The sequence below is a fragment of the Patagioenas fasciata genome, chromosome Z (genome assembly GCF_037038585.1).
Source record: "Patagioenas fasciata isolate bPatFas1 chromosome Z, bPatFas1.hap1, whole genome shotgun sequence".
NCBI lineage: Eukaryota > Metazoa > Chordata > Aves > Columbiformes > Columbidae > Patagioenas > Patagioenas fasciata.
The window spans coordinates 10,909,336-10,981,424 of NC_092560.1; the positions used below are offsets into that span (position 1 = coordinate 10,909,336).

The 72,089-nt window shown below is 39.7% G+C and overlaps 1 protein-coding gene across 4 annotated transcripts; it reads left to right on the forward strand.

Annotated features, from left to right (window-relative positions):
* The first annotated feature begins 6,140 nt into the window (after positions 1-6,140).
* Positions 6,141-54,362, forward strand: SUSD1 (sushi domain containing 1). 4 transcript variants are annotated; one of them, XR_011736402.1, is made up of 17 exons: positions 6,141-6,415; positions 8,250-8,381; positions 9,611-9,766; positions 10,407-10,559; positions 11,872-12,048; positions 14,535-14,714; positions 16,599-16,808; positions 25,309-25,403; positions 27,020-27,209; positions 28,084-28,178; positions 29,295-29,481; positions 37,550-37,643; positions 38,715-38,970; positions 43,541-43,580; positions 46,383-46,476; positions 49,136-49,474; positions 52,743-54,362. XR_011736402.1 is itself a non-coding variant. In XM_071802031.1 (16 exons), exons 1-16 carry the CDS (start codon positions 6,340-6,342, stop codon positions 49,272-49,274), a joined length of 2,274 nt encoding a protein of 757 aa, XP_071658132.1. In that variant the 5' UTR covers positions 6,141-6,339; the 3' UTR covers positions 49,275-50,107. The 4 variants fall into 4 exon arrangements, 3 of the variants coding, with proteins under 3 accessions (XP_071658132.1, XP_065717072.1, XP_071658133.1); XM_071802031.1 differs by lacking the exon at positions 52,743-54,362 and having other exon boundaries at positions 49,136-50,107; XM_065861000.2 differs by lacking the exon at positions 52,743-54,362 and having other exon boundaries at positions 16,629-16,808; positions 49,136-50,107.
* The last annotated feature ends 17,727 nt before the right edge of the window (positions 54,363-72,089 follow it).

Genomic DNA, 72,089 nt, shown 5'->3' on the forward strand with positions numbered 1-72,089 from the left:
TGTTTCAACAAGCTTATCCTCTTTCTCAGAGCCTTCATTAGTCTATTAGATACTGAGGTGGTTAAAGATTTTGATAGGAGATGTGCCCAGCAGTTGAGTACTTTCCATTTCAACAGTAAACAACAATGCTTTTTGAGTTCCTGGATTTCAGCATCTCCTAAGATAAGATCATTTAATGTTGATTCAACCACAGGGCTATAGAAGTTAATACACAACATGATGCTTCTTGATGCTAGGACTTTCTATGGCTTAAATGCCTTGTTCTTTCTTTCTGCTCTGGGTTGGCACTGTTGGTTACAGCCTGCCCGTCACAAGTTGGCTGGGCTAATTTCACTTTTGGGACATGCTATATATGCTTGTCAGAATCCCAAAGAACTTCCTGGAACTGTTTATGGAGCGCTTCATTCAGCACTCAGTGCAGGACTATGACCACTGTTTGTTAAAACTGCTTTTATTTGAGGATAGTATTCAATTAATGTGTGCCTTTAGCTGTTATACAAGCTGCTTAATCTGTGGGGCTTAGGTTCTCCCAACTTTGTTATGGGAAGATCGCATTTTTCATTTAGTTTTTATTTTGATGCATCAGACTTTGATCAAGGCCTCTGAAAAACATTTTCACAGTCATTATTGCCACTCATTGGGAGGAAAATAGGCAAGGAAGAAATTACTTCTGGTGGGTCTGACACAACCATAAGATATTACCAACAACATCCTGTCTTGCCTAGGATATCTCAGTCACTTACTGTGTCATGTAATCAAACAGGAAAACTGCTAATAACTTTTCAGATCAATTGCATAGAAACAATGGGCTTGATAAAGATGCTGAATGCAAGTTGAAAATTCCTACTGACTAATCTTGATTTTTTTTTTCTCCCAATTATGGGACTGTACCTTCAGCCTAGCTTTAAAACACACCCCTTGGAGTTTTAAAGACCGGAAATAAATTTAAATTGCTTACAAAACAACTCAGACTGTGACAGTCAAGGTATTTATTATACTATGAAAGGTTTGGTTATTAAGATTCTGCCCCTCTTCTTTGCCACTACAAAGTGTTGATGGAAATAGGAGATTGCCAGGTGACAACATACATTTGGTCTGTAGGGAAAGAAGCCATGGGAAAAGAATGCCCAGCTGCCCAAACAGCTCGAGTAAAACTGTTGGGTTTATATCTCTGGTCAATATTTGGTTTTCCCTTCCCATAAGATGGGTGTATAGAATTTGACAAGTCGCCATATTTTCCATTTAAAGATTATAGCACTTCTAGACTGATCTTGTCTCAGTCTATGCAAATATGTCAAAGCTAATGGTGAGAGAAGGCTAATACAATCAGTGGGATTTTGTTTTCTTCCTGTGCCTATCAAAGTAATTATCATTAATTGTTGCAATAGCCATATGTTATTATTATGTTTTGTGCAGCTGCAATGGCAAGACAAGAATCCCTGTGGATGAGCTCAGGAGCCTGGCAAAGAAAGAAGCATTGATATTGTTCCCAGTTCTTTCCCTTCTTATTTTAGCAGGTATTCTAGCATCAGAAAGGAAAAGATGCCTATTCATCTGTCTGGAGACAAGAAAATCACACCACTACTTCTTTTCTTTTTAAACTTTTTTCTTTTTATAATGTATAAAGGGGATGCTGTTACTTTTTCTTTACTTTTCCTTTGTGACTCCCTGTCTGTCCTGTTAACTATTGCCTCCAGCCAGCATAACCCTCAAAATAATGACACAATTTGTATATAACAGCATGGAACAACCAGAAGCAAGGACTAGTCAGCAGCCTTCTCACACGATATTCCAAGATCCAATAACATTAGGACACTGGCCCATAAACCTATTGATGCCAAGTCTTTGAGGGTTAAAAAAAATGGGTGCAGATTGTTCTGACATCAAAGCTTCTATCAGAGAAGTTTATATTGCATCATCTCATTCTTTCTTTTATGGTATTAAGCCTCAAAACGCCTGTGTTGGAATATTATCCTAGTTTCACAACTAAGTGGGAGGGAGAAGCTGAGAGAGGCAGAAAGGCATTATCTTATCAAAGGTCACAGTGAGTTTGTGGCAAAGCTCAGTTTGGGCTCCTGCTCCTGTGCTAAAACCCACAGATAGCAGCCCTTTTGCTCTGTAGAGCTACTTTTCTGATTAGCAGCAACTGTCAGCAGGCCTTATCACTTACCATGCTTTTGCTATGAGATGTATATGTATATGTCTTTTTCATCCAAAGCCTGTCCTCCAGGGAAATTGTATACAAACATTCAATATTTAAGGTTCAAATTCAAGTATCTCTCACTCTAAATCTTTTGCAGAAATTCCATTTCTTTTTTTCATCTTGACTTCATTTGCCAGGAGTTGAGACAGTGGCATAGGGGCACCTGGGAGTATAGACAGAAATGCCGCAAACAATTTGAGTGGTAATATTTCCTTTGTAGCAAAATCCGTTACAAGAGAATGCTCTTCTTCTGCACAATGCTTACTGAAACACTTTCATTAGAGGCTGAGGAGGGTCAGGAAATTTTTCAGTTATTTCTAATGTACCTATTGCTGTTGCTTATTCTGAAAATTAAGTGGATAATGAGAGATCGGTCATTAATCTGACTCATTTTCAATAGGCAAGAGAGGCATTATTCAGATGTAAGGAACCTGCCATCAGGTTACAGTTACTCTTTTCATTGCCAGCTGGAAAGAAGAGCTTGATAGCAAGTTTGTTCAAGAGTGCAACTGCACTATGAATAGCTGAGTGATCTGTTAACAAGGATGAATTACATTTATTTGGTCTGGCTGAAGATGTTTGCTGTGTTTTTAAAAATCTGTTTGATGAAAGAGCCATTAGTATGAAATATTTTGTGTTTATGTCAGAATAAGTAGTGTAATCTATGCTAAACATCCTTACAAAAAAACCCAAATGATTTAGATGACATAGTGACATTCACTGTCTGCAAAAGAGACAGAACAAATACGGACAGCTGAGGAGATGTTTAATCGCCCTTGCCTTTCTGATTTTCAATTATCTCCATTTAGACAGCTACAAAGAAAAAACTGCACAAGAAACTTCCAAATGTCTCTGGATTAATTCATTTACATTGACCATCACAACTGTTTTCTTATCACAAAGAAGAAAAATGGAAGCAAGTACTGGTATAGATACCTTTTGGGTAGTGAGATCTAATGCTATTAGGGACAAAGGAAACATTGTAATTACAAGATATGGTTTGAATTTTGACAGTAAAAAGATTAAAAACCTTATCCAGAACAGAAAATCTAGATGGATGGTGGCCTATATTTTCATTAGACAGATTTGTGTCTGAAATATGCTAAATTTGTGTAAGGGGTAAGGATCAGCATGTTGGGACACTGATCTGTTTTACCCTCGTGAATCTTTAATTGTCTTTCCAAATAAATAAACTCAGGAGTTGGGCAAGTGACCTCAGTGCAGAAGTGATCTGTGACCTGTCAGAATCAGTGACTGATTCAACTTGGGTCCAGATCGTGAAGGCTGTTGGGAGTCTGTGAACTGAACAAAGACTTAACAATTTATCTAAAAGTTAAGTTGAATGTTAGATTACCATTTTTAGGGAGCAAAGTACTGCAGCAGACCACTTGGGAATGCTCTGAATTCTACATCACTGCCGCTATGAAGTGCAGGTTAGAAAAGAATGTCAGGAATAATTTATGCAGAGTTGATCTTGCAATAGAGCAGAAAAACAGAGCAGATGACCTCTCAACTTCTTTTTGATACTTGGTTCCTATGACTGTGCTTTGAATTTAAATAAGCAAACAACATATATGTAATTTAAAGTAGCCTTTGTGTATAATTTCATTATTCAGTACCAAAGTATGTCTTAAACAGGAACTCATCAGCTGTTTAGGACATACTAGACTGGAACAAAACAAGGGGATTTGCTCCAGTCTAGGTCCTGTATTTTCTTCAACTGATACACTTCCTTGTTACTTTAACAAATATTTATATTACATTTTTTAACTTGTTCTCTTTATAAATGTAGTGACGTACTCATATTTCTTCAGGCTTGCTGCCAAAAATATTTTCCTCTTTGCTGTGTGAGGTGTTTATGGCTACATACAGTTGCTCCCACTACATTTCATGAAAGGAACAGTAGAAATTGCAGTGATTAGTGGGTCTGCAACATAGTGGGCTGCTAAGGGAGAGAAAAAAAATGTAATTTCCAGATAATTTCTAGTACATTGTGCACAACAATTTCTCTCTGAATAATTTCTTGCAGTAATAAAATACCACCATTGAGAATACATGCCTCGAATTTCTGTGATTTCAGATACAAATAAGCAGGAGTGAGCATCAGTAGTGAGCTATTCCAAAAGCAGGGTCGCTTGTGATATAACTGGCCACTGCTGGAGAATCAGGTCACTTTGGGTTCTGGTCAAGATGCATAAGGGTAGCAGAAGCTGGTTAAAAATATGTACATGCTTAAGTAGGCAGAGAAGTAATTAGAAAAGACTGGAACAGACCAACTTACAGAAATAGATCAATAAAACTGATAGTTTTATGAAACTGGGTTTTGTTGCCATTGAAATCAGACACAGATTGTTTGTTCTTTGTTGTTATAACACAGCAGTTAAAGATCAAATGATGTCACTTAAGCTCAGCTGTGATGTAGGACTTGAGTGTGTTAGCATTAAAGGGCACTAATGTAAAGCCAACATAGCACATGAGCACAACTTCTGCAGGAAGTTCGTTACAGCACATGAAAGATGCCTAAATCTACTTCTGTGTCAGGCTTTCTCCATTCATCTCCATGACACTCCTCCATTGTAGTTGTGACAACCGGGCAACTGCATTTGTAGATAAATACAAGTCTATGCAGCTTTATAAAAGTCAGGCTTGCAGACTAGAATGAGGACTGTGAGCTTTAGGAGGATTACCGTTCTTCTGCAGCAGAAAATGCTGCAGGCAGTGCTGCTGGTACTGATTGAAATGAAGTTTTGGGATTCGCCTGTACTGTGGTAAATGCCTACAATGAAAAAGTGCTACTTATTGTCAAGTACCAAGGGCTGGTGGCATACCCTTACACAATTTTCACACATCTGTGGAATGGATGTGCCAGCATCAGGCCAGCTTGCAGAAGGGTCCGGCGAGGCTGTTGGGCTCTGACTCCCTCATGTGCAGGGGCACATGGGCCCTTCAGCGTGGGGCTCCAGCATCACCCTGCAGGCCAAACACCGGCTGGTGGCCACCATTCCTCAACAACATCAACCTGGAGGTGCCAAGGCAGGAGGACACCAGCATGGTTTATATGGAAGTGCTTATATAGAACATCCTGAGTTGGAATGGACCCACAAAGTCCATCGAGTCCAATTCCTGTCCCTGCATGTGACAACCCTACAGTCCACACTGTGTGTCTGAGGGTGTTGTCCATCTCTTCTTGAACACTGTCAGGCTTGGGGCCGTGATACCTCCCTGGGGAGCCTGTTCCAGTGTCCAGCACCCTCTGGGTGAAGAACCTTTTCCTAATGTCCAACCTGAACCTCATCTGGCACATCTTCCTACCATTCCCTCGGGTTCTGTCACTGGTCACTAAAGACCTGGCCCTTGTCCTCCCCTTGTGAGGAAGCTGTAGTTGCCATGAGGTCTCTTCTCAGCCTCCTCTTCTACAGGTTGAACAAACCAAGTGACTTCAGCCACTCCTCATATGGCTTTTGCTCTAAACGCTTCACCAAATCTGTGTCCCCCTTCTGGACACACTGGTAGCTTTATACTCTTTTTATCCTGTGCTACCCAGCCCTGCACACAGTGAATGCTCCAGGTGAGGCTGCACCACTGCAGAGCAGAGCGGGACAATCCCCTCCCTGCCCGGCTGGCGATGCTGCGCTGGATGCACCGGGACACGGGTCCCTCTTGGCTGCCAGGGACACTGTTGGCTCATGTTCAACTTGCCATTACACATAGTTGTTATTACACAGAGGTGTAACTTTCCCGTCGCCTTTCCCAGGAATCATAAGCAACGCTTCCCTTTGCCTCTCTCCCGCTCTGGGGTGAGGACCGGTGGCTGCAGACAGCAACAGTCCTTATCAGCCCTGCCACTCGCCCGGCCGGGGCAGAGGCGGTGTCCCGGGGAAGGAAAGGGGTTGTGCCAGGGATGAGGGAAAGAAAAAAAAAAAAAAAGGAAGAAAAGCGAGGGTTTTGCGGGCAAGGGTTCTTCGGCCGGGAAAGGGGCCTCGCTGAGGAGAAAGCCGGAGGGGCCGGTCGGGCGCGGCGGCGGCGATAAGGGAGGCAGGCGCTGCGGGCAGCGCGACGCCCTCGGGCTTCCCTCCGCCCGTGGGGAGGATGCGGAGGCACCGCTCAGCACCCAGGGACGCGGAGGCCGCGGGGACATGAGCCCGGGGGGCGGCCGGGCGCTGGGGCCGCTGCTGCTGCTGCTGGCGCTGCTGCGGTGCGCGGGGCGGCGGAGTGAGTACGGCCCCTCCCCGGGTCCCGCCGGCGGGGCCGTGAGGGCGGTGCCCGTCAGCCGAGGCGGGAAAGGCGGGAAGGGGTCGGGGCCCTGGGACTAGGGGAGCGGAGGCGGCGGGAGGGTGGTGGCCTGGCGGCGGGCGCTGCCGCAGCGGGACGGGGTGGCCTGGCGGTGGTGGCGGGGACAGGCCCGGCGGGGGTGACGGGAACAGGCCCGGCGGGGGTGGCGGGGACAGGCCCGGGTGGGCGCTGGCGCCATGCCTCGCACCGGCGGGTGCGTCTCCTCGCCCTCCGTCCCGGGCCAGAGGGAGTGGCCGGGTAGGGCTGGAGCCGTGAGGCGACTTTAGTGCTGGAGTGAAAAATTGAACGTTACTAAAGCTAGATAAGTCGTAAAGTTTTATCCGTAGTAGTAAAGGCGGGGGAGTGGGGGTGTGTGTGAGGGGGAGAAACTGTTTGTTATCTCCCGAAGCAGCAATCTGAGGAGGACACTCCCACGTCTTATCAGAAGATTGAGGTATCATGAGAAAGTTCTTCCTGTGGCTGTTTTTAAATTTAATTTTTTTTGTCTACGTTGGCTACCGTCGCATGCTAACGGATTTTGTTTTCTGATCTTATTAGGAACACACACAAAAAGTATATAAAAGCATTGAGTTTAGGAGTAGTAATCTATGATGCTTCCCGCCAGTTTTATGGCATTTGGAAATGCACAGTGAGTAAAACAAACACAGTGCATGTGGAAGGTTCTATCACACCGATAAATTAGGTGCGTAAAACAAGCTGACAAGAGTGTTCAGTTGCCTTTTCCTTCCAGTTAAAGTCATGTATTTATACACTGTGTAAAGGCAAGTACAATTTTGTCAGAGCTGCTCTTTATGCAGTAAGATTCGTATTCTGTAAGAATCACACCATCCTTATCAATCTTAGCTGTCTTAGAGGAGTAAAAATTTCTGTAGTGATGTGTCCAGCATCATGAGACAGCTTCAGCTGTGCATATTAGTTATTTCTTTAAAAATACAAGAAAGGTGCAAGCATATACATGGTTTGTCTACATTCAGGCTGTCCATTCTGAAGTTTATCATTTGTAAAGCCAGTGTATGTGTGAAGATAACAAAAGCAGTTTACAAAAAAACAGAAATGCACATAATGCACTGAAAGCAGGAATACAAATAAAGGAATAAGTTCATATTTTATGCTAGTTTCAGGTATATTTATAGTCTTATCAATTTACAGTGAATTAGGTTGTGTGTCATATGCTGCTAAACTGCTACTAATATAAATTCAATTCTAAAATGACTAAGTCATCTTTCGGCTGGCAATATTCTCAACATTGTTTTTATGAATAACATTTATACCATATACATGTTGATGATAGAAAATACAAATAGATTGATAAACAAGCCAAATGTCTGTGCATCAATGGCAGAAATAAAATAATAGAATAAGTGAGGAAACAGAAATCAAGACAAAAAGGAAAGAAAATAATTACAGAGGAGATTAATAATATTGGTTAGAGCTATTTATTATATCTCTCGTAAGCCTTGCTGCCTGCTGAAAAGCTGTTTTGTTCATTGTGAATAGATGGGTGGAGAAAACTGTTCAGTGTAGTTTTATTTAATCCTTTCTGTTTGGTTTTTTATTATTATTTTTGGTCTCTGAATACTCTGGCAGTGGTTTTCCTGCAAGTTTGAAAATGAGATGGGAGGATATGGGATTTTGTTTGATGTGTTTTAATCTGCATTTTATCTCCACTTCAAATTCTGTGCCAGTTACCCGTCCCAAACAACCTTTATGTTCCTTCTTAAAAAAAGGTAATTGCATTTTTTTGTTCTTAAAGCACTTGTGAACAGATCAGTTCCAGATGTCTGTGCAACTTGCCACATTCATGCTACATGTCATCAAATTGAAGGAAAAAGTGTCTGCATCTGTAACTATGGATTTGTAGGCAATGGAAGAACTCATTGTCAAGGTATGCTGCCTGTTGGTGAAATCACAAGAAACCATATACATTCCTAAAATGTTCTTTCTCAAGTAATATTACTAAATTCTTCAAAACACAGTAGAACTTGGTCATTTCCTGGTAGCATTTCCAGAACCTAGAATTTGTGTGGCTTGTGGTGGTGTTTTGTTTTTGTGGTTGGTTTGTTTGCTTGTTTGTATGGCTGGCCATGAACTGTGCTTTACTTGTACTTGATTTAAGTATTGCTTTGTACTTAGTTGCTTAACTGTTTTACTCTGCTTCTGCTATATAATGAAGGATTTAAATTAATTTTGTCTTAGAAAATATAGGGGTTTATCAAACATGTAGTTAAAAATAGAATTTATTGGAATGGTTTATTGGATATTTTTTATCTTAAGTTCAACAAAAAGTCAAATATACTGGGCTTTATTATTATTTTCAAGCTATGCACCAGTGAAATGAAAACTAAACAGTAAAACTGACAATTAAATTCGGTCCCTTTTTACTGATTTTGCAGTTATCTCAGATTACTGTGTAACTAAAAAATAATTTGATAAGTTAAACGTCTGTTCTTAATAACAGTGTGCATATACACAGAGATTTCTTAAGTGCAAAAGTGTTATGTGAAAACTGGTGTGCAGCATTGTTTTATTACTGTAGCAGGTAGTGTCCTTTTAATACTGTCTCACACATGACAAATCAGTACGTGAATCAAAGGATGATGTAAAATACTCTGTTTGAGTGTATGTAATAGCTTACCACTGCCTAAAGGGGAAGGTCCTCCACCTCTGATCTCTTCCACTCCAATCTCCTTCCTTCAGAAGCACTGGCACCTGCCAGGCCCTGATCCAGTGACCTCATTATTGTGGGAGAAGACAAGCTGCATATTTTACCATGTTAATTCTGTGCCAGTTGGGTCAACTGGGTAAGATCAGCACGAGCTTCATCAAGTGCTGCAGCCAGTGCATGACGTAAGGAAGAGCAGAAATGGAGTGCAGGACTCACTCATTTCAACAGCTCTTAGATCAGCTCAAGCTGTGTCATGTTTATTCATAGTTTCATCCAGGGACAACAACCTCTGTTGGTCTAGGCACTCCAGCTTTCTAGCAGTGTCTACATCCCAAATAACACACAGAGAAAACTGTAAGGGGAGATGTGGTTACACAAGAATGAGTGAGGAGGGAAGAATATTCTACTTTACCTGATCTTTCTCTGATGTGTTTTAAATGTACTGACAGATAAAGATGAATGCCAGATTGGAGCCAGCAAGATCTGTGGAAATCATACACTGTGTCATAATACACATGGAAGTTTTTACTGTGTTTGCCTTGATGGATACCGAGCTTCCAACAACAACAAGACATTTATTCCAAATGATGGCACGAACTGTACAGGTAGACATCACAAAGAATCTTGAGCACCAGGAATCCAGAACTTAATTTTCTACTACACATATTGTTTGGTTTTTTTTTTTTTTTTTTTCAGTTGCTTTAGAACTTGCTTTCTAATACTATGTCAGAGCTGGGTTCTAACAGCTGTGAATTAGTTCCATTTTGCAATCTTTGCTGTGTTACGTATCATTGCTTCACAGTCACATTCAAACAATAATCTTTCCAGAAGAGGAAGCTAGATTAAAGAAAACAAGATTATCCTTATCTTTACCCAAGAATGTTGTACTTGCGTTTAGTGTAGAATATTAGCCAGTTCATTGTTACAGTGATGAACTGTTGTAATTGATTAAGATATGTGCAGATATGGGATTTTTCTGAGATTGTTGTAGCAGGAGATAACATTGGAAACTATTTGTCAGGTAAACCAGAAACAATTTGAAAGACAGCTAGCTACAAAATTGCAAGTCTCTTCCTTTCAGATGTTGGAACGCCTGGCAGTGATAAGCTCCTGTATTTCCCAGAAGAGCCATCAGAAGCTGTGTAGAACCCATTCATGGAACGCTGTATTTGTTTTAAGCTTTGGTCCTATATGAACTAATTAGAAAATATTACAAAGTGCATACATTTTAATCTGAATTTTTAGATATAGATGAATGTGAGGAGTCTGGGCTGTGTGGTCGCAATGCAAGATGCGTGAATACTGAAGGAAGCTACGAGTGTCACTGCAATGATGGTTTTAAATTAGAAAATGGAGAGCTTTCGTTTCATCCAGATGGGAACATAGTTTCATGCAAAGGTGAGAGTCTTTGGATGCTGTTTTTGCTAGCAGGTAAAATCAGATCTTATATGGCATAGTAGTACCTGCTCTGACCTGTGCTTTAAAGTGTGCAGGGTAGAAGCCCTCTCTGTGGACTTTGTCTGCTGTATGATTTTCCTTCTTGGATTCAGTTTCTTCCAGTAATGTCTGGGTGGTAGGGTCAACACTGCATGTGATTTTTACAGGCTTTCACCAGTGGTTCTGGTGTGCAGGATCAGAGAAGCTTAATACTATGAAGGTGATGTAATTAGTTTCTGAATAGGAAGGAAGTGTGGTATAATCCACTTGCTCATGTAACACACTGTGTGAAGAGGAAGGGAAGAATAGAGAAATACCTGGTAAGAGAGGTCAAATGAATGAAGCAAACCTAGGGGAGAGGAATTGTGAAACAATAGTTCAGCTGTTTATTACATACTGTACCATGTGCATAAATGAGCTGTTCTGTTTATCTTACCATTAAAAAAAATATATAATTTGAAGCCTTGCTCCTTTCGTTTCTAGTGTAGGTTTTCACAGAGGCAAAGTGCTAGCAGTGTTAGCCGTAGCTGCCAGAGTGTGTAATGAACCCAGGCATCCCAGGTGGAGGGAACTGCCTCAATTATATCCCGCTCTCTTTTCTGAATTATTGCAAGACCCATTAATAAAGCTCACTGCCTGTAGTTCATCCTTTTTTTTCTGACTGGAGTGCTCCGCTTCATTATGTCAGAAGTGCTGATAACCCTGCTTATCTCACCAACTTCTCCCTTCACATGCTGTGGCAAAGTAGTGTGTCTGTACTGACAGTGTCACTTGCAGAGTTGGACAAAGGAGACCTGTCAAGCAGCTGTGTGGAAGGAATGTAGCTTTTTTTGTGCAGCCTGGTTCAGTGAGGTGGAGGAATTGAAGGTCAGACCATTTCATTTCAGCCCATCCACAGGGCTTCACTTTTCTTGTGCACAGTGAAATAAAGTTGTGAATTGGGGCCTGAAATTTTCCTCTGGTGTTGAAGGATCATTAAGCCATTGCTGTAATGAGCCCGGCATGTGCAAAGCACCATCACATTACAGTGTCTCCTCTTAGGTGTTGCGAGTGGCTTCAGCTGTATGCTAGTAAAGATGTAGCTCCATATCTGGATCACTGTGTTCCTCAAGCTGTGGCTACTACAACTCTTCAACTCTAATCTTATACCCCTTTGGCGGCTCCTCGGGTTGATCAGATTGGGTGTGTGTGACCACCCAGTCCAGCATCCCTTAACGTGGTTGTGTGTTGTGATTTTTGTACCGTGAGATCTTTTAACTCAATCTCTTTGCAGAAATTGGATGTGGGTCCCCTCCTGAAATGAAGCATGGCTACATTGTGGGGAACTACAGCTTGCTGCCAGGAAGTGTGGTTCATTACGAGTGTGAAGAAGGGTTTCACAGCAATGAGGGAAAGTTCTCATATTGCACGGCAAATGAAACTTGGGAACCTGCCACTTTAAGCTGTAAAGGTGAAAAGAGTCTTAAATCTTTCTTAAATTCTTTATTAAGGGTGTTTATGCATGGGGGAATGTGTTTGTGAAACACAGTAGACTGTTTCCTTAATCTGAAGGATAGTTTTTCAAGATCTGGTTACTCGGGGAAAAAGAAAAAAAAAAAAAAAGAAAAGAAAAAAAAAAGATGACACCTCTTCTTGTTAGTGTAATAACATTTTTGATGATGGTCCTAGCATTTTTGTAGACACTACAGCATGTCCTCCTGCCTGTGAACCGGGGCCTAGAAAACAACTAGATTTCTGTAGCATTTCATAGGACAGGCCACTGAGTTGGAAGGCATTAGCTGACCTCTCATGAAAAGAACAATTTTTTGAACAGCTTGTGAAGCTTTTCTTAAAATTGACTGTAGATGCAGAGGAGAGGCATTACACCACCCCTCGACTCTGGATAGCCTTCTTTTTTAAGAGCATTCGTGCAAGAGCAAACAGGTTCATGTCTCTGAAGTGTAAAGTCTCCTGTGAGGATCTTTAAAACTTGCACTTGCTTTGGTGTTTTTTGCCCGTCCTGTTGAAATATTGCTACTTACAAGTGCAGGATTTTGTGTTCCTGTGACTAGTTAGAAAGTCTGTGTGTTAGTTAAATGACACTTGAAGTGCTAGCTAACAGAAGCTGTGTAACTATTCTACAGGGGAGAAATGTCATTCTGAAAATTATCACTGAAGTGAGGAGAGTTCCTTCTAAAAATATGAAAGTTCTCTTCTCTCTCTTCTCTCTCTTTTTTCTCCTTTTTTTTTTTTTTTCCTTCGGGAGTGAGGTAGAAGTGTAACACTTGTACATGTGTCTAGGGGAAATGAATAAATTAGAATAAGGATGCTAAATCAGTGTGGTTGGGAAAAGTGGAATATTAAAGATACCAGAAAATTTATAAGAAAAAAAAAACATAAGACATTTTGAGACCGAATTATTGACATAAAAAAAAAAAAAAATTGAAATGACATTTTTTCACCAAAATAAATAAAAGACAATGAATTTCAAAACAAAAACAAAGTGCCCAAAATATAAAGAGGTCCCTGAAGAAGGCTTGTGGAATGCAGTCCTTGTGAGTTGTTTTGATACGCTTTGTACATTTGGTTTTTATTAATATTTTTTAGTGCTCGCTTTCTCATGTGATTTTTAAATTTCTAGGATCAAACAGTAGGTCAGGTTGGAGTTTCTGAGCACATCTTTCGTGCTTAACTGAAATAAAATACATCAAACACCAAGAAACTGCCTATGAGTCTGAAATGACAAACTTATTTCCGCTTTGTATTGCAAGCTCTTTTCCTGGATTTCAGTTAGGACTTCCCTTTTTGTAAAACCAGCATATCTGATTTTTTTTTTTTTTTTTTTTTTTAATATTAGTGAAGGCACCTTTAAATAGATGTTTAAACTCTGAGAGTTTCCCTGATATGACTTTATCGCTAAGTTAAGTATTTCTTATGACCAGGTATAAAGTTTTATAATAATTTTTAGGAAAATGAATAAATTTGTCTTTTGTTTACCCTCCTATGGTAATTTAGGAGTTTATTTTTTGTAGTCGTGATAAAACTGGTAATTGAAGATAGTTCAAACTTGGCAAGATGTATGACCTAACATCAGGTTACTGTAAGTGGAGCAGATCCCCCGTTTTTATTTAAACATAAGTATATGAATGTAACATGTCTTTAGAGAGTATAGCTTCCCTTGAATATTATTAAAAATTGTCTTGAGGTGAAAAGTCAGATAGTTTAATGGGAAGATGTGATGTATGTGACAAGGTGTAGTTCAACTATTGAACATCAGTGTTGTGTCATGCTAACATGAAAGCCTTTTTCAATGGTAGCTTACTTTAGAAAATAGACATCACATCAAAGAAACTGCTTTTCTGTGCTGCTTGACTTATTTGTTTTATGCATTTGTAAATGACAACTCAGTATGTTTTTAAATGGATCAACTATTACAATGTGTTTTGAACAATGTGTTAGACTATTTCTTTAGCAGGAAACTTTTCTATTGTATGTTTTAGCCTTTTCTATGTTTCTACATTTTCTAGTCCTTGTGCACTTTTAAAAATTTTGCTTCCTACAGGCAATTTCTGCTTGTCTGCCTCCCTCTGGCTGTTGCTCACTGCAAACGGTATCAAACCAGTTTGCCACCTTTGTAAAAGCAGGAGAATCTTAAAGATTGAAAACAAAACAGGGCTTTTTCTGTATACTAGCAGCCAGGCTGAGGAAAGAGTCACAGGTCTATCATGCCATACTGAGAGAAAGACAAAGAAGTCATTTTCTTTGGAGGCAGCTGTGGAGTAGCTGTAACACTCTCAGTCATGGTGTGGATGTTGCAGAGGACATCAGGGACTGCTGGGTTACCACAGGGAAGAGGGTCAGTTGATGATGATGGAAGAAATTCTCATGCGAGTGCAGCCATCATTACTTCTGCTGCTTGACAAACAAGTTTATCTTCCTCTTTCTTCCTTTCCCTAGGTGTGGATTGTGGGCTTCCACCTTCTGTTTTACATGCACATCCAGCATCTCTAAGTGGGACTACGTATGGAAGTGAAGTTACTTACAATTGTGTTCATGGTTACTTTATTGCAAGCGGTAATCAGACTGCAGTCTGCAATGCGGAAGGACAGTGGGATGGTACTGATTTGGTGTGCAAAGGTAAATCAAATCTGCCTTCAGGTTTGTTTAGCGTAAATACTGTTTCAGCCACCATAATAAATAGGAGTCATCAGTTAGAGACTTTGTCTTTGGGCTTTTAGTTTATACAGTTTTTGGGCATATTAAGTTCAGTCGCAAACCAAAAGCCATATATTAAACAGCATTTTTTATCTGTGTTGCTAATGAAGTTGCAATAAATTGTTAAAAGTTAACATTCTAAGAACACAAGCCCATCGCATGTTAGATGTTGGTATTTCCCTGAGTTGAATATTTAGCCTAAATTGCTGCCATTTTCTAACTCAGTATCTACTCGGGATTTGAACCAGTCTTAGCAGTTAGCATCCCCTTGAAATTCTGATATTCAGACAGTTTCCAGATTGAAAATATCATTTCTTAAGCGTGCTATTGTTACTTGAGAGGAGTTATCCATCCCTTTTGTTATTATGAATGGGAAGAATGTAGCCTAACAAGTTCTTTGGTAAGAAGAATCATAAAGGTACATTTAAAAAAATATTTTGGCCAACAAAATTTCTAGTGTATTATTACTCTGAGTTCATAATTATTAATTAATGTGACCTCAGGGTAATTACACTCTTTAGTCAGTTTTTACTTTGGCACAACTTCACTTTTCCACTCACTGGATAATATCTTTTGAGCTTGATCCAGAGGGGTTGAATGTTGTGTTCACTGCAATCAAGTGAAGTAATTTTTTTGCTTATGCCATGTGTATGTTACAGTCACTCTTTACTTTCAGAATCTTTAATATTCTAGGTTACTAGTGTAAATAGCAGGTTTACTACTTCTGCATTTTTACTTTTCAATCTGAATACAGGATGGCCGTGGGCAGATAGCTCAAATCAAGCAGCAGTATTTTATAAATTTCATTACATACTGTCCTTCTATAAGTTAAACATGTTAATTTTATGTGCATTAGTAAGTCTAAAGCTTGTTCTTGATCTAGTAGGTACATACAGTCATACACATTGGGATATGAAAATGAAGGTAGTCACGATGGTATTGCCTGTTGCAAGACATATGTTGATCTTTAGAAGTTGTACAGGTCATAATTGTATACACTTTGGTTTTTACTTCTTTGTTTTCCTTTGAGTAGAATTTCAGAATTGCTTAAGATTATTCATTAAACAGTTCAAAGCACTTTTTTTCTGCATATAAGTTTTAGTGAAGGTAAGATTTTAATTATGTAGTTTGCTTCTTATAAATGAAATCAAGAATCTTTTATTGGGATATAATGTTAATTGTGGATTTTAAAAGAGATTTTAACCCTAATAGTATTCTTCCATTGATTTGATCTTTACTCTTTATTCTTCTTTGTTACCTAATTTTATTATGAAGCTCCAGAAAACAACTGACAAAATGAATTCATTTGTAAGTGCATTACCTCAGCTTTCTAATTAAGTCTAAAGTGGTCTGAAGAATCCATCTTATTTTCCTCCAGAAGTGCTCTTTCTGCTTGTCCATAGCAGCTGCTCTTTTTTTTTTATTATTATTTTTTTTTTATAAAGCTTGAATTAAATCCACTAGCAAAGGAATATAACCTTCATGCTGTTCTTTCATGCCGCTGCTTGGACCATGTGTTGTTTTTCAGGTCTGTTGTTACTAATGATAGGTATAGATCCACTTGTGAAAATTTGCATAGAGATCCTTTTCTCCATTTTTAAACAGGATACTATTTTATTTTATCATCTTGAAGGATAAATGCTCCACCCTGCTAGAAAGTGTCCAGTCACAAAATTCTCATTTCTAAATGGCTGACCTGACTATGAAGTGAAGTCCCTATGAAGTGAAAAAAGGTGAAGTGTTAGATGCTGGGACAATTTCACTCTCTTAAACACTTTGATACACCTTGCCTGTTTTCATTTTCAGGTTTTGCTATCCTGTTTTTTTCCATTTCAGAAATAGACTGTGGCAAACCTTTCCTGATTCCACACACAGAAATGATCTGGGACAACTCTACAACTCTGTGGAGCAGAGTGTACTATCAATGTAAAGAAGGATATTATTTTAATGGAGACAAGAATTTTTCAGAATGCAGAATAGATCAATCATGGGAGAATATTACATACATATGCGAAGGTAAATATTACTGCAGGAAGTTATTGTGGGGTGTGCTATTTAAATAGTTTGTCAGTCCTGTTGTGAAGGTAGGAACAAAAGGAAGGATGAAGGCAAGAAATCTGTAATTTATGGTGTAGGGAACATGGTGGTACTTTTGGATGAAAGAGTGATGGAAGAGAATATTAGCCATACAACAATTTCTAGTGGATGCCTCAGATCTTTCTATAGCTGTCTTGCTTTTTATTTCAAAAAGAAAGGGACTAATGAAGCTAGAGTTTCCTTGCTGCACTGAGAACCTTCAGCTTTAAAAGACAGGGGAACATCACCAGATGAGCAGAAGCCATTTAATGACATTTTTTTGTGGGCCCGGTACTGTAAAGTGCAGTGTGATGAAAGTAGGTGCAATGGAATTCAAAACTCCTTTTCCTTTTTTTTTTTTTTTTTTTTAATTTGTTCATGGTTGCCTTTCTAGTCTGGATCTAGTTGTCTGAATTTCAGTCCAGAAGGATTTTCCTATGGAAGAGTGAGTCCTGTGAAAGGAGGTCTCTAATGAAGGTGTTGTCATACTGTAAGCTTGGAGATAGGATGTACTGATATCCTAATAATAGCAAAAACCCAGCATATGTTTTGGACTATGGCTGTTGTGCTCCTTTGTGTTCTTGGGTGTCCTTAGAAAGTGGTGTCACAAGATAGTTCTATGACTATGCATCTCTTGTTCTTAAGTAACAGTGCTGTCTTTTGCAGATGGTAACGTTCCTGTAGCTTTGCGACATCCATGTGTTTTTCAAAAGGACTGAAAGTGTGTCTTTGACTGCTACCACTTCACAGACCAAGCCTTTACACAAAGAGTTGCCACTTGATGCCTCTCTGCCCCACTTGATGTCTTGAGCATTCACTGCGAATATAAAACACATGACATCATATAAACCGAGAAGCAGATAAGCAGTTGTCTCACTTTTTATAGTGCCCTGATAAAATGGAACTGCTGTTCTTAGAAGTCATAATTCGTATTTCATTTAGGCAATTTGCATAGCTGTACTTTGTGAGTTGGTTTTGAAGCCGGCATTGTGTAGAGTGACTAAGTTAATCAGGTATGTCAGTCTTCGCAGTGCTGAGACTTCTGTCTTGAGCACTCTGAAGTTTTGAAGGTCCTGAACCTGCAAACTGCACACACAGGATTACCGTGGATTTCAGCCAAGAGCTTTCCCAGAGGCAAAAATGTAGACTCCAACTCTAGCTGTTGGATCAGAGGGCCAAAAATGTCAGAGCTGCAGTCAAGTATAATGGAAAGAACTTCTAAAAATAGCCCAACTAGTCCAAGCTCCTTGGGAAAAAAAAAATCATGGAGAGAAAATTAATACAGGGTCTTCAGCTTCTTAACTTCTACATTTTTCACACTGATTAGATGTATCAAATTCATTTCAAATGAAAAGAAATTTCAGTTTCAGTAATGATACCTTTCAGATGTGTATGATCTTTAAGGTGTATGTAATTAATCAGTAATTCCACTTAAAATGAAAGAAAATAATGTAGCATTCCCGAATAACTTATGATAGAAGTCAGAAATCCATTTGTCTTTTCCTGCTTGCTGATAAACCTCATTAGAAGTAAGGAAGCTAAGAATTTCCCCTGAGCATGTTCCCTTTGGCCAGTTATCACTTCTGTATTTCTTAGGCAGTGATTGCTGTAGAATGTCCTTTACTTGCATTGTCTGTTGGAGTATATGGTAAATGTGTGTGTGTGTATGTTAGTACATTTAATAGTAGTTGGTTTAAATAACAAAATTCATTTTACTGAGAGATGCTGATTGGATTAAGCTGTCAGCAGTGACGTCTGGCAATAGTAATCTGGATGAGTCTTCCTTTCCCAACCCCTGATTTGCATGCGTAAACTCAAGAGGCTAAAGTGCAGAGAACATGCAGCAATGAAATACCTGCTGTCCAGTATACTTAGTGTGTGAGTCACGACATCCTGTTCAGCTTGTCCTGGAAGAACTTATTTTTCCCCCGTGGAGCAGCAATGCGTGGTTTCATGTATTTTCATTGCACAAATGGTGTACTGTTATCCCAGGGACACATTGTGTTGAGCTCTGGTGGGATATCATGGTAAATTTGCAAAGCTTTTTGCAGAATGAAAACAAGATTCCCTTGTGGAAATAATGTTTCAGTTTGTTTCAGGGAAGGGCTTTGGCTATAGAGCATTGTAGCATGCAGTGGTGGAGTACAAGGCAGTCTGAAACAAAAAGCTTGGGGTTCCCATTGTGAGTTTCAGAAGAGAAATTGTCAACCTGAGCTTTTTTGGTAGTAATATTTACCTGAGAGAGGTTGTTCTCTGTGTGGGCTCAAAATGGGACATAAGGTAACATAAGACTTAGGGTTGCATTTTTTATTAAAGTGAAAAGTCTAAAATGAAGTCTTTCCACTCTTATTTTAATTCTTGAGTGGATTCCACAGATAAGTTTGTGGGTTTTTTTTAATTTATTGTGCCTGTAAGAGGGCCAGGAAAAAGGTAAATTGTGTTTTTGCTATCTATCTGATATCTCCACTTGCAAATGGCACATTATGCAATGTATATTGTGAGCCTTTACCAAATCTATGAAGAGCATCACTTTGAGAAGGGCACGGAGAGGAACTGGAGGGTGTCTGAAATGAAAATGTGTGAATTAGTTGGTTTCATCTTTCACTGAGCTTGGATACAAGTGTTTTGAGAGTAAAAGGTCAGAAGGGCTAACACACATGTGTTAGGAAAATCTTTTCCCCTTATAATATGTGTAGATTGTGTATGTGCATGCATATACAGAGAGAGAGAGTGAGCTTAACTTCTGAGAGCTTCTTTCTTGGGCATTCAGGGAAAGTTACAATAAATTAAGGTGAATTGAGTGCTTATGGAGTTGCCTATTAATACCATGTGCAGCTCTAAAACTTTTGGTATTTTTTCCAATCTTCTTCACAGTTGTGAAGGAGTCAGTTAGTGCATAGAAGGGACAGTGTCTGATGCAGTTTTTAATGTTAAATGGATAATTGTTAGGTAGATTTGGGGGGTAAATAGTCCCTTTACCTACTGCAGCTCTCTTCATCCTTTTTGCAGAGTACTCGCTTCTACTATTCATCAAGCTTGTTGCAATTTCCCAGGCTCACGACCTAGAGATATCCTTCTCATGGAGAGGTTTTTCACAGTATCTGATATATCCTTTCCATAACAATTGGCTCTAGTCTCAGCTATAAGCACATAGACTGGGTTGGCTGCTGCTCATTATTCTGAGCCTAGAAAACTTCTTCTCTGTCTGTTTTCTTTGGAGATTGTTAGTATTCAGTGTATTTAGCATCTCTTGGTGTGGGTAGCAACAATATTTTGTCTTAAGGAAAAACAGTTTGTCCAGTTTCCTTATTTTTATCCAGAGCAAATACAAATCTGCATTAAAGAATTGCAGTGATTAAGTAAGTCTCCAGTACCACTCTTCTCTATATTATTACAAATGCATTTATTAAAGTGGTTTTTGATGTATTAAGTGAAATATTGTCCTCGCAAAAGAAGCAACTGCAGCATAGGTGTGGGAAAAATTCATGAATATGTGAGAAGGCTGGAGGAGTGAGTGAATCTGGCCGGCATGGAAAAGTAATGCACGTTATTGGTAAAGTATTCCAAAATTCTGGCAGTGGGAAAGGGAAAATTGACCTTTGTGTGCCTTTAATGCTGGGCCTGACAGCACAGCAATCTTACCAGCTGGTTGTGAGAGGCTTCCAAAATAGCGTTAGGCAGTAAGTGGTGTCAGCACATTGCAAGCTTCGTGTACATGGTGTACAGAGGAGAAGACGACCCAGTCCCAATGTATTGCGAATCTGGAGCTCAAGTAGGGAAAAATAATAATTCTTCACACCAGTGCATGTCCCATCTGATTCTTAGTTTGGAGCTTTTGTGTCCTAACTTTTTGTGTGCATCCTCTTTTTCATGTTACCTCTTACTAAATTCAGTGTGAATTGCATTTAATCCAACAGCTCAATCCAATCGGCATCTTTCTCTAAAGGTTAATTTTCTGTTCCAGAATGCTTCATTTTTCTGTGTTGTGACTCCCCATCCACAAGTAGGGTTTAGCTTTATACCTTGACACCTTGATACTTTGTTGAGATAATAATGTGAAACTTGGTTATTGTGGTAGTGAGGAATACCTTCAAAGCATCAAGAAAATAAGGTGTTAGTAGGTTTTGAGCCTTTTCCCAGAAAATTGATGTTTTATGCCAGCATTGAAAATTGTGATGGATGGAGAGGTCAAAGGATACTTGCTTCAGAGATGTGAAGGTTTAGAAGGAAGTCTGGTTTGATGAATAGGTCCAGAGAAGGCATAGCAGATTGTTCACACTGCACACTTTAAAACATTGCAGAGGAAGAAAGTAATTCTTCTTAATGTAAGAGAAAACAATTTGAAAAAATTCAAAAGCAAAATCTGGATCCAGTCTGGAATAAACAGAGCAGGATCATCCTTCAGGTGTAATTTAACTGTAGATTTATAAGGAAGATAATTTCCCTGCAACTGAGAGTGTCTATCTAGTTAGTCTATCTTTATTCAGAGTTGTTTTCCCTTTGCTTTCACCTTCCGTTCTTCCCCTATGCTTTGTCCATATTCCCAATGACTTATTTCCCCTCTAGCTGGAATCCTCTGGGATATCAGTTTTTACATCCTCACTTGTACAATACTAGATAATACAGAAAGGCAGCTGGAATATTTCTATGGTGGCAGCACTGTCCTAATTGTTATTCACATCCATGTGTAAATAATTCATGTCAGCCCTGATGAACTTGACAGAAAAGGTGTCACTCATGTGTGGGCATTGATTCAAAACCCGTGGTTCTGTAGGAATAAGAACCCCATCAAACAGTTAGTATAATTGTAATAATAAATGACAAAGGTCTGATGTGCCTTAGTTTTTGTAAAGGTCTAATTTGGTACATTAAATCCAGACACCTGGTAATTTATTTAACTGCCTGGAAAAACACAGGTGGAGTCTGTGTTAAGGGGGTTGCTACTTAAATTGAAGTGATGCAACACAGTGACAGCTAAACAAATGTGTAGCATTTTGCAGGCTATTTAGGTGTTTGTTTGTTTTGAAACCAAATTAATAGTCAGTTTGTGATAGCAAATACCCGTCTCGAAACCTCTTTCAGCTGCTGAGTAGATCATGTGCCTTTCTGATCTCAGCCCATCTAATCCTGTCTAGTCTGACACCATTTATTGATAGATCTTTCCTTTGTAAGTATGCTCACAATTGCATGTCATGTTTTTGTCCATCTGGTTCAATACATGAATTGCTCTGCTCCTGATTGTCTCTTAGTAACACTGCTAGACCAAAAGAAGTAGTAAATCATTAGCTTTCTGTCTGCTCCTTCCTGCATGACTGTCTCTGCCTGCAGTTTTGCTGCTTCCTTGAGGATTTTCTATGTGTAAAATTTTGGGCTGAAGGTGAAAACCTGCTGAAATTTTGCAATGCTAGTTGAACTGGAAGCAAGTATGTTACTCAAAACGTGAAAAACCATGCTCCTCTCAAAGATATATTTTTGTAAAATAAATTCCATATATACTTCAGAAAGCTATTGTGCATGAGGACTTTGCCTGTATGCTATGGAGCAGGTACCTTGAAACAGTTTGAGCAGAAGTTCTCTTTGAAATGTTTTTTGCTGTCATATAATTTCTGTATCTGAACGTATATGTGGTGCATGTTAGTAGCAGATGGCATTTGCTGCATCGTTCACAGTTTACACAGAATTGAGCAGGCAAAACATACCAAAAATAGGTAATTTTGGGATTTTTCTTTCCCCTAAATTGCATGTATATGTGGGGATTGGTGGGAAGAGGCCAGCAAGTGGATGTGCAGATGTGGGTGCTCTTTAAGCGACTTGCAGAAGAATAAATGACAGATTGGAGCTTGTTCTATCTACTTTAATGTAAATACTGTTTTTTTGTGCAAGTTCAAAAACACTGATAAGACATGTCTCAAGTTGAGGTCAGTGGTAGTCAAGTGCTCTTTCAGCTGAGGACAAGTGGACTGTATATGTGGAAAAAGTCATGTGGCTTTAATAACTGTTTAAACATAGAGTTGTTGGTGTGTTATTTTTTTCCTGAATCAGCAAATAATAGCAATGAGTACTGGGACCTGAACTCACGGAGACTGATAAGTGAAGGAATAAGGCTGCACAGCCAAGGGCTAAGGCAGAAGAGCGAGGCAGTACAGGCATTTATGCACTGCCAGTAATTACTGTAAAGATTTTCCCACACACTCAAGCACCGAGAGTGGCCTTCCTTTCTAGCAGAGCTTTTGCAAGTGGAGTAAAGAAGACTGAGACCTTCACTTGTTTTCCTTCTTAGAATTAATTTCTTTGGCTTTTCTAGCATTTTTCTCCCCTCCAGTGCTCACTGGCACTGTTGAATTACTTTGTTGCTTGCTTTTTCTGGTTTCCCATTTCTGTTCTGTTTACCAGCACCTGTTTTTCCTGGCTAACAGCCAGATGCTATTTGCATCTCTCTCGTCTCTTCCAGATTTGCCTTTTAGTATTTGACTTCTCCAGGATCTTTTTCCACCTGTCTGCTCTGGTCTCCAGGCATTTACACATTGGTCATTTCTAGGACCCTTCTCTTAGGACAGGAGGGAGATTGTGAGGGTGATGTGGAGGTCAGCGGAGCAGCAGTGGCATCCAGTGGCCTTCTCGGTTAGTCACAAATTGAAATTTCTAGTGCTGAAGTATGATGAAGTCAATGGTCTTCACTTCTCCCACTTCATTTGTGAGTCAATGAAAGCTGTTGATCAAAATCAGTTATGTTGAAGATCTGGCTGACGCTGTATGCCAAGACATGACACTGGGGCCAGATGACGCTGGGAGTTCCCAAGCTCTGGAAGTCACTGGCACCATTAGATTTTACAGGAGAACTGATCTGTCAGGGAACCTGTTCCTCTCTATGTGTGAGAATAGTTTTTTCAGAGATACCTTTGTGCTGTTATTGGGTACTGTGTTTATGCTACTTGGATTAATGTTAAACCAAGCACTTACCGTACTTTATCCAAACAGAGCTGTGATCAGTAAGAGGGAGGAAAATCAGACCACTCAGGAAGCCCAGGACGTTGCTGTGGTGTTCGATTTGTGCATGTTACAGCTTTTCAGCCTCTCACTCCTGCTCATTTAGAGTGGAAACTGCTAAGAAAAAGGCTGCCAGCTATTCTGTGGATGTATGGTAACTGCATGGTGGCCTTGTCCTTCCTGAAGTTCAGAAAGCATGACAGAAAAATTGATACTGTTAGAGGAAAAAAATGCTGCTAGGTTTGCCTTCTTCCCTCCAAGGAGGCCACTGTATAAGATTTCTTTCCTGGGCTGAATACGTGGCATATAACTTTCTTGTTGTTTGCTGCTTTATTTTGCTTTATTTTTTTTTTTTACTGAGTATTTTATGAACTTATGAATCAAGTACCTGATTTTCTTGCTGAGCAATCTCAGCAATGACTTTTTTTTCCTTTCTTGTTACTCATTTTAATTCAGATCTTGTCAATTTGCAAACATTTTCTCTCTGGCCATGCTCTAATGAGTTGTTTTTGCCATCTGGTCTTTTAATAGAAGTGTATCTGATTTGAAGAGTACAACAACTGAAGATACTCTTTTGCTCTGTGTTGGTACAGAATTCAATACTCTGGAGTTTTTAGATGTTGTGAAACAAATAATACAATTAATCACAGAGCCATTTGTAAGGACATTTGTTTTAGAGGACATGCATATTAATGTCTTTTTCTTCTTCTGTTCTGTAGAAGGGGAAGCTTTCAGTATCATTTCCATATTTAATGGTAGTTTGGAATAGAGGATTTAAAATTAGTTGGGAGTTAAACTGGTCTAGTGAGTGAGGCATCTATTTGCTGAATATGTGGAGATGGAGATACTAGGAAAATTTTATGATAGTTTTACTAATCAGAAGAAAGGAAGAATAAAATACAGTGCTTCAAAATGCAGAATCAGTTACAATTTGGTTCTAAATAACTGCCTACATGTAGGAATTTTAGAGACTATCAATGTGCTTGTATATTTCAGTGACAGTGTCATGTTCATTTGCTACAAGGGGGCCTCTGTGGAATGGTTAATGATGTTTACATATGGAAAAAGAGCACTTTGAGATAAACTGAAAAGTTATTAGAATTAAAAGAATTAAAATTGTTCTACATTAAAATGCAAGCCTAGCAAAGTATTTTGTTTTCATTAATAATAGCAGTGTATGTAATGCTGGCTGTATTTTTATGGACTTCGCAGTCATTAGCTCAGAACATGCTTCTTCAGTTTGCCTTTTATTTTAATTTCAGGACCCAACACAGTTAAGGGAAAACTTACTAACTTCTGCCTACCTTCTTTTATTTTTTCCTGTTTGAAACAACAACAAAAACCAACACCAAAACAGAGAAAGAGGAAGAAATAGGCAAGTGCTCCAAACGTATTAAGATTTGCATGAGAAATAGTAACTGTTTTCATTCTATGATTACATTTTTGCTCACAGAGGAGGAATTATTCAGTAATTTGTCCATATTCAATGAAACCTGTGTGAAGTGGCGAAGGAAAACTGGAAGACTGGGAGTTCAGGAAACGTACACAGTAAGTGGAACTGTATTTGAGGCTGGGACTAGCTTTATCCTGGTTAATTTGGGTGAGTGAGCAGTGGAGATTTGTTTTGTGGGTTTTATTTGTATGGTAATTTGTCTCCCTCTTGTCAGTGAACTGCCTAGAAACGTGAAGGTGTCTGGGTTAGAAAAGAAACAAGTTCTATAGTTGAGTGAAAAACTTCAAAGCTATTGGGTTCCCATTCCAGTAAACACTGGAACATCAACTAAACATCTGCTTGAAACTATAAGAAGCATTTCAGCACAATTTCATGTTTTAGTGAAGGTTTGTGGTAGAGCTAAGGTCACATTGACATAGAAAACATTGCAAAACTTGGGCTTTGTCCCTATCTGTGATACAAACATTTCAAGTAAACAGTGTATCGTTTGCAGATACTGGATGTAACTTGTTTTAGAAATACAAGGTATTTTGAAATACCATGCCTTGCTCAAGACATTTAACCATCTTATATTTGAACATTTTAGAACTGTTTTTCATAGCAGTTGAAAGCCACCTTGGTAACTACTTTTTCCTCTTTTTTTTTTTTTTTTTTTTTCCCCTCTATAAACATAAGAGTCAAGATATAAATTCTCAGCAATGAGTAGTTCAGTCAGTGTTACTGAAAGCCAAAACAATATGAGAAGCATTTGCATGTTTGGAGAATGACAGCACCCAAGAAAGGTCATTTTTTAATTGCGTACAAATAGGGAAAAAATAAAAAGGGGTTTTTTTTAGGATCTCCAAGATGGATAGTTTAATGTGGAAAATAGGTTTCAAGATTGTGTGATAATTTGGGAAAACAACCTGTCTTTCTTCTCCTTTGTTATAAACCAATGTATTTTTAATGTGACTGCTTTTATGGAACACTGCTGAGATAGAAAAAACAAGTTCCCAGTTAGCCAAACAGTTCAAAACAAGTGCTTTTCATGTACCCAGTTGTAACTGGCAAGCTATGGATCTCTGGTATAATGTGCTCTGTGCACATGTTTTTGCCTGAATTCAGCTATCTGCAGGACACTTAAGAATAATGAAAATGTAGGATAATGTAGATTCGGAGTGTACGCAGTAAAGTTCAGAACACAGTCTGGACTGTCTTGAGCTCAACCAGATGAGTTTTGTCTGTCCATCTCATACAAATGACAGGTTTCTGTTTCACTGCAACAAGCATGATCTTAGGGAAGCTTGTCTTTTGTTTGGCATTCAGTCTTACAACTGCTTCTGTAAGGGAGGGAAGAAAAGCTAGAAAAAAAGAACAGAAAGTAGCAAGCAGATGTAGTTTCCATCTGTGTGCTGTAAACAAGAAAGAATATTTACTTACACCTTACTATTTGTGTTGGAGTTGTTTGTGGGGTCCACATTATAGACTCCTTCTGTTCATTGTTGAAATATATGAAAAAAAAGTTAATTTTAACAGCCAGAATAAATTAAAGATCTAATTTATTAAACCATCCTGTTGCACCAAAAAGGTTTGTCACAAGCCTATTTTCTTGATTGAGATTACATTCTAAAAAAGATGTACTCCTAGGTTTATAAGGCTTAATTGAACTAGTATTCTGAATTTTGGAGACCCACAACCAATTGCATCATAATTTTTCTTAATCCTTCAATAGTTTCACATACTGAGCCAAAGATGGGATGATAATATGTTCTCCGAAGATGTGATATTTAACATCACTACAAGTGAAGATAATCCAGAGGTGTGTTTAGATCTCAGCTCTGGCATTAACTACATGGTGAATATTACTACCATCTCTTCCACAAACATCACTGTTTCAGTCACAGTAGCAGTTCAAACAAAGGGTAGGTTGTGGTTTGTATTCTATATGCTTATAGAATAACTTACTGTGCTGCATAGATCACTGGTTTGAGTCTAGCAGACAGGATAACAGGGTGTCTCCTGGACTGTGTCATTCTTTATGCTGACTACACACATGTAGCCACCATCAGCACCCTCTCTTTCTGAAAGGTGTTTTACTTTCTGCTCCCTGTGGCCATTGAGTGTATAAGCAAGCAGAGCAGTGGCAGTAAGTGCCCTTCAGAAAGATTTGTCAAACTTGCTTCTTCAGGATTTGTCTCCTGGCTGAAGCAGGACTGGTGCAGTGGCATTCCTGGCTACATGGTGGAATTTCAGTCTGTGGTAGTGTTACTTACTGTTTTCCACAATTAATAGTTGTGGAAAAGGCATGTTCCAGCAACAGGCTTCTGTGGTAATTTGGTCATCGAAAGTTTTAAGCTTGCTTTCTGACATACTAATTCCGATGAGACAGACCTTGGGAAGCAATCACCCTTGCAATCCACAAATATGCATTTTTCTCACGTGCTGTTTCCTAAGGGCATCAGTTGTGACAAACAGTTCTCTGATAATTTTATTTCTGTCAGAAGCTCTAAAGCGCTGGACCTTTCTGTCATTGTGACCTCCCTAGGTCTGGACAAATAAATCCTGTCTTGATTTCCTGAATAGCATGCTTACATTTTTCCAAAATACATTTTCTCTGAAAAATGTTCATGTTTTATTAACTGTTTGTGTTCATTCAGAAATAAATAAGATTCTACCTCCTTCTCAGAAGAGAATAAAAACAAAACCATTTTTTAAATTTTCAGTTACTCTAGTTCAATTAAGTTGAAGAAGGTGAAGTTTTGTGGTAAGTTTCTCCCTTTTTTATTGTCTCTACAGTAAAGGAAGCTTTCAATAACGTATTAATTTTTAATGATACCTGCTTGAAATGGCGGAGAAATGTCAGGGGAACTGGTGTGGAAGACAGATACTCAGTAAGTGACAATCTGTATTTTGAATCCAGAAAACAATTTATATCAGTTACCTGTGTGAAAAATACCCGCGTTATTTTTCAAACACGCACTGCTAGCAGTATTCCTCATTATAATAATGTCTGTCATAAAACCCCAGGGTGTAAGCTTGCATAGCAACCTTCAGGAAAGAAAGACACCACTATGCTCTTTTGTACAAGTCTCCTGTTTCTTGCTTGTTTTTTTCCCCTGTTGTACTCTGTTTTGTGTTCCCTGTACTTTCAACTCTATCATGTTCAGGCTTCAGACAACTCTGTTCCAATTCTATGGAATCAGCCTACTCCACCTTGTGATGTGCCTTTGATCTTCCCTCCTCCCAGCAGGGCATTCTTGCATGAACTGTCTCTGCCAGGACTCGTGACCACCTGCTGTTGTGTCGTATCTCCATGTGCTAAGAGGTGCTCTGAGACTATCTATAGGCATAGGATCTATTTAAAGGAAAATTAGCACATTATTAAAATACAGCAAGCATTTTAGTTTTCATTAACAGAGGTCTTAAGTTAATAACTTCGTTATAATTTGGAACATCAACAACAAAACAAACATGCATAAAATACAACTGCAACAAACAAAAGAACCCCATAGGTCTGTGCATTTATCTGGAAACATGTCTGTCTGTGGCAGAACCTGGAGGGTACTTTGCATTTTGACATAGGTCAGAAGGACTAGATTTTTATTTGATCCTCAGGGTCAAACCGGAGAGGTGTTCATGTGAGCTTACTTGTTTAACTCATCACTTTGCACCATGAGGGCATACTACAGTGAAAGTGCACTATTACTGGAAGCCTATATGTTAGCAGGAAATCAAGACTTGAAGGAAATTATAGTACTAATAATGAAGAGGATAGACTAGGAGGAGAAGTGAAAGAACTAGGACAGTGTCAGAGCTGATCAAGAGGGTCTGCCATTCCTGTCAAATTTCAGAAGCATTTGAATTTGAGTAACTGTCAGTGCCAACATTTTTGGTGCTCTGTGCGCAGTGATGGTTTCTTCTGCTGTTTCTTCTAATTTAGAGCATGACATGGCTGAATGAAAGTGATAATATTAAAACAGTTCCATGCCATGATTGTTTCGTTACAGTTTCACGTGCAAGGCCAACGTTGGTATCAGAAGGAGTTCTCTCATGAAATGACCTTCAACCTTACCACACACAAGCAGGCTCCAGAAGTTTGTTTTGATTTGCAGCCAGGCACCAATTACTCTGTTAATATTTCCATGGTAGCACTGAATTTTTCACTGCTCATTTCCATGACAACGCAAATCACAGGTAGGTCCTGCTGTTTATTTTATGTATTTACAAAAGCACCTGCGGGGGCAAGAAGCTGAAGTTAAACAACACTGTTGATCTCAGTGCTGTGTACTGGGTTGTCAAAGTTTCTCTTTCCATGCTCAAAATTTTTCATTGTTGTTTGTTTTCGAAGATTTCATAGAATTGACAGTTCAGCAGCAGAAGGGGGAGAGAAATGGGTGTGTGGTGTTTTGAAGTGTCATTTTGGTGCAGCAGGGAAAAAATAATTTGATGGGTTAGACATGAGATTTGTATCTAGGGAAGCTGGGGTAAATACCCTGCCCTGCTAGAAGCTAAGTCGCTTTTTCAGTTTGAGTTCTCTCCACTGTGAAGTGGAGATATAGCACAACTGCACTTTGTATTGAGTGTTTGTGACAACAAATATCAGTAAAGTCTGCAAGGACCCAAAGTACAGAGGGCCCTGGAAGTACCTCAGACAGACACCTTCATGTCTAATTGGTAGAGTGCAAAATATAAAAAGCATTTGAGCAAATAAGGTTCTGTAGGGAGAGTCTTGGCTTTGCTGTTTAGCAAGATACTTACATTGCACTAAAACGCTACGATTAAAAAAAAAAAAAATGTCATTTTTTTAGCCCATTTTTTGTTCAGAGCAGTCTTGCACCATCCCTGTACTGTCAGACTTTCTGTATTAGGTTATTAGTGTTACACTGTGAAGCGCAGTGTTTGGTGCTGATATCACTCTTCCCATTGGGGACACAAATCGGAATAGGTAAGAAACGTGAAAGCTCTCTGAGTGTCTGTAATGTCCAGCCACTAGATGGAACCGGTTCTCTTCTAACTGCTTATGAAGAACCGGGGATTTCTGGTGGTTTTGAAATTGATACTATTACGGTATTTTTAAAAGTAAATCTAGGGTTTTTAAGCTTCACAAAGGCAAAACATATCTTGTTTCCTAAAGATGCTGTTTAGGATATACATTTACCTGGATTTACGTTAAATGACAGCAACCATTTCATAATTCCTTTTCAGGAGTTTGCTAGCTTTCACTTGAAGGTAGCAGCCATGAGTACATGTAGCTTTGTAAAAACTAATAAGCTGTCTCAGAATTTGGTTGACTGAAGTAATTTTTTAATACATACCCAAAGAAAAGGCATAGCTCTTTACTCTGTCATCCTGTGGTATTTCCTAAAGTCTGCAGGATTGCGTCAGGTCACTTACTCAGCTGAGCTCTAGAGAACACTCTGCAGCAGGTGCTGTGTGAAGTTGTATTTGTGCCTTGGCAGCTGGCATGTTTCCCTCTCTGCTGAGTTGGTGCTTAACAAGTGCCCCAGAAAAGGCCTTCGTACAAAAGTTAGGTCATTTCCATTTTGAAATAAGATCCTGTGGCACAAGCCATTTTATATGTGGTAGTTACTCTTTTCAATGAGAAATAAAAGGTATGTGTTGCTCTGTCATTAGGAATCTTGAACTAAAATCTGCCATGCAGATTTGTGTTGTGGTTTGTTGTTTGTTTATATTGTGTTGTGGTTTGTTGTTTATTTGTTTGGTTTTTTAATGGAAGTGAAAAAATCAAAGTAGGCCTTTTTGCAGTTGAAATTGAGTGAAAATTAAAAAGCCAAGAGTGATCATGCTCCAAAGCTCACTAAATAATTATAATCTAAATGATATTATTTTTGTTGCTATTTCAGCTTATCCAAGATGAAAAAGATACAGTTGAAGTAATTCTTCTGACAGTGTCTCTTTGACTTCTGTGCCTTATGTTTCAGGAATTGCATTATCTGTACAAGCAATTTAATTTAAAAATCTATTTATAATTTTAGAGTGGATGTATAATTTGATTCTTCATTTGTCCGGTTATTTTGTGACCATGTATGTTGTTAAACCAGATAGTTGTGGTTTGGTGGTTGAAATGATCACTGTTTTATCTGCCAACTTAAGTCTGAAAAGTGTTTTCTGACTCTGATTGTTTTCTGGCTAAATAGTACTGTAGAAATGTGAGATACAGCTTAAGCACAGAGGCTTCAAGGAATCTGAGACTTACAAAAGTGTTTTACTGTTACTGTACTGGAGGTGGCCTCATTTGTTGCCTAAGGTTTCGTATTGCACCCTTTAACAAATGCACAGTCGGTTGGTCTGTTTGCCCAGTTATGGGCAAATTCAGATGTTGTATCTCTTTGACTGGCACATGCCTCCTGCATTTTGAGTTAGGGAAATCTTAACAGTCAAGTTTCAAGTACTGTGAAGAGACATGTCCCAGATGGTTAGATGAGTACTGCGTAACAGACTTGATTTCCTGACAATGGATAGACATCCGTATAAATTCTTAAAGACTGTTTCAGAATACAATAAGCATGTAAATCCTAGAGATAAGGCTGGGTCTTTTTTCAAAGAGGAAGATTTGTAAATGCATGTTAAGAAAGCTACTTCTATATTCTAAGTATCTATACATCTCCTGAATGAGGATATATTATATCCATAGTATTTCTAAAGAAAAAAAACCCTAAAACTTAGGGTTTAGAAGCCTGCTTTTCTCCCTGGCAAGTAGCATCCTTTAAAAATACTTCTGTGATGAGCACAAACTTGATTTTGCCCATCATCTTGTGGATGGTAAATATAGTCTAGCACATGCTTCGTGGATCATTGAAATTCTGCTCTTTTCACACTTCCAGTAACAGACATATTGCAAGTCTTTTGTGTCTTCTTAGCTTACTTCAGACATACTCTCAGCACATGTCTACTTGAGATAGGAAGTTGAGTCAATTATGAAAAATGATTAGGCAATTATTATATTACAGTTGTAAAAAGATGGTGGCAACATTGTCTTTTAAGCAAGAAGGGCGTTCATATCAGTTTATAAGGAAGGAGTCTCTTGTGGGTGTACTTTCTCATTCATTCTTTCTGTCCTACACCGGGTCTGTATCTTTCCATTTTTGAAGATCATTTATTAAGGCATGCTTAGACAAGACATGGTTAATTTCATTATTTGTTTTCACATATGAATTCAAGAAGGCTGAATTTTGTAACCATTTACACGTGTTTGAAAAACAGAATAATAAAGAGCTAATGCTTTTGGTTTTGCTTCTAATGTCATAAATAAGAGTAATTTCTTCAGTTGAGCTGCATAAAAATACTGTTGGTATTTGAATCTCTTTGCAAGTTTTGCTTTGGCATAGATTCTATATGATGGATGCGACAAAATTGTGGTCTTTGGGAACTTCATGAATGCCTACTTATTTACAGTGTCTGCCTATCATTTTTCAGTTTGGAGCAGAACATTGTGACAGAATGTTTTCTTGACACTAGAAACAGATATTTTGTGACTGAATTACTGGATTACATTTCCTCTTATAAAATAATTCATATTAGATTCAATGATGATTTCTGATTACTCTTCCTACTCTCAATTTTTAGCTTAGAATCAAGGTGTATTTTGAGTTGGTTCTATGCTTACTGTTTCCACATGCTGCCATTTCTACATACTTGTACATGCAATTTCCAGTGGGTTTGGGTAGCTTTGACCTCGAGCCTGTGTACGTCAGACAGTTGTAATAGTTCCCATGTTTCTCAGCAGCTGTTCTTTTTGGTTTATTTCAGGGTTTCCCTGCAGGCCACATACTCTTGAATATGTATTGTCTCTCTCTTTGTATGAACACGTAAGTCAGAAAGTAGACTCATAAACAGGGAGTCTAGAAAGCTACTTGAACTAGAAGAATGAGTTCCATCACATAATGAGTATAATCTTCCAGAGCTCTGCACTTTTGTCTCAGTATGTGAAAGTGTATGACATTACAGATCCGTTTGTGATGTCTAATTTGTTTGCCCACCCATAGATGTAGACACACACAGAAAAGACACATTGTTCTTCTCTCTTGTATGATGGAAAAGGTTTACATTCATTCTTTCATAAAGGGACTGCTTTAAGTTCTGAGAAAAAGAGCAAAAGACTAAACCTACTTCTTAGTGAAGAAATGAAAGACGGTTGGAGATGTGGTGCTCTGACAGTGCATCACGTACCTGCAGAGAGATAGTCCATCACAGTGTGCAGCTTCAGATGTGCAGCACAAATGTTGCAAAGAAGGGAGTTTCTAATTTGTCTAATGGGGAAAGGGGAGTGATTTTAAACCTGAACGTGATATTTTTTTTTTTTTAATGTAGGTAGGAAATTAGATGAGAATCCTGAAAACACTTCCATACGCATGTTAATGCATACACTTTTAATTTTCATGTAGACACTATTCAAATGCATGATATTTAATTTTATATGAACTCCACCTCTCTGTTATATAAAGAATTTTTTCTTGAATATTTGTGAAGTCATGATCATTCTGATCACATCTATCAATCTGTTTACAAAATGCTTGATATAGATGGTACAGTTTATAGCCAATGCTCTACATGCTGAACAAAATTATTTCCTTATTCAGTCTTTTCTGTCTGTGTGAACTGGGAGTTCTTTAATATTGCTTCAGGTAGTCCTTTAAGTAGTTATAGTGATGTATGTGCATCAGCCTTTTTGTTGTTCTCAACATGTTAGCGTAATTAGCATTAAGTAAAATAGATGAAATGCAAATGAGGAAAAAAAACAATGCAAGTATAGGCTAAGATGGGGAGAAAGATAGATTGTAAGCTCTTTTTGCTATGAATTTATACATGAAAATGTCACATGTACACTCTGCTACTATCTCCATTTTTAAGATACAATCTTTAAAGATTTAAATAATTATTTTCTGTAGATGTGTTCTTGGTTTATTTAACCTACTTCCTTCTCTCCCTTCTTTAAGTAATGTCTTTCTCCAAGTTAAAAATTTATTCTTAGTTTTTGTTAAAGCAATTAATCTGTAATATGTAAACCTAATTACTCTTCAGACAGTAATAAAAATGGTTAAAGAAGCTTTTTGATTGCATCAGTACCTCTACCCTAAAAAAATACAGCAGTGTTTATGACTTCCTTGTTTTAAAATGCAGTAAAAAATTTTTTGGACGTAAAGCCCTCAAGTAACCATTGTTTGCAGGAAATGAAGATCACGCAAATCGCATTATTTCAGGAAAGGGTTATATCAGTTAGAACTTGGCCTTAAGAGAAATCTTTCATTTGACTTCCTTGAACTTGGTTTTGGACTTTGATGTTCAATTTCATTATTCTATTTTTAAAGCTTTATGATTAGCACAAAATGGTGAAGGGATGCTGTAGAGAGGGCTATGCTGGCACCAAGCTAAAGATTTTTCAGTAAGGCAGAAATCATTCAGTTTAACAGGTTTTAGTGCATATCCATATGTAGAGTGGGACAGAAATGGGTTTGTGCATTCATTTTTGACCTGTCTGTGTACAGGAAACTTGAAACCTTTCTTGCCAGCATTATATGTGCAAAGGTAAGTAGCACAGTGTTGTCCCAGAGTTACAGCTTCAGAGCTTAACAAAGGATGAGATGACAGGAAAGGCTTTAAATATTCCTGTTATCACTACTGGAGAATGTCATAAAAGGGTCATGTTCCTTGCATTGCGACAGTTTGCCTCTGTGGTCCTTGGTTATTGGCAAAAACCAGGGCTTTAAAACAAGAAGTAAACAGCATATTTCCAGGATTAAAGAAATAAATGTAGCTCTTCCATTGCGAAATGCTTTCATTATAAGTAATAGTAAAGTGCTCCCAATGTGATAGCTTCTTCTGAAGCGCGTGATTACAGTATAACACTGAGTGAGCGTTTGCTCCCGTGTTGAGGCGTGTGCTGTTTGCAATCATAGGCACCTCCTAGCTGGTCTTTCCTGCAACCTGACCTCGAGTTCAGAGGGAGACTGAGCGCATGGATTCTTATTGCAGAAAATGAGCCTCAGTATGAAATGTCCAAGTGTTAGTAACATAGCACTGCTATGACAGTGGAGTACTTCGAGTGGCGCTATCTCAGGATGCGCTTGTGTTTCTTGCTGTGTTCTTCTGTGTATTCCTGGTGCTGCTACAGATATGTTAGTCTGTTCTACTAGTGAAGAGTGAAAAAACCAACCAAACCAAAAAGCTACCCTGTCTCTGACAGAGGGAAGCCACTGCAGAACATTAAGGATTTGCTAGATACTAATCTTGTTTCAATCCTAACCATTCATAGCTGTTTTCTTCACTGGTAGTTCACTCATAGCCTGGTTTTGAAGAGGACCTGGTGAAGGGAACTACCAGAGCAATTCATATGGCTCAGTAAGCTTTCCAGAGGTACACTGGAGGATGATTTTTGCCAAGATCAAGGTGGGGTTCTTCTTGCTAGGGATGCTTGTATGGCCTCTTGTCTTTATTTTAGGCACACTGTGCTTAAGTTGTTCCTTTTCTATGTTTCATCGGTTTAAAGCAGAGATCATGTAGGCTTTCAAATTTATTTTTCATAGGCTAAAAAGACAAGCTTTTGGTTCCCTGTTGAAAGACAATTTCTCCTTTGTTTGGATCTTTCTTGTAGCCATCCTGTGCACTGATTTCACTTACTGTGCTGGACTGGTGACTGGAACTTCAGACACTGAAATGATCACTCCTGGGCCTTCTGTACCTCTAGGGGTACTATTCTAGAGTTACAGAAATCTTGTTTCGCAGCCTTTTTGTTTTGTTTTTGTTTTCTGTTATGATTTTGGTGACTAACACTCATTCTGAGATGTACTAATATACTCTTCCGACTACTCAAAGGAGTTTACAACATATAGCAAAAAAATTTTGTTAGTAGCCCCAGGTGTATCACCTTGTACTTTTTAGGGGTGGATTTCATCCTGGTTCTGCAAAACAACAGCTACAAAGGTGATTCAGTTCTTCTTGTGTAATGTCTCCATACTGCTTTTATTGTACACTAACACTGAGAAGCAAAATTCATCTGTACACACCTGGATTTTGCACCATGATTGTTAACAAAATGCCAGACTTAGTACTTACTTTGTTTGGTCTTGGTGGAACTCCTCTAATAAACTTCCTGCACCCTGGTACTTCTCCTTCCAACATGCTGTATTTTGCTGGCTCCCTATTTATCAGTTATTTACCAGTTATTTGCCCACTTCAGAGTTTTGCTACCAAGCCTCTTTTTCTCCTGCTGAACTAATGATTTTCTACGTTTCAACATATATGTGCAGATGTCTGTATTCCAGCTGTTTTAAAAATACACGCATCTCAGCAAGCAATGCCTGATGTGACCTAACTGCAGCAAATTTGCATGAATTTTGTTTGGTTTGTCTCCATGGCACTGATTATTCTTTCTAACAGTGATCTCTAGCCTTGGTTTTCTGTATATGAGCATTTCTGTATATTTCTGTATATGAGCATTTCTGTATCTGCATTTGTTACATCAGGAGCTTGGTAGACCAGTCTTCAAACAGCCATACCTGTAAATATCTCTGCTAGTTCTTTTGGACTTCTGGGGTAGGTAGTATTTGTGCTTCACACTCTGCCGCCTTGGTTTTACACACTGAAGTTCTTTTGTTTTTTCTTCCAGACTGATAGCAGTAATTTCCATTACCACGGCACTGGTCTCTGTCATTGCCATTGAAATTAGAGGCAGAAGTGTCTGTTCAGTTTTGGTGTTGATGCAAATTCCCACTAAAACAAATTACAGCTCTGTACGCATATTTAAATCCAGTTTAAGGGGTGGATATTGCTAGCTGACTGTGAGCAGTAACTAAGGAAGTTGCCTTCTTGAAAATGTTTTTGGCGTTAGTTCTCCTTTATTCATTCTTTTTAATTATTTCTTGCAGTGGGTTGTGTGATTGCAGTTTCATCTTTTTCTTATTGACCATTTCAGTTAGTGTAATAAATAATACTGCTTCTTCCAACAAATCTTTCCTGTCTTGTTTCTCTGTGGTCTGTCACCATTTGGGGGCATATCTGTTTTCGCTGTCTGTCAGATAAACTTCAATACAGGGGTTTGAGTTGGGCTTGCCATACCATCATGCTCTTATTTGTTTTATTTTAGTTTTACTTGACCAGACTATGTTGCCTGCAGGCTGTAACAGTCAGGAGTTTGAGGCTAAGTTGACAGAAGAAGTTTTTGGGGAAAAAAATAGCTAGGGACCCTCATGCCTGAAATATTTCTGAAACCTCTCTGAAGCACTGCTGTTTGTTTACCTTTTAGATCCCCCTTTCCCAGATGTAGAATTTGTGGCAGTAAAAGGTTCTGCACCCTTGCTCAGACTTCGGAAAGCAGAAGATCGAAATGGACCGATCAGGTTTGTCTCTGTGCACTCTTCACCCTTTCAAGAAACATTCTGCAGATTTATGTTACTTACATACTGGATTTTTTTTCTGGGGGTTAGATTATTTGTATTAGAAAGTAGAGAAAACTTAAGCTGTAACTCCCAGTTTCTTGTCCCTTAGCAGAGTAATATTTGGCTTCAGATTCTTCCCTGCTTTCTGGTTTGGATAATTCTGAGGTTTTGCTGTTGGTTTTGTTGTTTTTTCTTTTTTATTTTTTCCTTTGTTCACTGTGAAGCCACAATAGGTTGTTATTGATGGGTCCAAGCACAGCTCTAAGCAAGTAATTTTTCTTTTCCAACAAACTCATGCAGGCAGTACATTTTTTTTTCTAATATCCAGAAGCAGTGGTGAACCATTTATGCATATTCTGAAATAGTGTTTTCTTATTAGTGTATTACTACCAAGATGTACGTCTAGAGAAAAAGGATTTACACCTTACGAAGTGCTGTTTGTGATAGAAGGAAAGAGTAATTGTAACTCAACATTGCATAAAAGCAGAAAATATTTGAGAGCTAGTAATGTTTCAGGAATTGAGTTGTGTAATAGCACTAGTAATTAGTCTTTCTATGGTTGGATACCATAGACTAAACATTGATTTGAGAGGTCTGAAGACAGATTTTATTAATTGTTTACAAATTCTATCTGTCCTTTCCTTCTTTAAACAGAAACATCTTGTTTCTGGGAAATTATGAATCGTTTTAGAGACCAATGATGATGTTTTGTAGGTGAACTTAAGTGTTAGATTAGAGGAGCAAGAAATAGCCTGCAATAACTCAGTTTGCTCTTCTGAGCAACATGAATGAACATGTGAAGTTAGTGTCCATTTGATGAGAAGAATCAGCTCTGAGCTGTGCATGCAGTGCTTTTGTTTCAAAATGCAGTGGAACACAGCAAAATTTTAGTGTAAGATGAGTTCAATTGGGCATTGAGAATAAAAAGCAGTTAAGGGGTTACAAGTAGAAAAGACAATGAATTAATGACTGTCTGATGTATAGTACATTGAATTGAGGGCTAATATTTACTTTTTTTTTGTTTCACTCTAGTCTTTATCAAGTGATTGTGCTTCCTCTGGGTTTGCAAAGCACTTTTATTTGTGACTCCTTTGCTGCTGCAACTTTCTTTGGTAACACCACTGACGCTAAAGGATATGTGGCAGCTGAATTCCGGGCAAAGGATGTTGCTGATAACATGTCAATTGCTCTTGGAGACAGACATTACTACGGGAAGTTTTATAATGCTCCTTTAAAGCTGGGAGAAGAGTATTGTGTTGTTTTGAGAATAATAAGTGAATGGAATAAGGTAATGGATGTTTTAAAACCTTTTATTTATACCTGTCAAATGATATGTTGCTGGGAAAAAAAGAGGAAAATGTTCACTTTGTGTTAAATTTTTTATGATGTTGTAAGGATCTGTTAGTTGACAGAATTAGATTAGATCTGAAGCTCTTTAAATAACTCTTCTCATTCTTTACAGATATTTGTGTCATTGTAATGTTAGAGCAACTTAGGATGCCAAAAGGCAAACAGTGGAAAAAAATGAAAATGAAGGGCCATCACTACCCTCAGTAACTGAGAGTGTCTATATTGGGCCAGGAGTTAATGAAAGAGATTAGTATGAGAGTATGAAAATTGCTCCTTTGCAATGAAAAACTCAGCCATTTTTTAATGGAATGTTTTATAGTGAAGTATTCCAGTTCTCCAAATGACAAGGAAAAATGACAAGGAAAAATACCTTCCCAGTAGCAATAAATTTCAACTCCAGCTCCCTTGGGAAAGCCTTCTGGGGAAAAAGGCATGTTACTAGCATTATTTTTTGTAATTGTAAAGTAAATATGTATTTTAATTAGAAACAAAAACACATCTCACCTGTTTAGTGCTACAGTGTTTTGCTTCCTATTATGTCATTCTGCCAGTAGTTTTCTAGTCATTATCTATCTCAGGGGTCAACAGCTTGTAATTTTTTTATAACATAAGTCTCAGCAGTGGGAAGTTTTTCTCATATGGGCCAGGTGGTAGATTTTTCATGTGCATACATTTCCTGAATGTCAAAAAAAAAAAAAAAAAAAAAAAGAACAAAGCAACCTATACTAAATTAAAACATGCTTAAACAGTGCCTCACCCTGCCACCCCAAAAATTAAAATAGAGTTTTGGGCTTTGTGTATACAGCACAAAGCAGGGAGGCATGCAAAAACTCATCTGTGAGTCACTTGTAAATAATCTTGGAAGCCTACACACAAATCTCAGTAAGTGAAACCAACTTCTATTAAGAAATATAACTCTGCTTCAGTCCAAAGTGAGTGAAGTAAAACAAGTACATGTAATAGCTGTTACTGCTATCTGCTGATCTGTGCAGTGTATGTTTTTTGTGGCATCTACTTTAACAATAGTGTAAGAAGCTTTTATAGCACAGATAAGATGTTTTCTGATCCTGATACAAGTCTGTTGTCGTAAATTTTTGATTGTGTGAGTGAATAAATAGGGAAATTACATTTGAAAGCATTCGGTTCATAAAGAATTTTAAGTTAGCCCAAAATATCCTGGAATTTGGACAACCATAAATTTTAGAGAAATTTACTCTGTGGAACAGGATTGTTAATCACTCAAATGTATACAAGTTTAGCCACTTCAGGCACTCCTACATACATCCTTGAGCTCTGTTTATTTATTTTTGGGTTTTATGCACTGGTTTCCCTAGCTCTTTCCCTTTGGTATTTTCTGATGCTGAGGAACATTTCCTATTATAACTTCTGTTGAGGCTTTTCTTACTCAGAACAGTGCACATTGGTTATGCATCTCTAGCAACTGTTTGTTAAACAGCTTCTAAATTACATTATTCTTTCTCTTTCATATAAATTATTTCCTGATGTTTCATCTTTAGCATTGGGAGATATATTTTCTAGGCCACTGATTTAATGGAATATTATTACTGTTGTTTGTAGAAGTTACTCTTTGCTTCCTCGCATTTAAAATGCATCACCTTCTTGGTATACACTTTTCTGTATGACTTTTGTTACTTGATGAAGTACACAAAGTTACATACAACATTTATAAATAATTGTAAGGATTGCAAATCCCAAACAACTTTGCTTCTCAGCTATTCTTTGCAATGGACCTTAGACATGTGGCTCAGAACTCCTGGTTTATCTTCAATTCTCATGCTTTTGTATTTTGTGTCATTGTTGGCATTGAGAAGTTAAAGGAATCCTGATTTATAAGTTGGGGGTTGTTGAGTTTTGAGAATTTCTGAAAATCCGATTACTTAGGTAACCAAATTTGGATTCAAGAGTTAATACTTAAAAGTCTACTTAAAAAAAACCCAAACCAAACCAAAAACCAGACTGCTCTTTAATTGGCCTTCAATTATTAACACACATGAAATCAGCATTTCTGTAGTGTGTTTAACTTGTGAACACATTTCCACTTGAATACAGACACATAAAAAATATAGTTCATAGCCTCCTAACTCATGTTGCCTTTATTGTACTTTTATGTCATCTTCCAGAACCTCTTCTGGCTCCAGACCCCTTCATGCTGAGAATGGTGTGATTTCTACAATACATGCTGCAAAATCATGCCTTGATTGTGACTTTTTGTTACCATTATTCCTTAGTATAACTGACAAATTTTTTTTGTGGTAAGGGTGGGAAAATCACTTCAGATAAAATTGTGTAGACACAGCTGAGACAAGTAAGCTGTCCTGTTTCACTGAGAGCATGTACATTTATCCCCATCTCAGATTTGCAGGTCCTAAGAAAGGTGCCTGCTGCATGGTTTTTACTTTCAGTTTATTTTTCAAGGTAGAGGATTTAAAATGCATGTTTCATTTGTACAAGATATTCAGATGTATTAAAAGGCTGATCTGAGGAGACTGTTGAGGATGTAGAAGGAAAACAGTTAGGAAGTTGGAGATACTGGAAATTACCATTTTCCGTATTACTGAATTTGGCAGTTGGAGTATGGGGATGATGGAGACCAAGGGAGAATTTGGAAACAGACAAGAATTTACTGTCATTATCATGCAAACCTTGCTTAGGTGGAACAAATTGTCCGCTCTTGGAGGTGTCCTGCTCCATGAGGGATACTGCTAATTAAATAACTCAGACCCATCTGGTACCTATTTTAATCTCCAATTATTACTTTATGAATTCCATGCTGAGCAGAGAACCAAGGCTCATACTGAAGGGCAAGAACTAAAAAAGAAATGTTAGGAGTTTAAACTTATTTGACATTAATTTCCTTAACAAAACTTATTTGAGATTAATTTATTTAGCATACATTTTGTACAGTGTCAGCATCAGCTTTTTTGGATCAAACAGTTTATCCATGCAACAGGAGTAAGAGCAGGCCTGTGAAAGGTGAAAATGACATACAGTCTTCTCAGGAAAAATGCTGTAAGCTTTTTGAAAAAATGGAATCAAAATTACCCCCATTGTGAGAAGAGTCTGTTAAAATTAGCCTAATAAAAAATCAGATTATAAATGTGCATATGCATGGCAAAAATGTTTTCTCTTTTCTCCAGAACTCTTTTAAGTGTGTGGCTATGGAAGGGCTTTCTATGTCCAGTTTCGCTACCTGTGAATATCCAAGTTGAAATATGGCCTTTGAGATCTGTGGACATTGAAGTATTTGGAGGAGTAATTTCACTGATAACTATCTGGGAAGGTGCTAATTCATCAGAGGAAGGGGTTTATGATTTAGTGCAAAGTGCAGATCAGTGCAATGCTGAGATTCCTGGTAACTTCTCAGATATGAAGGAGATGACTGATTTCCTGCAAACTGCTGTGTGCCACAGAGGTAGCTATATCAAGATGATGGCACTCACAACATTGCCTCCAGCATCTGGCATTTGTTTGAGTTTTTAAATCCACCCCTTGTTCCTTTATCTCCCTCTCCTAAGAGGATTTTCTTTGTCAGTGTTTTGTCTTTTTAAATAACCAAAAATTTCTTATAAAAAATGAGTTTAAGAAACACTGAGAGTCCACAATTCAGCATGCAGACACACAAAAGTAAGATTAGGCTTATAAATGTGCCTTTGTCCTTTTGTGCAAATGCCTCAAAATGTAGCTTGCCATTTTATGGAAACATACTGTTATTCAGAGCAACATAATATGCATTTTGCCAAAACATGAAAAATATATGGGTATGTATTCTTTGAATGTCTATGAAAATCATTTAGTAGGAAAGTACGCATAGAAGCAGTACAAAAATAGACTTCTCAGTAATTATACAATAGACAATAGAACTTCGAATAGAACTTCTTGTCTATGTATGAGTGTGAAGTGCTGGGGGGAAAAAGATGTGCTGGAGCCAAAGCTTACTGTGAAAAACCCACAAACTTGTTAAACACATGCAAAGGCAGATTGCTAATAAACTTTTATTCAACTATTGTGAACATTGACTACTATAAGTCTTCAATACAAGTTGTTAAAAATTACCAAGCAAGTTTTCATAACTGAAGAAACTCTACATCTAATGTTTGAAAAAAATGCTATTAAGTACTGTATTTTAACATGTATTCTAAATGAGGATAGGGCTAATACATCATATTCATCCTTATTTTAGCATTTAATAAATTCTGAATTCTTATCCAAGCAGCTTCAAAGATCCTTTCATGTTACTTGTGTGCCTAGGTTGCAGAAAGAAAGGAAGAGTGATGATCTAGAAAACTAGAGCCAGCCTTTCATCAAATCCTATCTTTATATTTTATAAGCTTTTCAGACAAGCCAGAGGCTGCTATCAGGCAAATAACTAACTCAGTTTTCAGTAGTAATAAAATACATTATGTTGTGGATGGCTGCTCTTGCGGAGGGTGTTAGCGTTAATAAATTTATCTTATGAGAAACAGAGATTTTTATGTTTTCTTTTTCAGGTGAGAACACAGTCCTGTGCTGTTTGGGCACAAATTAAAAGTAAGTCAGTTTTTCCTTCAGTGAGACAACAGAAGTTTTGTGGCTATGCTTGACAGCATAAATTGATAATTGTTGTGGCTGTTTCCTCATTTGCCATTAATGACTGATTGACTTTGAGGGCTGGAAAGATGAGAGGCAGAAAAGTTGCCTTGCTCTTTGGTATTCCATTCTAATTGGTTCAGTAATCCATTCTAAAGTGGATTCTCTGGTTTATCCCTTGTTTTCAGTATGACTCGTTCTATGTATCACTTCTAAATCTTTACAGCAATTTTTGTGCACAAAGCGTCTGTAGCACAGAAGATGTGAAATTTTAGAAAAAAAATAAGAAAAATATGGCTAATCTTTGTGCTTGGAAGTACAGTTTCTTAAAAATACACTGCCATAACTGTAAAAGCCAATTAATTTCTCGGCATGGTTTTATCCTTGTTTTTCTTTTTGACTATAAAATGTTGCCTGTGAATGAGTTTACCTCAGAGGAGTTCGGAATCCACTAGACATCCAGTTTCCGTCCTTTCCACCGTGGTAGAAAGTACTCTTTTCACCAACTTCATCAGGTTTCAGCAAAGTGGAACCAGCTTCATCAGGTTTCCTGACAAAGTGGAACCACTGGAGTCCCCTACAAACTCTAAATTCTGCCTTTGAGTTGAAAGGCTCACAAATTGGAGTTAGAAAATGCAGTGGCTCTGGAAACAGTACTTTGGAATGATAATATATCATGTGGTGCCAGGAGCACCTGAAGTGCATCTCCTCTACTGTTCACAAAACCCTTCTGTGACTGTTGCTATTACTGATCTTCTGGTGACAGCTGTATGTTAATTTCTAGGTTGTGTTTTGTTGTTTACTCATGTGACATGCTTCATTCACTGCCACACTTAGAATAACTAATTTGGGCAGTTTGTGGTTGTGGATGGTCAACTTAATATCAAAGATTCCCTAGATATGAGGGCTCCATTGCTAGAGCTGTACAGGCAAGAACTGTAAAATAACTCTGGAAATACAGAAAACTGTCCTCTTTTGAATTTGTCATTTATGAGCTTACAGAGCATCATCAGAGACTGTCTTACATATAGTTGGATTTTGGCCTTGGAATTAAAAGAATGGGCATTGGAAGATGGGCCTTTGGCCCAAAGTCAGGCCTTTGGCTTTCTGTTGTAAATCTGTTTACCTTCATATTGAATGGATTTCCAGCCAAACAGCACCCATGGTCTGATGTGCTTGTGCAGCTGGAGAGGCTAAGAGTAATTTTGGCTCACCAAACACTTTGAGGAGTGTTTCTTAATTCAACTTGTGTGGAAGGCAAATTTGTAAATTGAATCTAAAGTAAATTGGCCTGTTTCACCTGCTGTCTAGACAAAGCTACATATTGCATGATAAATCGTTGTCATAAAAAGTAGTAGAAAGCTGTTAAAAGCACACTTCCTTCTGTCACAAATAAGTAAAAGGAATTTTGAGTGTGTTAAATATACTATACAATTTATAGGGAAGACAGTTTTGTTACTTGTATGGAGGGCTCTCATCTGGTCTACAGATGCATAACTTGCTTATCGAAACTGGTGTTACAGTGATATAAGGACAGATACAACATTAACCAAAGCTTAACATTCTTGTAGATTGAACAGATTTTCCTTGTAGAGTACCTGTCTGAAATTCTTTATTTTGCCAGACTCACAGCAGGTTTACAGGTGAGAGGTGCTGCACAAATATGAGTGGTACTTCACCGAGCAGTATCATGCAAAGATGGTAAACTGGCCAGGATCTTTTTATGACTTTGTATGATTTTTTCTGCTTCAGATCAATTGTCGAGGTGTTTTGGGTGCGTGCCCAGCCAGCTTTCTGCCGGTGCATTCAGATGAGCCAAAAAAGGGTTCAGTTTAAGTAGAAGAAGTAGCTTTTCTGATGTTTGGGCACTTGGATTCTCATCATGCACATACACAGTATTTTTACTGAATAAGTGCCATTTTTACAAAATTAAAATTTTTTCTAAAACATTAAATACTAATGCTTGCAATATTTGAGAGCCAGCAGAGTTGCGGAATGTTGCAGGAATAAGATCTGGCATCTTAGATGCCCGTGGGGAATCCACTAAGAAATACAGGGTATTTAAAAAAGATGGACCCCAATATGCTTCTTTGAAACTGGGTCTATCTTTTTGAAACACCATGTAGGTAACCTTTGACTAATGCTGAAGATGTGATGGAGGTGGTGGGAAGCAACTGACTTTCTGTTTTCTCAGATTATCTTCACCAGTAGTTCTCAGTAATTCTGGTTTTGACAGCAAATCACTGTAAACCTTCTGTTCTGTCCCTGGGTGGGTTTCAGTATTATGGGCTTGGGTAAGGCTGTAATTGCCAGGCTTATGTCTATTCTGTCACTTGGGGAGGGAAAAAAAAAGAATGGGGAAGAACAGTCATGCCCAGATCATAAAAAAATTGAAGGAGATGCATCAAGCCATTTAATAAAGCACTAGGATTTTCTGGCACCAGAGATGACCTTGGCATATGATGTAGATTAAAATTGCCAGAAATGTTGACATTGAGTATCTAAATGAAAAAAAAAAAAAAAAAAAGGCAGGGTACTGAGGAATGGAGAAGTAGAATAATTTTTGAGATATAGACCATTTAATGTTCCTCAATTGGACAGTAACTACTAGATAGTAAGTTCCATTACTGCTTGACTGAGCAATAAGTCCAGCATCTGAGTTTTGTTACAGAATTTTAGCTTTGAGCAGACTTAATTGGTCAGTCACCAGACTGAAGCTATACTATTTGATGTTCATTCATTTGAATTGTTACTTTATTTCAGATTTATCACCCACTCTGCAATACATGACTGCTGTTGGATTAGGGTCAGTTGCTGCTGTCTGCCTTATACTGTTCCTGTCGTTCTCAGCAGCACGGTATGTATCGTTATTAACTCCAGTTTTGCAGTCCTCTAGTCCTCTAGCACAAAGCTTATGTGTTTGTCTTTTCAGATAGTTTTTTTTTTTTTTTTTCCAGCCTGCTTGCTTTAGGCCTCTTAGGTGGTTAGAAACTATTATCAAGAGTTCCTTCAGTGACCATTAATGCTGTCCATTGCTTGAACTGATGCCCTCTATGTCTATGCAATCACTGGCAAAACATCTGGAATATAGGGGGCTTATCTTAATAAAGGAAGGATTCTGACAGTAAGTAGCATCAGGAATTTAGTTCAAAGGTGTTTTGATTTAATGATAACTAAATAAAGTTTATATGCTGTGCTACTCTAAAAGTGAAGTCATATCAACAGAAACCTTGATGTACTTTTCTTATGTGAGGAACCAATTCCTACCTTTATTCAAAAGGTCTAGAAGGATTGTTTTTCAGTAGCAGTTGATCTTTAGCTAAAAGCCACAACAAAAACGTGTTAGAATTTTGTAAGAAATGTATTTATTTCTGTTTCATGATCCATCATGCAGGGGCAGTAACTTTTTAACTGTCCTGCTTTCAAAGGTACAACAAATGTGTGCCTTTAAATAATTGTGAATGTCTGTGCATGTGTAAAATCAGACTAAAAATATGTCTTTGTTGTTGTTTTAATATGTTTATCAATAAGAGTAGTCTTGTGACTTGTGTCCCTAGAATGGTTGAGAACCTCCAGCTTGGGGGCTGTGAAGTCAAGCATTGGTCTGTTAAACTGCTTATTTGGCATTCAGAAATAGAAGGAGCTAGTCTTTTACAGGGCTGGAGAAATTAGGATCACTTGTAGTTATCTAAATTTCAAATTTGTTCTTACAATCTGAATTCCAAATTAATGATTCCACGGTGTCTTTCTTTAAGTAATTAAAGAAAGGGATCTCATGGTTCCCTTGGCAGTAGGATGCAGTGGTAAACTTGAGCTTGTAGTCTTGATTGTTTTGAAAAGCATTGTCGTAGTCAGCTTTGATGTTTGAGGCAGAAGGGGCTATAACTGTCTCAGTATCAGAACTAGCACTCCTGGCAGAGGGCTTGTTGCAGGAGGAAGGGCATCCCTGGGCTGCCACGGTGTGAAAGGCTTCTCCATTATTTTAGTTTCTCTGGTGAAAATGTGAAAGGGGGATATAAATACTTTTTAAAACCGTGTCAAATCAATTAGCATAATGGTGATAGGAAAGCTGTTTAAGATAATAGGCAGTACTGGAAGAATCATGTGTGAATATGAACCAGTTGTGAATGAGTGTAGAGATTAGATCCTGAACTTCCGTTTCAGTCTTCTTTTAAAAGGAGTGAGACAGAATCCGTGGCAGAAATTAAAGCTGCCCCATCCCAGTAGGAGACAGAAAAGGGAAAACCCATATGTCACTTGTGATAAGACCCATCACAGTGCTCACAAGAGGTAGCTGTAATATTCATTAATAACAAATACTCTTTTAGTTTTAAATAATCATCAGTTTAATGCATTTCTAAGTAAGAATGTAATTTGAAAAAACATGTGAAATCAGCCTTCTGCCCTGTACAGTTGTAAAGCCATGGTGCTGTTTTAGGCACTGTGCTCCAAGAAAGACGCAGCTCATCAGGAAAAAGAGACAAAGGAACTTGACAAGAGAGACATGAAATCTGGCTGATCCAACTGCGAGTAGGGTTAATCTACTGGTGGGTTCCTTAGCCTGGCGGAGAATAAACTGTGAAGCATGATATACAACTACGCAGAGAGCCATTACAGGAAGACAAACTTCCTCCTGTCCATAGTGCCCATGGTACATGGGCCATCCACAGGCAGTATACCCCTGTGATTTTGAACAGTAGGCAAGGGAGGCATGGGAACAGATTTCTACAAATGCTGTAAAACCGTGGCTTCTGGGTGGTCTGCAAGGGCAGGTTAAACTTTTGTCAGGAATGACACAGCTACAGCTGGTCCTGCCATGGTGTGGGGTGAATGGTGTTAGATTATTTCTTGGGGTCCCTGTAAGGTTTCCTGTTCTTCGGCTTCTGTCACAAAAAACCACTGTATTTAAGTGCTCACCAGCTTGCCACATGTCTGCTTCCTCAAATATTATGTTACTGTAGTGGGACAGATTGTGAGTTCCCACTAGCTTGGTTGCTGACAGCAGCTTTAACTGTTCCTCAGTTAGTAAAAGTCTGACTGGATTCACAAAACACACAGTCTGACTGACTGCTGATGTCCTTAGATATTATCAATTTTTTTTCATTTTAAAAATGCATTAGCCCATAGTTGTTATTATTAAGGTGCCTTGTCACACATTGACCTGGCTTCGTTCCTTCTAATCCATTGTTTCACTTAATATGTGATGCCCATTCAGATGCATAAGGACAGTGTCAGCACTTCAGCTTTCTGAAGATCTGCTTTGGGCATAAGTGTTGTCAATGCCAAGGTTTACATAGGCCAGGTAGTCATCAGACCCTATGGGAATGCTTCCTACCCCTCTTGCACTGGCTACAATCTTCAGAATTTATACCAGCACCTCAGGTCTTCAAAAAACTTTAGAAACTCTGTCATTGATTCTATAACATGTATGATGCACGTTCTCTGTCAGGTTCACTCTTGAGTCTTAACTGTTTTTTCAATTATTTTTTTTAAACTGGATTTTTTTCTTTTCACAGCTCTTATCTCCACAGCACAGTGCACTCCCCACCTGCAGCTTTAACCTGCGAGGCTGTACATCTATCTGCTACAATGGATGTGGCACAAACAGGGATTATATCGTCATTCATAGAGACTGAAAATGTCTCTCTTCTCTGATGTGTTATCCTCTGAAGTCAGCATAGAGAAAATGCACTTTTCTTACCAAAGCCAGCATCTATTGGTTATGGATGTATCTACACGACACATATGTAGCATGGGCAACTGGAATGTGTTTGTTACTGGGAGTGACATGTTTGTTGTTTCCCCTTATTTCCACATGGTGTAATATGTAAAGGAGAACCTTCCTTAACAAACAGGTTCGTGTTAGAGACATTAACATGTGTCCTGTGTGTTGGCCACTGACTTTCAGCTAGTCCAGCCACGTGAATGCCTGATGATGAATGTTTGTATTTTACTTTATTACATGAATAATCCCCTGATTCAGTTGAGACTGTCTGAGGATGAACTGCTACTTTAGATACCTTTGGACAGATAAACTGGCCCATTATGAGAGAAAATGCACATCAACTCTTATATCAGATAAAGTGCTTATTGTACTTCCTCAGAATCAAAGTCAAACACTTTAATCAGTCATGGATAATGGTACTGCAGGAACAAGTACAGAGTTGTTAACCATGAAATTGTCAGATTTAAATAGTGTCAGCAACAGATGTGTTCCAGAGATATTGCAGTCATTGCTCATAGCAATTAGCAGTAATTGCAAATAATATACCAATCTATAAAACTGCAGGTTTTTTTGCCAAAAAAGCTGAGCAGTTTTAATGACATGTGAAACTAATTGAAATAAGGAATTATCTGCGTTAAGTGCAGTTTTGCTAATTTCTGTTCTATAATTACAGCTGAGTAAAGCCATTAAATCATTGTCTTGTTAATGAGCTCGTGTGTAACATCTGGTTAGAGTCAATAAAGTACAATTAATCAATTTCCTATGGCATACTCTCAGTTAATATTTTTCTTCTGTAAGAAAGAATCACGTGTCTTTGATTAGTTCCTGCTCAGAAGTTGCTTTGAGATATACTAGCAGAATAATTTTCTGTTAACTGTTGAAATAAAGAAAAAGGGTTTTTTTTTACTCAGTTTGGTAATTTTTTCCAAGTTATGTTTTGCGTGTTAGCACTTTGAATATATTATGCACCTTCTTGGAATTTTAAATGTTTCTGATTCCTGCTGGCTTTATAATTTTAGATGTTCTGTCTCTCTAGGTGGTGTAAGTCCTTTTTTGGTATTTAAAAAGGATATTTTAAAGTGTACAGCAGACTTCATTGTTGGTAGCAGAGAAGAATTGCAGTTGAAGTTATGTGAGAGAGTTTTTAACTGCTGCACCTACCTGGGGTGCCTTTTTCAAATCTGAGCAGATACCATTTCCGTTACCCAGCATTTCCACTGCTCACTAAATCTGCCCTTCAAGTTAAGGTTTCAGTTGTTAGTAGCTGAGTAAGAACTCGCTGGTCTACATTAGTGATTAAGAGCTGGTAATCTTTTCCTTTGCTGGTGAAAGAACAACTGTTCATGCTGGGTTACTGTAACTTGATTTTTTCTGCTGTGGAATGCATTCTCACACATTCTGCTTGTAATTCCCTTTCTCAATGGAACAAGTTGCCAAGGTTTGGCACAGCAGTGTATACTTCTGCATTCTGGTTCATTTTCCAGCAGCTCTGGTCCTGTGAAGTTCGTGAGCAGCTGTTCCTGAAGAAGAGAGAGCTGGAGAGGCAGGAAATTATTTAAAGGGACACAGGTGCCATCCTCTGTGAAAGAAAAACTCATTCACCTTTTATTAAACCAGTTCCAGTGTGTTATTCAAGACCAGGAAGTCCATCTGGTCACTGGGTATAATTGGAAAGTTGGAGGTCTATATGTAACCTTCGTCAAGTAGCTTATTTTCTGTGTGCCTCTTCCTTACATAGCTTGTATTTCCTTTATGTTTTCAGACCAAGGTTTCTTTTCACCAGACATCCACATAGTGTATTTACTGACTCATTTGGACATCTCTGCATAGCAAAGCAGTGCAGCTTAATAATACCCAGGAACAGACCAGTGACAGAGAAGCCATCAGGCAGGACTCCTTGCCATCTTAAGTTCTCCAAGACAGCTACGGTCCTGCAAGTTTCCCTCTTCGCCTCCTTGCTTAGTCTTGGCAGCCTGACCTCTGGCTGAAAGCCTGGCTTCATCTGTTGTGTACTTATCTACCTTCCATCTACATCTGTTTCAGTTTAATGTGGGAAGCATAGAGAAATAATTTAGCCTTGCTCTCAGATAATTGTGCAAATGTTAATAGTTCTTTTGTTACAGCCTCTGTCTTTCAGAAATATTGCTCTATTGCTCTCGAGCTTTCCAATTATATTTTTTAAATTCTTTTTTTAGGGAAAGTAAAAAGTTTTAAACAGTAGGAAATTAAGAAGTAGCTAGAATAGAGGAAGGTTCTTAAAAGTTCTACTGAGGACACTTATTGTAGGACTGGACGAAAGAACAACTTGAAATTATAGTGCGTGTACTTACTTACGTTTGTTAGAGAAACAAGCTTGTACAGTGAATGAATCAGTGAATCAAGAGTACTGCTAATGAAGGCCTGTTCGCTGACATTTCATTAGAAGGAAATATGCCATTATACTAGAAAGGGTTTCACTGCAAAATCTTTAGCCTTCTAATCAAATAGCAGATTTACAAAAATAGTTCATAGGAAAAGACACTCCTAAGAGGTCCCAATTTGAATGGTGGTTTGGAGTTAGAAGTATGTGTCTGTAGGGATGCATTTGCTACTCAGATTTGTAATCCTTGTAGGTGAATTTATGGAATGACCTAGCAGCTCTGTATTTTTTACGTAGCCTTCTGACAGACTAATTGCAACATTGGCATAATCACACCCTCACGTTCTGAGAAGTTCTAGAGACATTTCTAATGATCCTTTACTGCTGTTCCTCCAGTTAACACTGAAATTCTAGTTTTTCTTCCAATGTTTTTTGTTCTGCTTCCTCTGATACCTGTTGCACACCCAGACCAAGTAACGTAAAGCCAACTGAAGCTGCTCTGCTTTTACTGCTGATCTGTACCCATTCATGGTGCCATACTGAGATGTGCTATATTGAGAAACTGTTTAGTTTAGATACATACCACTGTCTGCATTATTTCTGAAAGGTTTTTGTCTATAGAGGAAACAGGAAGTTCTTAGCCCTGGATAAACAATTCCATATAAGATTAAGTTAAACTATTTTTTGTCTTTTTTTTTTTTTTTCTGTAATAGTGAGATAACATGCAGGTTACTGTAAAAATCCAGCATTTATGAATAATTTTGACGGTGTGTTAAATGGAAAAACGTCTTATTGTAAAATAAACTTCCTACTACATGTCACTGGTGGGTCCTTTAAATCTTTTGGTGGGATGTCTTTGATAGAGACAGCCAGAAACCATTCAGGCTTGTTTGTTTGTTTGAGTGTTTATAATCTCATATCAATTGTACCTACAGGGCCAGATATGTGGGCCAGTGTGCTCCTTATTTCTGCATATGATCTCAGATTTAACTGTTCTCCATCAGCATTCCTGCTTCTCAGGTCTTGTGCTGTTTTGCAGGGCCATTTCCTATTCAGCAGAGTTCAGCCAGAGTCCATCCTGAGCTGGCAGACCCACGATGTCTCGCACAGATGGAAGTACTTCTGTTTTAGTGACAGCATCGCTGGGAAGTTACAGAAGTCTCTGAAGAATCCAACTGTTGCATTGCTTGGAAGGACAGAGGTGGTGGCTTTGGATGACATTCTGAGCAGGATCTGAAATCAGCTGGTGATCTCAGAGCTGAGCTCTAGCGGAAAGGAACAAGAGTCAGCACTGCAACAGCACCTCCATGGCTGCCGTCTCTGGCAGCAGGAGAAATGCCTCTATGGACAGCTCAGATGCTTGTTTCTTTTGGCTCTGACAGAGGTGAGGTCTGAGAAGGCAGAGGATCATGACTGTTCATGATACGGTTATTACGGAACTATTTCCACTTTGAGGTAAACAAAAACAGCACCTTTAAGGTCACAAAAAAAGGGAGACTTGCTCTGAAGTTATTTCTTCTCTTCCCTTTCCCTAAGTGTCTGTGTATATTTTTTCCTAGAAATACTGCCTTTGTTCCTGCAGTCTCACAGCTGAATAAGGAAGAGTGACCTTTTATTGGCGTTTTCCCACCTTGAGGCAGCACAATTGATGTATTTCAGTTGCAGTTAATGTTTTATGTTCCCTGGTGTCCTTGCTGGGTCACCACTTAGTGGAAAACTGTAGACATTATACATGTGTAATATATACATGTGTGTATATATATATATATGTAGTTTGTTCTGTTTTTTCATTCACTTAAGAAGTAGCCGAAGATAGATACAGTCAGAATTTCATAGCAAGGTTGGGGAAGTTCAGTTTCTGCCCCCAGGAGTATGAAAAATATTAATAGAGTGGGGAGCAACAGAGGAAGGATTATAGAAATAAAGTCAGTTCTTAACAGAAGGTAACTTCCAAAGGCCCAGATTTTCCTAAGCAGCTTTTAGCCCGAAATGTTTTAGCTTGACTTTGATGACATTTCCTGTAGAAGTCTCTCCTGCAGCCATGCTGGGAGAAGTGAAAAAAGAGCAAAATGTATTGGAGTAGTTTGGTGAAGATGTTTCAAGATAATTGGCAGAAATCAGCTGTGCCACTGCATTGGAAAAAGCCTGATATAACAAGAGTGTAGAGGTGGTACAAGCCAGTTCCCAGCTTTACCTTTCAGCTATGTAAAATTGCTTAATCAATTTGGCTCTTGGCTAAAGAAGATGTCCAAAGTTCAATTCTGTTTTGCATTCCTGTGAATTCTGACCCATTCTAGATATTTTATTTCCATGTGTACGGTTGGCCAGTCCTTTCCTGTAACCCGAGATGTTCATTCAGGCACACAGAGGCAGGTGAATGTGGGATTTCCAGGTGAGCCGCATTTGTAAATATCTGCTGAGAGGCAGATAAATAGTGCTTCAACAGCAGTTCTGCATGTTTGCAGTATACCAGTGTGTTACTGGCAAAAGAATAAGATGATTATTATGGGATTATGCAGCATGTTTCAGAATGTTTTGTGGCTAAATGAAATCTGTATCCTTCCAGTTCTGTTAAATATTACCTTCCTCCATTTATTTTTCATGGCTTTAAGCTGCCAGATGTTAATTTTTGTTACAATAAAACAGACTCAAAATTGGACATACATCCAGCTATTCTGTGGAATTCAACTTTCTTCCTCAGATTGTCATAAAATTCCCTTGAAAGTATGGAATTATCCAGGCTCTCACCTCATGCCATTTGACACTGATCTTTCTAAATTTAGGGCAATGATATATATTTACATTAGTTTAGAATCTGCTTTTATGTTTTAACTCCAGAGAGAAAGAGGAGACCAGACAGAAGAGTAGACTGTGGATTTTTGCAAGAAGATTGAAAGCAATAGCTGTAGGAATGTTTCCTAGTATGGCCACAGCAGTACTTTAAGAATCTTCAGCAGTAATGTTATTTATCCACTGTTTTTCTACACAGGAGGTCAGTATGAAGCAAAGTAGAGGGGAATTTACAGCTGCACATTGTTTGAAGATGCAGTTTCATCCTATTTTTTTTTCTTCGTGAAAGATTTTTCTGCTGATCAGTTCAGCAACATTTGAGATTAAACGGGATTTTTTGAGTTAGTTTAGGATCGTGTTGATCTGTTCTGCTTTCTGCTGGGACTCCTGGGAGTTTGTTTTCTCATCCTCCATCCTAATAATTACCACAGCAGAACTGATCTGTGTTTTTTGAACAGTCCAAACTGTTTGGACGAATTTTCATGTAGTGGCTTTGGTGTTTTGCAATGAAAAGCCAGCTGTCTTTGACAAGGTATAACAAGTATTTCTTATGTGATAATTTGACATAATGCAAGCACCTGTTCTGGATTTGCTCAGATTTGCCCTCCAAAGTAAAAGACAAAGTTCGTGCACTGAAACAGGATTGCATTTATAGTGACAAAGTAAGGTTTAAATGACAATGATTTTTGTAATCCCAGTAGTGATGAACCCAGAGGACTTGGTAGAGTACCAGCAAGCAAGAATTCTGCCATAATATGAGAAATTATCCAATTTCATCCCATTTAGAAGTCACTCTGTTTTGTGTTTATCCATAAACATGTCCCAGCAGATGATGGTAAATCAGTGTGATAGTGAAATACATTTACCTCCAGTCATTTTATCTGGTACCTGGAATTTCCCTTCCCAGATACTTTCTTCATGTCTGCCTTGGGTATTGAGTAATTGCTTCCTGTGTGTAGTCATATCCTGAAACGCTCTTTCTATAAGGTTCAAGTCTCTGCAGTCAGGATATGCTCATCCATGGAATCCACTAGAATCCACCTCTATTTTTGTCAGATACCAGAGAATCCACTGTACAAGTAATGTACAAATGTTACAAATGTTCTGTCTGTGCTTAAGGAAACATGCAATACAGTCAAATCTCTCTGTATCTTGCATGCAGTGGAAATTACTGCTTATTATATGATTAGTCTCCTGTGCTGCTAAGAGCCGAGCTCATTTAACAGCACACTCAAGTTCTGTTAGAAATTCAGGTCACTCACAAGTTACAGATACAAGGAAACCCAGGCTTGGTTGGGCCCAGTGTTCACAGATCTGCTTGTTATCTGAACTCTTCCAGCACGCCCGCAGGCTGTTTTCCGCAGACAATTACAGAGCACTGTGTTTTTTCAACACTCATTTGCAGTCTGTTAATTCTTAAAACCTATTACGAGAATCCGAAAATCAGCGGAGCTGAAGGCAGCTGTTGTAGAGAATCATGGAAGTGTTTTTTACTAGAAAAGAGCAGTGGCATCCTCTAAACTTGTGTCTCGGAATTGAAGAAAAAACCAATGTGAGTGCAGGCTTCCTTAAGCAGGTCTTTTACCCAACAGCTGCTGGTCCAGAATGATGACACATAAGCAGAAGGAGATTACAGGCAGACTCGGGCCTCCTCAAGGAACAGGTTTTCCAAGTGCTCCGGTGCTCTGGGAAAGATGGATGCAGCACCAAAGATATCCAGGGAACATGCAGTGCACAGAAGAAGGTTTACAAGCCAAATCTTGGTGTTTGTATGAGTAGAGGAAGCAATAGATTTATGCAGGTATTCTGTAGTGAACTCAGCAGTGTAGAAGACTTTAAATGTGAAGGAAGGAAATTATTAGGTTCATTCAAGTAACAAAAGCCTTCGAGTCTCAGACTTACAGAGAGCTTTTCATGGTGGCCTCTAAAACCATTCTTTTCATGGCATATTCATGGTCTTACACGTTTAGGTTCTTTCCAGGAGCTGTGCTGTGTCTGCAGGTACCTACATCTCTAAGGCTCCATATTAGAGACTACTGACCACAAGTCCTTGTGTGTGTTAACTCAAATTTATTATAGTTTTTGCAGCTTGTAGTTTGTGTGCTAATTCTGCAATTGCCTGGGTCTTCAAAAATGTACTGTTTTTTAGTGAGAAATGAGTAATCTGGGAGAAGTGTCCACTTCAGTCTTAGTCTTTCTCAAAGCCATAGAAATCCAGCTACCGGCTGCTGGGAAATCACAGGCTACGGATGAGAGTCGAAGCTGCAGAAGCAGCAGGCTTCTTTCCAGCCATCCTTGAGTACAAATCACTATTATAAGTCCTTGTTTTTCCAAGTAAACAAGCAGCTTTCAAAACCAATATAAATCTTTCTTTTCCTGCCTTTGACATCCTTAAGCAAACATACTGTTCTTTGATTTTCACTTTGTTACCTTTTTATCCTGTATTCATATTCTCCTATATTCATTACATTCATTTCCCTTTGTTTTTCTCCCCAATGGAGTCAACATCCCGTGGGAGCATATGACTGAGTTTTTTTCCTCTTTGTAGGGAGGGGACAGTGATGGTGCTTTTCTGGTGGGGGACAAACAAAACCAAACAAAAACATAAACAAAAGAAAACAAAAAACACAACAAACCAAACAAACCAACCCAAACAAACAAACAGAAAACAAAGAAACAAACAAAAAAAAACCCCACACAACAAACCACAGCAGTTAAACCCCTACAAATGTGCTTGCTGTGACATTTGCTCATTTGCACTGTTCCTTTCAAGATTCCAAATCAAGGCAGAAAGGGCGCAGGGGTACACTTGAAACTTTCTGTCCGGCAGCAGGAAAACCAGGAAAGAGAAGAAGAAGTACATGTTAACTTATTATAATATAATTTCAATCTTTGTCTTGCAATCTGACACCAACAAAACTTTGCTGATTCTTCACGATAAATGACTGATCTAAGACAAAAATGCTAGGGGGAGTTCATATTTAAAAAGTGCAGTGAAGGGGCAAACTGTGTATCATGTTTGGCAGTTACCAGGTACTTGCTTTTGAGATAATCTTTACCAACAGATCTTAAATCAATGGATCAGCAAATGAAATGTGGAGTGAATGACAGAACCAGTCTATTCACTCTGATTTCAAACTGCCAAAGGCTGCCTTGCAGAAAGTGTCAGTAGGGAAGCATTAACAGTTAGAATTAGAGATTCAGCTAAATGAAGAGGAGGTGCCCTGACACCCGTTGGAGGAGTTATTTTGTGTAATTGTTGAAGTTTTAAGAAAAACAGTGTTCGCGTCAAGAGTGAGCATTTCTATGCAAATAGGTCTCCTTCTGAGAGAAGGTTGAAGATCGGCTGTTATTTTGAAGCTGCAACTTCTAAAAGTGCCATGACTGGCTCTGGAGAGTCTTTGTCTCCTAAATTATTTTGATTTCTTTTCAGAAGTCTGTACCCTTCCCTCCTCACTTCCCTTGAAAAAAACCAGAAAATTTGTTCAAGAATAAGGTAGACAAGATCGTCACATGTTTCTGAAATAAATCAGGGTTTGCATCGAGGCAGAGCTGGTAAGTTTTGCTTGGAAGGTAAGTCTGGGGCATGTACCTTTAGCAAAGAGAGAGCCCCAGTGGTTTTGATGTGGAACTTGGTTACATGTCTGTGGTCAGGATTTGCACATTTGCTTATGCTGCTCTGGTGACTGAGGCACTGACACCCCTTTGAATCATTTATGGATTTGGCCGCTTGAAAAATATTGATTAAACAACATATATTGTCAGAGTTTTTTTAAAAACAAATGTGCAGATCTGTTTAAAAACATTATTAAATAACCCAATTTTGCTTAAAACAATCAAACCAAAACAAAACAACTAGATGTTATGGACAAACTGCATTTTTAGGCACTGCTGTATTCACTTCTTTTTTTTTTTTTTAAAAAAAAAAGACTGCTGCCTCTCCTTTTCACTTGGGAAAAATCTTGTCAGTACCCAATGCTCTTTCTTTCCTTTGTGCAACAGAACATTTATAATGTTTCCTCTGCTGGTTAGCTGGCGTAAATTATCTTAAAGTGCATCTCACTGGGATGAAGAACCTTGTCTCTCATTCTGAATGTAGATCATCTCACTCCCACGCCTGTCAGTTCCTGCCTTCATTACCTCTTCTTAATACATCTTTCTTGCTGAAGAACTTAAAACACTTTACCGTAAGAAAGCAGCAGGAACAGAGAAGTTAGGGGTTGTACTGTCTGCCGCAGAGTGAATTGGTGAAAGCATAAACCTAGAACTATTGTAGTTTGACTGGCAGGTTTGTATTGTGAACACTGATTTAGACAATGCTATCCCTTTCTCTTCTGATAACCATCTTTAATGGCTTTGAAGGTGGTTCTGCCGCACGTACTTGTCTGTGATCATTACCTGTCTTTCATTGGGTTTACATTACTTTGGTGAAGGAGAATGTTACACGTGGTGCTTGCTAATCTAGGGGTATTTCATGTGGATTTTTAGCCACTATGTGCTCCTGAGTAGAGCAATACCTTTTTGAAAGTAGGTGGAAAATAATATTCCATGCTGTAGGAATGCATACATTATGGATTTTTTACGTGTTTGGTGAAAATACGTGTGAATACTACACTGAGGGGTATTGTATCTATTAAAAAATATTAACATATTGTATACTCTGTAGCTAGTTGCCTGCTACTGGTTCTGGGTGAGAGGAGGGAGCCATCGGCCTCTGCTAGATCTGTTTGTTAGCTTACTCACACAAAGAAACTAGGAGTAGAGCAATCTGTCTGTTCTGTAACTGCTCTGTCAGCAGCGGGCAGTGTTACCCATGCAGTTCTCCTCAGCCACGATGTGTTCTTCGCAGTTTCTGTCGCTTTACGTCAGATACCAGCTAAACCCACAGTGTCCTGGTTTCCTCAGCTGCAAGAGGGTGGTGACAGGCAGGACAGGACTTGCCGTGGGGCTGTGGTGGGGTTATCTGCTCTCTCGGATACTCTTTGCTTGCCAGTGTCTGGTCCAGGCTGACAGATGCAGACTGGAAAAATCAGAAGCAGCTACTATAATAGCAGGGACCTGGGCTCTGAGCATTCAGTTCTGATCTGAATGCTGGCTACTGCATGACAAATGTCTGGACCTCCTTTGGGCCTCAGGAGGAGTTAGAACAATAAATGCAGCCAACATTAGTAAAAGTTTAATTTTTCTTTTTTTACTTTGTGAGAAACACCTCACTGACAACTGCAGAACTGTGCTAAGCTGTGGCTGATAATCAGAGTCACAGAATTATTTTGATGGAAAGATACTCTCAAGGTCATCGAGTTCAACCATAACCTAACTCGAACACTAAACCATGTCCCTAAGAACCTCATCTACACATATTTTAAACACCTCCAGGGATGGTGACTCCACCACTTCCCTGGGCAGCCTGTTCCGATGCCCGACAACCCTTTCCATGAAGATATTTTCCCTCATATCCAATCTAAACCTTCCCTGGCTCAACTTCAGGCCATTTCCTCTTGTCCTATCACTTACTACTTGGAAGAAGAGACCAACCCCCTCCATGCTCCAGCCTCCTTTCAGGCAGTTGTAGACAGCAATAAGGTCTCCCTTCAGCCTCCTTTTCTCCAGGCTGAACAGCCCCAGTTCCCTCAGTTGCTCTTCATCAGACTTGTGCTCCAGACCCCTCACCAGTTTTGTTGCCCTTCTCTGAACTTGCTCCACAACCTCAATGAACTCTCATCCAGCAACACCTGGAATATTGTGGCCAGTTCTGGGCCCCTCAGTTCCAGAAGGACAGGGAACTGCTGGAGAGTCCAGCACAGGGCAACAAAGATGATGGAGTGGAGCATCTCCCGTGTGAGGAAAGGCTGAGGGAGCTGGGGCTCTTCAGCTTGGAGAAGAGGAGACTGAGGGGTGACCTTGTTAGTGTTTACAAATATATAAAGGGTGAGTGTCACAAGGACGGAGCCAGGCTCTTCTTGGTGACAACCAACGGTAGGACAAGGGGTAATGGGTTCAAACTGGAACACAGGACATTCCACTTAAATATGAGAAGAAATTTCTTCTCAGTGAGGGTGACGGAGCCTGGACCAGGCTGCCCAGGGGGGTTGTGGAGTCTCCTTCTCTGCAGACATTCAAACCCGCCTGGACACCTTCCTGTGGAACCTCAGCTGGGTGTTCCTGCTCCAGCAGGGGGATTGGACTGGGTGAGCTTTTGAGGTCCCTTCCAATCCCTGACATTCTGTGATTCTGTAAAACTCACCTTTATTTTTTTCAGTCCTCACTAAAGTCACTGGTGGAACATACAGACATTTTCTAGGGGAAAGGGCTGTTATCACTGCAGGAAACTTTGGAGAGAGACCAGGGAAAAGCAACTCAGTCACAAGAACATGAGTAAGGAGGGGAGTGACTTGCCAGTCATGATAATTTGAGGGGGCAACCAGACAGGACATCTGCAAGTCAGCAGCGTGCACATAGCAATTGCAACATCATGATCACTCTGGTTGTGCTGGTGGGGGAAGGAGGAGAAATTGTATTTCCTCAGCAAAACATTTACCTGCAGAGAAAAAATGGTGCAATAGGAAGAGTGGGGACAGCTGAAGCTGCAGGGTTACGTGTCAGATCATAGTTTTCCCTGGAAATACTGGGATTTTTTTTCCCTTCCAGAAGTATGGAAAGTTCGCCCCTGACATAAATTTTGCAAAGCTCGGGGGGAAGCAGGCACCATTTGTAGCCTGGTTGTTCAGTCATCTGTCAGAAGTCACATCTTCTCCTTGCCCTGTTGAGAGGAGGAGCTTCTACTCAAATCTGTCCCTTTGCAGAAGGCCCTGAATACTGTAACCCTAGACACTTGCATAGTAACTCTAGAAAGTGCATCCCCATCCAGCCAGAAAATCATGTTCCAATGCTTTCCATGCTAAGCTTCCTGACATCCCTTCAAGGAAACAAGCCTTTCTGCTACTTTTCTTTTTTCTTTTTTCTTTTTTCTTTTTTCTTTTTTCCCTTATTCTCTTCTTTCTTTTTTTATTCTCCTCTCCTCTCCTCTCCTCTCCTCTCCTCTCCTCTCCTCTCCTCTCCTCTCCTCTCCTCTCCTCTCCTCTCCTCTCCTCTCCTCTCCTCTCCTCTCCTCTCCTCTCCTCTCCTCTCCTCTCCTCTCCTCTCCTCTCCTCTCCTCTCCTCTCCTCTCCTCTCCTCTCCTCTCCTCTCCTCTCCTCTCCTCTCCTCTCCTCTCCTCTCTCCTCCTCTCTCCTCTCCTCTCTCCTCTCCCTCTTTCCTCATCGAAATTAGATGTTTAGGAGATAACATCATTCTTTATTTTAATTGGGATGTGGAGAGTACTTCAAGGTTGTCACAACAGAGTTCATTATCTTTTATTTTATATTCTATTTCTATCATATGTATCTATTTACCAGTATTGTATTGACATTTTGTTATTTTATTAAACTGGGTTTATCTCAATCCAGTTTTCTTCCTTCCCTTTTGATTCTCTCTCATATTAGGGCAGGGCTAGCTTGGGCTGAAGTGTGGCTGTAGGTTTTGGTTACAGTGAGAGTCAAGGGCAATAGTTGCTCTTGCTGACTGTGGCCTATGGATGAGACAAAGGCGGTTCTGGTCAGAAACAGCAGAGTAGCATCAGTGATGTCTATCACTGTTGGAGCCCCACAGGGCTGTGGAGCAGTCCCACAACCCACCACCAGTAAAAGTGAATGTGACAGTAATTGGAGAGGCACTTCTGGACTGGGGTGACACTCCAGTAACACTCACCCTAGGAAGTTCAGAGAAGGGCAACAAAGCTGCTGAGGGGTCTGGAGCACAAGTCTGATGAAGAGCAGCTGAGGGAACTGGGGCTGTTCAGCCTGGAGAAAAGGAGGCTGAGGGGAGACCTTATTGCTGTTTGCAACTGCCTGAAAGGAGGTTGGAGCATGGAGGGGGTTGGTCTCTTCTCCCAAGTAGCAAGTGATAGGACAAGAGGAAATGGCCTCAAGTTGAGCCAGGGAAGGTTTAGATTGGATATGAGGGAAAATATCTTCATGGAAAGGGTTGTCAGACATTGGAACAGGCTGCCCAGGGAAGTGGTGGAGTCACCATCCCTGAAGGTGTTTAAAATATGTGTAGGTGAGGTTCTTAGGGACATGATTTAGTGCCAGTGTTGGGTTAACAGTTGGGACTCGATACTCTTGATTCTATAATTCTATGTGGAGCTGGTGAAAAGCTGGACCAAGCCAACCAAGAGTTCAGGTTTCACCAGCATTAAACCGTGAGATGCAGGGAAGTGCTTGAGCAATATTTGATTAGTGAGTGTTTGTTCTGGCAGATGAGTAATCCTTTATAGCCACAGGCACTGAGAAAATGGATGTCTGACAGTCTCTGTGCGTTGCATATATATATATATTTGTATGTATGTTGATTCTGCATTTCCTTGATTTTGATAAAAGGCTTTCCTGTTGCAAAAACTGGCTTTTGACTGCATAAAATTACTTTCGACCCCTAGCGTCATCTAAATTGCAGCAAAAGAAGGGGCAGTTTTGCTTTCCTAACTCCTCCATTGTTGTTTTTACCAGCACGTCCCATCACCACACCCCTGAGAACACAGGTGCGCTGCGGGAAGCCCGTTGAGAGGGCTGGGTGCGCACCTGTGCTGCGGTTGTAGCCAGGAGAGCTCCGGGTTCCATATGCCTCCAGGTCATTGCCTGGTGAACCAATTTGATGTCCTTCGATGCAGATTTCTCAGGGAGGTGGGAGATACTTCGCATGTTGTTCTGCCCCTCAGGTTTGTCAAGGGGAGACTTCGTGTCTTGCCAGAAAATCCCTGAAGGTGCCCCCTGCAAATTCAAAGCCCGTCCCTTGTTTTTTATAGCACTTGCTGGGGAAAACAGGGTCTTTCCACTCCAGTTTGCCACAGCACAGCCTTTCTTTGATTGCCTCTGGACCACTTTGGAGTCTGCTTTTCCCAGTGGAGTAGTGAGAGTCGCAATGGTATCTATGAAGAGGAGAAAGTCTTACAGGAACTGGAAACAACAGTGACAGGTACAGCCACTGCACCCAAGGCATAAAATTAAAGGCCTAGAAAGTTCTGGCACTACAAGTGAGTGACTAACTACTTACTCTCAAGCAGGAAAGGGCAAAGCAAAGAAAGAACAGCTCAAAGTGTGTGAAACAAAGGACACTCATAAAAAGTGCAATTCCCTTTAGCTTGGATGAGATGATGCTGAAACTATAGAAATATTTGCTTAGGTGCAATTTTTTAAAGAAATAATTGTTTCTTGCTGATTAGCCTTCCAGTGTCCTTTTAATATACATCTATCCACATACAGAAGGGATGAATGCTGGATACAATCACAGACCTGCATCCTGCATTAGGTTTGCATGTAATGTATTTATATGACTTCATTTGCCTTGTGTTTGATTGCACAGCACATGTAGTTTAATTTTCATTGCAACACCTCTGTATGATGCAGAACTGCACTTAGTAATGCTCTCTTACTACAGGGAGGATGGTAGACTAAATACAGGAGCTTAGTTGCTGAGATACTTTTAGCCATTGTCTCACAAGTATCCTGGTTTTGTTAAAAAACAAGTTTCTCTTTTAGTGAATTTTGCCTGTCAGCTAAAGTCTTGGTAAACATAGCAATGGAATGCTAATTTATTGATAAGGACAGATTCACATCTCGCGAGAGGGGCAACAAGAAACAGGTGACCAAAAAACTGATCAACTGTGTATAACATCCCATTCACATGAATACTTCATATAAAAGTGGGAGATCACAAGGATCTTGTCCCTTCTTTTCCTTTTCCTCATGGCTGACATCAGGAGAGGACCTTGTGAGTCGTCCCTGCGAACTGAGGCCTGGTGAGAGACTGAATCCAGCTCCGGTTGGCTGCAGAGTCCAGTCCAGGACTGTGGGTGCAGGCTCTGCAGTTGCTGGGACTTTCAAGATTAGTTCTGTATATTTTGTATTATTGTCTCTATTCTTATTAGTAGCATTAGTAAAACATTTTAAATTTTCCAACTCTCTTCTCTCTGTCCTTCTTTCCCTTCCGATCGCCTGTTTTGAGTGGGAAAGGGAGAGAGGGAGGGGCAAAAGGAGGAAAAGGGGGAGGAGAGGAGGTTAACAACACATCTGTCAGGGTTTTATTGTCACCCTGCAATCTAAACCTATGGCAATGAGTAACCACTAAAAAGGGTGAACTTAAGAGGACAAGTATTGTTAAAGCACATATTAGAGAGATGTACTTGTGAGTCCCATGCCAGCAGAGCAGTCACTTACAGAGCTGTTCCATGAGTTTTCAGCTTTTACCTTCTTATATAAATATGCATTTATATATGTCCAGTCCCTGTTCTCCCTCTGTGCAATGTGGGTGATGGTGACTGTTCTTCCACTGAGACCCTGGCAGGGTGAAGTCATCCCCATATACGTAGTTTTTTTTCACAGACTAAATATTAGATTGAGAATATTTACATCATCTTCATTGTTTCAGTGCTACTAGTCTGGCAACAATACAGGCAGAGGGACCTAGACACTGTCTGTAGTGGAACAACTCTGAAATAGGACACAGCTTGAGGTAGGGTGTGTGGAGAAAAACTCTGTCAAATGCAGCACTGCAGACCCTCTGGATTAGGATACACAAGCTCATCACACAGGCGCATGCTTTGCCACTTAGAAACACAGAGAGATCATTGAATTTTCTTCACCCAGCAAAGGGTACATTTTTTAGGAAAACCCTATTAGTAGTAACAAGCTATGCTGTACAGGTGTTAACACTATTGAAGCCTTTTTTCTAAAACAGACCCTTGCCAAAGAAATGCCCAAGAAATTTTTCTTTTGAGAAATGTATTTTTCTTTTTTTAGAATGTATTTTTTCTTTTGACCCTAGTGAAAGCTCAGGTCCAAAAAATGCATCCCAGCAGACTCACAGGAGAGTTCTACATATTCTTCACATGGCAAGAATGCCTGGAAACACTTGTGAAGACTGGTGGAGCCTGATCACCCCTGTCAGCCTTGCTGCAAAGTAGCTCTACTAGAAGAGGGTCAGTTCTTCCACATGGCCCTCACATCTTGTAGCTGGGCTCCCTGCTCATTCCAGCTGCTCCCCCTGAGCTGTCAGGGACCAGGCACATCTTTATGGTTTGGTTTGGCAGGAACAGTTTTTCAACAAACATGCACGCATGTTCCAAGCTCTTTTGAAGCTGTAGGAAGCTGAATTCATATTCTCACTTAAATTCTCTGTAGTTTTATCCCAGCACCAGAAAATTTTCTATAAAATTAAAAATCCATATATTTGATATTTCTATTCTGTCTTTTCAAAATTTTATTTGTTTTTATTTAGTTTGGTTCAGGAAATACCACTGGGTGACAATATCCAAGAGATCTGCAGACAGACAGACTGCTTAATCCTGAGTACAGATGAGAAAGGGTTTTAGCTAAAACCATTGAGAAAGAAGGACGCTTGGTCCTCTCCAAACTGCAGCCAGTCTCTTTACAGCATCGGGGCTAAGGGCACACTCATCTCATCTCCATCAGTTCATCCAGCATAATGTAGAAGTTGCTAACTCCTTTTCAGTAATCTGAAAACAAAATCCAGTGTGAGTTTGGTTTGCTTGGGCCTTTTTGTTTAATTTTTTTAGAGCTCAGCCCACATTCAGTTTTATCTGGTTAGTTTTAACTGGTCATCTCTGGAAATCCCACTCATGTGATCACTCTGCTGACTGCGGCCTTTGTTCTCCTGATCTGCAGCTGAATGTCACACCATCCTGCTCATCACAGGAAAGGTATGAATTCAATGTGGCAGACAGTGCAAATGGAAAGGGAACCAACACCCGGCGCTGCGCCACCAGCTCTGCTGGCAGTGGTGTGCTTTGCGTCCTCTGGTTTGGCTCCTGCACTGTCAGACTGAGCTCTGCTTTACAAAAAGTCCTTTTTCTTGGGGAAAATACTCCTCAGGCCAGGATGTCTTTGAAGTAAAATGGTCCTAGGGAAGGAGGGAAAGATGAAAGCAGGGAGATGTGGTTCAGGGGATCTTAACTAGGACCTCTCAGTCTTTAACATACCGTCAAGTGACCTGCCACCATGCCCACAGGTTAGTGTAAATCACAGCCATATGACAAACGTGAAGCCAGCTTGTGCACCATCACATATTTTATGTGTCAGAGCAAGGGTCTGAAATGGTATTGATCCAAGCTGCAAACCACATCTGGGCATCAAGGAGAAATAAGAAAGAGTGCTGGACAGGAAAGCTGTCTGAGAACAGCTTTGTGGGCTCCTTCCTCTGCAAAGCTCCAGAGACCGCAGTAAGGCTGACAAGAGTGGAGATTCCTGCATAGTATAACGGGTAGCATAAACAGGGGGTTCATTCTGGGGCTGCAATGTCTCCCTTGCTCAGATTGTGAAGGACTGAGGAATGTTTTGCAGTAGAAAACTGAGCCACAGCAAAAGCATCACATAGACGCCTTGGTTTCATGCAGCTGCTTTCCATCTGAGCACCCTTCAGCAGCTCCATTTTCATTCTCTGCCCTGCAGCAACATTAATGAGCTCTGGGAAGATGTTCCTCAGAAATCCCATCACAGTAATTTTGTGCGATATTTGCCAAAGGTGTTTTCCCAATTTGTGCAAAGGCAATGTTTTCATGTGTGGCTCTTGTAAGGCAAAGCAGAACGGAGTCTCTTTAGGTCCATTGATAGAAGTAAACTCCGTGTCCCAGGGAAATCCCAGGGTAGCAGCAGGGCCCTGTCAAATTGTGTTCTTCTTCAGCCTAGTTTAACTCCTACGTCACCAGGCTGAATTAATGGGAGCACCTGCAGGCATGATGCAACTGGAAAGAACATTTTTGTTATGATTTAGTTTGGTTCAAGAAATACCACCGGGTGACCATATCCAAGAGATCCGCAGACAGACAGACTGCTTAATCCTGAGTACAGATGAGAAAAAAACAATCTAGATTATGGTAAGAGCAGCTACATTTAGTCCCATTTCCAAGTCAAGGCTAACCCTTGTGCCTGTAATACAAGAACTTTTGATTTATATCCGCAAAACTGAAGCTGGCCCCACAGCTTCCTGTGGATGTTTCTGTGTCCAGGATACCAAAATACCTGGTGTCCGCCTGTGGTCAGGGTTTGCCATGGGCAGGCAGAGCCAGGGCAGTGGTAGGGCCTGGCAGAGGGGGGACCAGCAGCTGTAGCCCCCCAGCTGGGCTGGTTTGTGTCAGGGAAAGGAATTGCACAGGGTACGAGGTGCTTTACACACAGAACATGACCCTGCCTGCTTCAGCGTATATTGATTGGTGTGTATCGTTTGGGGTTTATTAGCACAGAAGGTCATGGGCTAATGGATATGGTGTCCCAGGAGGTTAGGAATAACCTAAAATTGCTCGGAGACAGAGCTGATCAGCATGTCTCAGCAGCAAGCCTTTAAACATGTGTTTTCTGTGAACCTTTCAAAACTCAAACGTCTGTGCACTTACTGCACTTGGTGTGTGCTAGCAGGCAGCAAGAGAGTGAGTTTTCCTGGGAGAGAAAGGCTGACAGTATTGAACAGTGAGAACATATGAGAAAAAAAAGATAAACCAACTGCTGAATTGTTCGTGTCACACTAATTACATGAAGGCATTCGAACCTCCTCAGCAGTTCGTCCAAAAACAGTGTGACTTGCTGAGCCTCCCCAGAGTTTCCCCAGGGGAGCAGACACCAGGCAGCCACAGCGGCAGGGTCCCAGATCACGGCCAGTGTGGGGAGGTCACCCAGGACTGCCAAAAACAAGAGTGTCCTTCAAGGGGACAAACCCCCTTGGCCACACGTGGATTTTCATCCCCCAACTCTTATAAGGGAGCTGTGGGACAGTTCCAGATGGTGGGCAGGTGTAGGGGACAGCTGGGTGGGATGCGAGGTTGGGGACAGGATCACAGAGGAGCCCGTGGGTGCCTCATCTGACCCAAGTCCTGCACAGAGCCTGAGGGCCTGTCTTGCAACAAGCCTTGGAAGCTTGTGCCTAGTGCATGAAGGAGGATGAGTCAGAGAGCGTTCAGCTGCCACAGTACCACTCCTGATGTGTCACAAATTTAAGCCGCTCTCTGGAGTCTGCTAACATTGCTTAGGCTTCCAAAGACTCCTCCCTTACAAAGCAAATCTGCCTGCATGTTGCTTTTTCTTGCGCAGGCCATTTCTAGGTTGCATTATGGTTGTGTGTTGCCCTTGAGGCAGAGGAGCAGGCACAGCAATGCTCTGAGGTTTCCAAGGGAGGAGGGGTTTTGCAGAAAGCCTGGGAAAAGCAGAACAAGATCAAGACCCAGACTGCACCAGCCACCAACGGCCCCAAGGTGATAAGAAATACTAACAGATGGCCAGGCAGGGATAAGTCTGGCTCCTGCTTTTGATATTCAGCTGCAAAACAGAAAAAATAGGAAAATGCAGAGTGCCCTGCCCAACCTACAGAAACACCTGGTCTGTGACAGAGAGGCACAGGACAGAGCAGTCCCAGGACAGGACTGGAAAGCAGGTGCATGGCTAGCTTGTCATCTCATTTCTGTTCACTCTGCACTTGATTTTTTAATCTAAATTTGGTGCTATGTGTTTATGTGAGCCAGTTCAATCCACATCTCCTGGCTCATCTCTACCTGAACATTTCTATGGCTTGTCGTTTGATGTCATCTCCTCTGATTCTTCTTGTGGCAACTTTCGCGGGTGTTTTTTGGTTTGGTTGGTTGGTTGGTTTTTATTTTGCTTTGGTGTTGCTGTTGTTGTTGGATTTTTTGTTTGGTTGTGGGTTTTTTTTTGTTATGTTTGTTTGTTTGTTTGTTTCTGTGAAACACCCACCCAAAGTAAACACTATGGAAATCAATTTAATTCCTTGTCATAGCAAGTTGTGGAAGGTCTTGCTGGCTGCAGCTCTAACACTGACAGAGAGGCGCTCACCGGCATGAGCTTTTCATACAGCAAGAGCTGCAAGACCTGGAGCTCCAAGCACAGGGACTCTGGGACAAGGAGCAAGGGATGCCCCTGGGAGTAAGCTGCAGGAGGAGAAAAACACAGTGCACTGCTCCACAATGGGGTGGGCAACTCATGAGGACGAGCAGGCTGGTAAGATCTGCCGCATGGAAACTGTGACAACTGTCCAGCTGTTTTGTTCCTTCCCTGCTGAGGACTCAAATCCCATCTCGGCTCCTCTGTGGTGAGAAACAACACATTTCAAAGCTTCCTGAGTGAATATCAGTTTTTATAATGAGGCAGAGTGTAAACAGAAAGTGTTTCCCTGCTTCCTCACAAAGGAACATCATTTTTAGAGGTATTAGTGTTATAAACTGCTTAAATAAGCCTTGCTGTATTACACAGATAACATTAAAAAACAATGCAAGACAGCACTATCAGCAGCTTAGCAAAGTAGAAAGTGTAGCTGTAAGTGACTTAGCTTTGGTAAACCATTTGTATGTAAGCTTGATGACTCCAAGCTAAGTGGTGCAGTTGACACATCTGAGGGACAGAATGCCCTCCAGAGGGATCTCGACAAGCTAGAAAAGTGGGCCCATGTGAACTTCATGAGGTTCAACAAGACCAAGTGCAAGGTCCTGCCCCTGGATCAGAGCAACCCCTGGTATCAATACAAACTGGGCATGAAGGGATTGAAAACAGCCCTGTGGAGAAGGACTTGGGGGTACTGGTGGGTGAGCGACTGGACATGATCCAGCAATGTGCACTCACAACCCAGAAGTCCAGTCGTATCCTGGGCTGCATCGAACGGAGCGTGGGCAGCAGGTGGAGGGAGGTGATTCTGCCCCTCTGCTCCGCTCTGGTGAGACCCCACCTGGAGTCCTGTGTCCAGCTCTGGAGCCCTCAGCACAGGACACACATGGACCTGTTGGAGAGGGGCCAGAGGAGACACCAAGGTGATCAGAGGAATGGAACAGCTCTGCTGGGAGGACAGGCTGAGAGAGTTGGGGTTGTTCAGCTGGAGAAGAGAAGGCTCCAGGGAGACCTTATTGTGGCCTTTCAGTACTTAAAAGGGGCCGATGAGAAAGATGGAGCAGACTTTTTAGCATGGTCTGTTGTGACAGGGCAAGGGGTGATGGTTTTAAAGTGAAAGAGGGGAGACTTAGACTAGATATAAGGGAGAATTTTTTTATAATGAGGGTGGTGGAACACCTGCCCAGGTTGTCCAGAGAGGTAACAGAGCTTTAACTCTTCTGAAATAAAACAAACGAACAAGCAGGCACTGGAGTCAGATTTTGGCTATTTAAAGATTCTAGAATATTTCTGAAAGCAAGAAGATCCAACTCAAAGTGTTAAGACTCTTCTAGCAATTTTCTTCGAAACACTCAGCCTTTTTCTGCTAATAAGATTTCCTTGGTGTTAAGAAACCTGTACCATAGATGTTGCTAGCAGAGTGAAGACTGCTTTTTTTTGTTTCCTTTCCCCTTGAGAATAACATAGGACTTCAGGTACAGCAAACAGATATAAAGAGAAATTATGTGGTTTTCACCTGAAATTTACTCTGTCTGGAATATTATAAAAATAAAGGGCTCTGAGCCATCCTCAGAAAAGGTAGGAGGTTGATCCTAAGGATACCATGCCATTAGAAGACCTAAAATGTCCCTTTAAGGGATGAAGCAATGTGGCCCTAAGTGAGGACAGCTACCATTGCATCTCACAAACAAGTCACACATCTTTTGACTTGCAGACACTGCTCTTCATTTCTATTATTTTGCTAGCTGTAGTGCCATCTCACATGGCTTGATCAAACTATGAAGTTCAAGCCCTAGCTCAAGAGCAGGAGCACTTTTTGCTTAATTCCCACACCGTTATTACTCTGCATTTTCCCCCTCTCACCTCCTCCATTTGACAACCTTCTGTCTGTTCCAGTTTGCTCTGTCATTGGAGAGGCTGAAAGGCACATAGTGTATGAGCACATGGAGATGGAACCAAGGGAAGAAAGTCCAGTGTGTGTCTCCCATGTCCCCTGGGACAGCAACGCGCTTCTTCCCCGCATCAGGAATTAGACAAAAGCCACAGTGTCACCAGCTGCTTCTCGTCACATAATGCTCCAGTTTATGGTAAATAAAAATAAAAGTATTTTCCTACATCTTTTCTTAAACATATTCCTCCTTAGATGGAAAGCTCATAATAATAAGGCAAAACACACAGCCCAAACAAAAACTTTATTAGTTCCTGGAATGATAACATTATTTTGCATTCCTTCTTACTGAAACAAAATATTAGTTGTTAAAATGTTATATTAGAAAGGACCAAACCTTGCCTCTGTTACTTTTTTAACAGGAAGATACAGAACTCGTAGAAAAAATGTGCACATTTAAATCATTTCTGAAAACAATTTTGTCAGAAAAAAAATTCCCTCTTATACATTAGTGTTTGCTTACATTTTATTAGTTTTTGTTATTAAGTACAGATACGAAACCTGCACCAAATACAGTTTCAGTTTCTAAAAGCCTGCATCTAGGCCTTAAGTTAAATACAAGATTTGCCAAATGAAGACGTATGTTGCTCAAACCTAGAAATAAATAAATATTTACAAACAAACAAACCAGATTTGATTTTCACTCATTTTTCTGCAGTTTTAATAAACAACTTTTTTTTTTTTTTCCCCCGTGATTCATATTTTCGCTCATCGT

What these genes read in the sequence shown, in the direction of transcription:
- SUSD1 (XM_071802031.1), top strand. Translation starts at nt 6,340, where the DNA reads ATGAGCCCGGGGGGCGGCCGGGCGCTGGGGCCGCTGCTGCTGCTGCTG. An exon ending in TACTGATTTGGTGTGCAAAG is followed by an intron (nt 14,715 to 16,598) that starts GTAAATCAAATC and finishes TTTCATTTTCAG; the next exon opens with GTTTTGCTATCCTGTTTTTT. An exon ending in TAATAAGTGAATGGAATAAG is followed by an intron (nt 38,971 to 43,540) that starts GTAATGGATGTT and finishes TTTCTTTTTCAG; the next exon opens with GTGAGAACACAGTCCTGTGC.